This window comes from Polypterus senegalus, chromosome 4 (genome assembly GCF_016835505.1).
Source record: "Polypterus senegalus isolate Bchr_013 chromosome 4, ASM1683550v1, whole genome shotgun sequence".
Lineage (NCBI taxonomy): Eukaryota > Metazoa > Chordata > Cladistia > Polypteriformes > Polypteridae > Polypterus > Polypterus senegalus.
In genome coordinates this window covers 71108704-71180792 of record NC_053157.1, presented here as the reverse complement: position 1 = coordinate 71180792, position 72089 = coordinate 71108704, and the positions used below count along the sequence as shown (strand labels likewise).

Sequence of the window (72089 nt, the reverse complement as noted above, 5' to 3'; positions counted from 1 at the left end):
AGCCACTGTGGCTCTCCAGGATCGACTTTGCCTCCCTCTGGTCTAGAATGATGTTAATTTGGTGCAGGCCCAAAACATGTGACACAGTGAGGCTGGAACTTGACTGCAGTGTTTGCAGGTTGGATCTTGCCCTGGAGACAGATGTGCTTGATATATACTTTTGAGTTGAATAATTGTATGCTTTGCGCATACGAAGCTCGACTGAATTCTCTGCATTGCTACCTTCCACTCCTTTTCTGATATGTTGAGTGAAAGATCTTTTTCCCACTGTCCTCTTGGATCTTTGAAAGGGAGGGACTGTAAAATATTTTTATATGTTGCAGAAATGATGTCTGAATCCTTGAAACTGAGCAATATTTTTTTCCAGCACAGTGGGAGAGGTGGGAGGTGAGGAAAGTCATGCAGGTTCTGTTTAACAAAGTTTCTAATTTGAAGATAGTGAAAGAAACATGTTACAGAAAAGTAAAATTTGGAATGTCCAAGACACAGATTCCACTGTCTATCACATGATGGTCTCATTTATAAAAAGTAGCCACCTGGTTGTTGTTGTTTTACCTCATAATCCTCTGAAGGTGTTTAGTGGTGGAATAATCAACAGAAGTCTGCTATCACAGACTCACTCCACTTTCTACAGTAATGTGTCTCCCATGTTCATGGAGAAAAATTCCAAATGAGAGTTTAAGATTTTTAAAGACATGTTGTACTAAGTGGGATGGCACGGTGGCGCAGTGGTAGTGCTGCTGCCTCGCAGTAAGGAGACCTGGGTTCGCTTCCCGGGTCCTCCCTGTGTGAAGTTTGCATGTTTTCCCTGTGTCTGCGTGGGTTTCCTCTGGGTGCTCTGGTTTCCTCCCACAGTCCAAAGACATGCAGGTTAGGTGCATTGGCGATTCTAAATTGTCCTTGGTGTGTGTGTGTCCTGTGGTAGGCTGGCGCACTGCCTGGGATTTGTTCCTGTGTTGGCTGGGATTGGCTCCAGCAGACCCCCGTGACCTTGTGTTAGGATATAGCGGGTTGGACACTGAATGACTGACTATTGTACTAAATGCTAAGTAGGAAGACAGAAGCTCCTTATCTAGTTTCTTGTAGTTTTCCACCACTGCATTCCCAAGAAAATTGTCATGGTTTTTTTATTTTTAATAAAATAAGGGTATGTATTCTTTTACTGTTTGCTTAACTGTTTAACACAATGGATGGATCAACCTGACCTTGCATATTTGTGTAAAAACTATTTAAACATCCTCTTTCTCTCTTCTGGAAAATTTAAAATCTAATCTTCAAAATATAAATTCCTGGATATTTTGAAAGAATAACAAGAGAGAAAAACAACTGATTGAGAGCAAAAACGTGTAATAAATACTCGATTTTGGTCAGTTTTCACATCAACTAACATTAACAATGAGGAAGATTGTGCTTTCTCAGCTCAAAATGTAATTCAAATAAAATTTTGAGCATAAAAAATATTTTTGCTATAAAAAAACATAACTTATTGTTTAAAAAAACATTTTTTGTTTTTTTCAAAACAGTGTTTTTCACTAAATTCGATATCTCACAGAAACAGCCTGTGGTAGAAAAATTCCAGATTCAGAAATGAATTTGGCACACCTAAAACTCTAAAATTCATTCATTGTTTTGCACAGGACGATATTTTGGTTTCTTAGCCAAAAATGAATATGTTTGTGTTAAGGAAATACATTCAATGAGTGTATGGAAAGCTTAAAAGTTTCCTAGGGAGGCTAACTGCTGCACTAGACTGATTGTTGCACAACGTAAACGCAAGAATGAGGAAGAAACATTACAAATGTAGCCTAGAATTAGTCTTTGCTTTCCAACTATTCCTAAGAAGACAAGGAGTGGAGTTTGGACAAGGATAGGTGAATGGAGGCTCTGAGGATAGGGTCTGTGGCGGAAGGTTGCTGATTTGAATCCCATAATTTCCATTCTGTTGGTCCCTTGAGCAAGGACCTTAACCTGGAATTGCTCTGTCCTGGGTATGATTTTAACCTTCATCCAGACCTATAAACAGGTCCTACAACTTGCAGGGAAAACTTAGGGGTTGCTAGCAGGATTGGCACTCCAGCCACTGTACAAAAAACTTCACACTGCTCCACTCCTTTTGAACTAGTGTGGTGGTGTTACACAGCTGAGCTCTGATCCTAATTTGACATCCTGAAGTGGGTCATTGTGTCATGGGTGAGGCAACGCACTGTATCAGTGCATTCTCCTAGCCTCTAAGAAGACAGTTTTCAGGCCTTCCCTGTAAGAGTCAACATTTCAGACATTAAAATGAATGATAATTCTTAGCCTGCTGCTTAAAAAAAGGGTGAGTATTTGGTCTGAAGAAAAAAGGCATTGGCAAAGTTCATGAACTAGAGCTGTATCATTTACCAAGTAAATTGGAGGAAACCCATCATGAGTAAAGCAGTTCAGCATTCATCACAAAAATATTGTATTGGAAATTAAATTACAACTACAGAAGTTCCGTAAGGGAAATTTAATTTTACACTGTAATTATTTTCTACATAAATTAGTACATAATTCATTGATCATATAATGAAACATATTTCTTCACTTTAATGTGAATGTACAAAAATCTGAAGCTATGAAATATATTAAGGATTGCAATATACAGTATCTGTTAGATGTTATTTTTTACTGGTAAAATTTAAATTTTCAGACAGAGAATCTATAAACTCTTTTTTCATCTCTTAGAAAAATTGTATTAGGCTACTAGTATGAAACAGGAAAGCATGTTAAAAAGACAAGGTGGTTTTGCAATAAGGCCAGGACCATGCTAGTCCATGATCCATAAGCAACACACACTGGCAAAAAATGGTGCTTGTGGGAGGACACATCTGGGGCTGTTTGATCTACAGTATATATTCTGCAGGTGCCCCGGAAAGGAATGCTGTATGCACCAAGTTCCCTAGTGAGACTAGAAAGAAGATTAAGGCCATTGAAGACTTACTGAAGAGTTAAGAATGTGCAGGCATCAGACATTGTTAGAGGTTGGGGTTAATAGCTTCCTCAAAATCAAAGACTAATTGAGTACAGAGCTGTGAGAAAATAATGAGCAAACACTGTAGTGTTCAATGTAAATGGTGGTCAGGGTTTCAAAACTATGGGAATAAAAGTAAAAGCAAAAAAAAGAAATGGCATTTCAGAGTTTCAATATTGTGTAACATAGTGACTGGTACTAAAGGTTCAAGACAGGTATAGAAAGGCCCAGGCAAACAATAAGGTTTTTGCTTTACTTAGGATTTTTTTGTACTTTATGAGGGATGGCTGGCATCTGTACACAGCTGGGATGCCTCCTTAAAGGAAGGACAGGGGGAGATCGGTTTCAAAGGGCGCTGTCCCCCAGAATCCCCCACCCAAGGGTTTCAACGGCACCTTGGTTTCCCACAGGGAATATCATCAGGGCTTGCTGCAGGAATTGCTGAGTCCTCTTATGTAGGGTTTCCTTCTTACCCAGAAGTGCTCCCGGGTCACAAGCACCAGAAGTACTCCTGGGATTCTGAATAAAAGGAGCTTCCTCACTTCATCCAGAGAACCAGATTTGGGTGGAGGAAGACAAAGCTTACCAGAGAAGGAGTGGAGGTGGAAGAGAGTGAGAGAGAGAAAAGGCAAGAAGACAGAAGGGCTTATTGTACTGTACTGCTGTGGGGAGGAAAAGGAAAATGCATCCCCACAAAATAAATGTGTGGTGTGCTGAAACTTGTGTCCTTGTGTCTGTCTGTGTCACGTTTGGGTGGCTTGTTCGCATCCTTCAGACCACAACATAGTTTTGTGACAAGCTCAGATTTTCATGTTGTACAAGGAAAAAGAATAACTTGCTATATACAGTATTTCCTTTGGACAATATAGCTTAGTCACTGAGATCTTCAAAGAAATAAAGTAAGATGTATGCAAATAACATGTAAGAATTTTTTTTTGAAAAGAATTAGGGTTTGTTGACTGTTACCATCTTGGTGATGTCCATAAAAGTTATGATATTAAGTTATAGAATGGTAGCAAGACTTATCAAAAATGGGAAGAGTACTTATTGTGCACTGAACAGAACATTGCTTAGTCATTGTTTAGTTCTTCAAAGTCATAAAATAAAAAGTATGTTAAAACATGCGAAAAGAAAATGAACTGTATTGTATATTGATCTTGTACATCTTACTGTAGAAGCTGAGCGAGATAAAAGTAATATACACTATTTATGATTTGTTACTCTGACATAAGACCAGTTTTACATTTACATTGTCACACTGAGGTCACAGAGCCGCAAAGATACACACAGGAGATTCTAGAGAAAGAAGCTTTATTCAAACACTTCAAACAAACATAAGTCTCTTTCAGGAGTGATTCGAGCTCCGTATGTAACTGGAGGGCACAGTTCCGTCTCTCAATTAAAAGAACAGAAAATCTTCCTCTTTGTAGGGGTGCGCCTCAGGAGTGGACCCCCAACAGGAGTAGAGAATGTCTGGGGGAGAAGAGAGATAAGGCAGCTGCTGTACAGGCTTTTAAATGTTTGAAGCGCCGTGCAAGATAAAGATCACGCAGCAGCAGCAGCAGGATCAGCAGCGGTGGCGGCAGCAAGCCAGAAGCAAAGAGGAGGTAAAAAACTGTATTTGTTTCCCATTGAATCACCGTTTAAAACTGGGTTTCAGAGGAGCAACCGCGTCTCCTTGGGGTGTGTTCAGCCCCTCACCTTTACAATATTTTATTTAATAGAGTATTATTAGACAGTGAAGTAAAATACAGATCACTCCGGGAAAAACTATACATGAATCACTTCAAAATTCAGAAAACATTAGCAAACATTAAAGATTAAAGCACTGCAACCTTTTCAGTTTAAGCAAAAGAAGATTAAAAAGAGACATGACTGAAATGATTAAAATTATGAAGGGAATTAGTACAGTGAATTGAGACTGTTATTTTAAAAATAGGCTGACCTGCCTTGCAAGGCGACCGACTTTTAAGTTGACCACTTCTTAAGGCAATTCAATATGTAGATCAATTTGATATTTTATACAAACTCATTAATTTGGTTATATTGCATTTGAGCGGTACTACTTTAATACTCGTAGTTTCTTTTATTTTTGTGATGAAATTTAAACTTTTTTTCTATATTGAGAGCACCCTTTTGAACCCCCCTGATATTTACTACGCTGTGAGGCATTTGTACTCCATCAACATGAATTATTTCCAGAGACATAATTTTGCCTATTTTTCCAGCGCATCGCACACAAAAGCAAGGGAACGATGGGAGCACCAGAACTCTGCTCACATCATGTCGCTTCGTACCGCAAGCTACAAGTAGTAAGTCTGTGATAAGCGGAAAACCGCTACGCTTTCCACTCACGGGACGGAAGGACAATCCCGACCGCTTTTATATAGTAAGAAAGAAGAAGAAGATATCGCACAGTCTGGAGTAGAAAACCATCTTTTACCTGGAAAAACGAAACTACAAATCCCATCGTGCATTGCAAAATGGACGGGGCGTGTGTGAAACTCCGCTCCTGCGTAGCACTCACGGGACGGAAGGACAATTCCGACCGCTTTTATATAAAAGGATGAGTTAATCAAAAACATGGGGAACAGTTGGAAATTAATTAAGGGTAAATTTTGCACAAACATTAGGAACAATGTTTGCACAAACATTTTCTGTACACAGAGAACCATAGACCCACGGGATGAGTAGTGTGGTAGAGAGTAGAACGTTAGGGACTTTAAAAACTGGACTTGATGTTATTTTGGAAGAATTAAGTGGATAGGACTGGCAAGCTTTTTTTGGCTGAATGGCTTGATCTTGTCTAGATTGTTTTAAGGTTCTAATTTTTGAAATAAGAAAGTAAGTTATATTTACATCTTTCAAATACACAATCATGCTTTATGAATCATGTAAAACAGTGTATCATGCATTTTATTTTTATCAAAAAGTAATTTTTTATTGTTCTCATGACCCTCAAACCATTTAAGCAAATTAGAAAACAGATTCATTGGTTTCATGAGGTGTCCTTTACAATACAAAATTTTGTTTGTCTATCAGTGAGATAATGAAGTATACAGTAAATATCAAAGGAATAAAAACAGAATAGCAAATATTGCAAACCTGAAGAAAACTAATTACTCGTGGCTGTGGCCCCATATTAGATTTAAAGTCAAAAGCTGTATCTTAGCCTCTCTCAGTCTTCAGTAACAAATCAGTGCATTCCAAACAACTGTCCCACACCCAATACAGTCCTTCTGAAAGGGCACAATTCTCCAGTCTGCTTTGACTTATGGAAAAATGGTCACTTGTCTGAAATGTGTAGTAGATATAAAGGGCATTTGGGGTGAAAGAACAAGCAACATAGCTTAGTATTAGCCAATGGATATTACTTTAAAGAAATTGGGAAATATGATCAGCAAAAACAGACCAGCATACAGCCATTACAAGAAGGGTAGATAAGAAAGAAACTACTCTTATGTTGAAATAAAAAGAAATGGAAATAATAAATGGAGAATACTGAGGACTGTTTGTTAATTGTGTTTATATGTAATGTGTACAGTTTTGTACATTGTGCTCTGAAACCTGCATTGAAATATGCAGTTCAAGAAATCAATGAATTAAAAGTGAATTGACTGAATGATTGTTCCGCTCATATTTCATACAGAAGGAACAATGTCTTAGGATGAGATGTACTATGTGTGGGGATTTACAGAGTGAGTTTGGAATGTTTTGATCCCAGAACTAGATTATTGTTGTAAACATAGTGTAATGGATAAATATTATAAATATATAGTGCCCAGAGGGGACTGGGCAGTCTAATGGTCTGGAATCCCTACAGATTTTATTTTTTTCTCCAGCTGTCTGGAGTTTTTGTTTTGTTTTTTCTGTCCACCTTGGCCATTGGACCTTACTTTTATTCTGTTGACTTATTTTGTTTTTTTACTGTGTCTTTTATTTTTCTATTCTTCATTATGTAAAGCACTTTGAGCTACTTTTTGTATGAAAATGTGCTATATATATAAATGTTGTTGTTGTTATTTGACATTGCCACTTTATTCCACAGTCATTGACTAAGTGGGAATTCAGAAAAAGGAGAATGAGAACAAGACTCATTACACCAGCAAAAATGCTCTGATTAGGTGATTGGTGGATATGAAAAAAATAATAATTATGGTGTCTCTCAAGAAGATAATGGGGCATTATAATCTGGAGTATAAAATGGTTTGGTAACACCAGTTTAGGTACTTCAAAAATTAAGCTGTTCCTCATACTTCTATGTAACAAGCCTAACACACACTTCTTTGGGTCTTCGTTACATTTACAGAGCATCAGTTAAATGTTTATTCATTTCTGTATTGTGACCTACTAACAGAACTTCATTTTGGAGTGGTCTGAGGTGGCTTAAATAAGATGTGTTTCTCTTGATATTATGTACATATTTAGTATAAGACCTCTGAATCCATTATATTAACAAGTAATTTTACTATAATTTAAATATGGCACACGACACAGAGATGAATAACATATCTACTGAAGTTTTATAAGTGTTATGAAGACCAAAAGTAGCCTTTGTTAATGTCTTGTTCCATAAAGTAAGATACTTTTTTGTTGTACCTAACCTGGATTGTAACCAAAGGTTAAGTTAATGTATGGATGCCAGGTCATAGCCATGTCAAAAATGCAGTGGAGACTATTCAACAGATTTAGAAACAAATGATGACTAGAAACACATAGTGCAGAACATTCAAAGAAGACCTAAAGACGATCAAAGTGATCTGTGAGGAGATGGACGCTGCCATCTCATATCGGGGATATTGAAGGACACTTGCAGCCCAATGTGCATTCTTGCATGGGTGGACCTAAACTAAGCTAAATATATGAATTATTTTTCCTGTGTGTACTATTATGTTTAATTTCTGTAACTAAAGTTATGGTAAGGATGATGATTGTTACTTTTAAAGCATTCCAAATATCTGCAGATCTCACCTATGTTTTCTTCATTTGTATTTATTTATGTTTACATCATAAACATATTCTTGGCAATGGTTGGATATAAAGTCTTCCAGGAAGTTTCTGATTCAGATATTCTGCTTGTTTATAAAATAATAAAACAAAGCTTGTGTTTATAGTTGTGCTTATAGTATAAACACTTTTATTATTTTTAACATGAACATGAGCTGTTTACAGAACAAACATATGAAGCAATTAGGCAGATCATGAATCAAAATAGTAAATGGAGTATAGGAGCAGAGCATCTTGGTTTATTGCTGAATACGCAGTGAATCAGAGCAAAGTATGTGACCTTTATGAAATTATTAATAAAATACAATGCTCTGGCTACTCAAGCTATTGAAATGGCTACCCAGTTTGGTCCATGGAAAGCCACAGTGGTGGCAGATTGTCTTCATTTTGTTTCAAAAGCTGCATGTAGTCTGTATGAGTGGCATTGCTGTTTTTTCATTCTTTGTAAAAACTGAACTCCCCCATTTTAAAACTAGCATATAACAGGCATTTGAAAAAATATAAAGGAAGAAACCATGAGATTTACAAATATCTGGAATACTATGAAAATTAATAGTAAATTAATAGTAAATATCAGTGCACCCAGGAAATGTAATTCATCTGTGTATCCAATTACAGAAAGTGCTTATAAGTGATTATAATCCAAACACAGAGACAAAATGCATTTCTTTAGATAGCACTTACAGGACAGAACTCAAATTTAGAAATTGGAGCAAGAAAAAGTTAAAATGTAAGTGTATTGAGGCCTGCTTAGAGTGCATAGAAATACTACCTTAAATGTCTGAAGAATGCTCAGTCTGAACTTAAAAATATAAAGTCATGCGTAAAGGCCAGCCCTGACACAGACAGACGTAGGACACAAGTTCAAAGCACACAGGGTTTTTATTTTCTTTTTCTTCCCTCATGGAGAACGTCTTCCCCATTCCCACGAGTACACAACAGAGTCCCAAGCACAATACAACACTTTTCTTTCTCCTTTTCTCTTTCTTGCTCTTCCACTTTCTCTCCGGCAAGCTTTGTCCTCCTCTTTCTGTCTCTGGCTCCCCGAGTAGTGGCTCCTTTTGTAACGTACCTGGAAGTGCTCCAGGTGCTTGACTACCTATTTCCAGCAGCACTTCCGGGTGTGGTGGAAGAGCTGCTCTGTTGGGCTGAGCAGCAACTACAGCACCCCATGGTGTCGCCCACGGATCCCAACAGGGCTGTACCAAACTGCAACTCCCATGGAGTCCTAGGCACCACTGCAACCCAGGGGGGCTGCCATCTAGCGTTCCGGGGAAGGTACTGTCCTGACCAGGCTTGCTACTCTGGTCCATACAAGGGAGAGGTCCTCCCGCAAGACATGTTAACAAAGAGTTCAGTAAGATGCAGACATTAGTCTTCCATTTCCTGCACTGACTATGGTTCTTCACTGAAAGAATTTGAGTAACCAGAGTAGTCAGATTGTAGATCATAAAGAAATATTAACAGAAGGTCCATGTGTGCCTTTGGCATGAAGGACACTCATACGAAAGATTAATGATGAATTGACACAAGGTTGGGATATCCACAATACATTCAGTTCTCATCTCCTTTTTCTTACGATAAAGCTCATCTCTTTTAAAATATATTCTTGAGGAATGAAACTTAAGTATTATTTAAAAAATGGTCAGAAACATTTTCTGTGTTGCATGCCGATTTCAAGTACTCTAAACAACTCTGTGTGCGTAAGAAATATAGTTTCAGATTTTAATGTGAAATTTATAGAAACATAAATCAGCATAAATAAACAATAGTTGCCTTATTTAAATTTTATCTCAGACTGCTTTTCTTGGTGACGGTTACAGAGCCATGTTTGAATTTAATTATTTTAGTGAGATTCCTGTCATTTCTTCACTTTAAGGTGCACAGAGGCTTCTGAGTGGTCTGTAGTCAGTCTGCTTCTTAAGGAGCTGAAAATGGACTGTACATATTATAAAGCTGCTAAGATAGATAAGTATATTCAAAGGTTAATAATACTGCAAATACACAGTACCTTTCTTGAGACATTTTTCTAGAAAAAAAAGACCCACACAAAAAACACAAAATGTTTCATTTTCAATGTCCTTGGCATAATCAACAAATTTGGTGGCAGATGATTTCTAAATTTCCTGAAGCCTCATAGCTGGTTTGCTGACCCCTTGCATGGACAGAATCTGCCTATTCAGGTGGGTTGTGATATCTGTCAGAATTTGTAGCTTTTCAATACATTTGGCATCCTCAACTTCTGCATATTGTTGATCCTTTTCAGATTTTGTGGATTACACACAGTGCACAAAACCCTCAAGTTGTTCCTGCTTTTGTCAATACAATCACAGAATATTGAGAACTGAGAATGGAAGTGAGAATGGGGCAACACCTAAATTATATCTCTACATCAAAGTTTATGGATATTGTGAAGATCAATATGTCATTTGGCACATTCTATGATAATACTGTACTCTGATAGTGAAGTGAAAATAGGTGAGAGAATAATAACTGCATGGAAGAAAAGGTAAGAGGTGTCCAAGATGACAAGCAAAGTAAAGGTTAAGATCTTTTTAAAAGTGTAAAAGTCAGTGTTGGTGTAGCATACAGATGTCATGATTTGAACCATGTTTTTAATTTTTGTATAGTATTTCTTGGCTTAAAAAAATTAGTGATTATAGTGTTTTTGGGGATTCAGAAGGCAAACAAAATGATCTTTTTTTAACTCTATTTTCTTCCTCACATCCTTGGTTTTGTTTAAAAAAGACCTATAATGTTCTGGTAATGACCATGGCTAGTTTCTTGTGTGCTTTGTGTCTTCTGATTCTCAAATAAAATCTTTAGACTATTGTTAACTTATGCAGTCATTAGAGCAGAAACAGACAATGATGATAAAAGCGAAAGAGAATCTTGAAAGAATTGCAATGAAAATGTTGAGGTTTGCTTTGTGTGTATCACTAAGGATGAGACTGAGTAATGAGAATGACAAGAGTGGTAAAGATCACTGGAAAAATAGCACATTAATACAAGTTAAATTAATATTAATAAAATAAAGCATTAACTGAAGATTCAAAGAATAACATAAGTGCAGTCTAATTTGCAAAAGAGAAAACAATATTTTACAGCACAATTTGAATACTAGACCTGACTTGCTATAAACTAGTTATTAAGTAAAGCAGCTAACTAAAGGTAGACTAACAGCTCCCTTTGATCCAATTCTGATTTATTCATATATCCGATCTCTTCCTAGCTGTTTAAATCTGAAAAAGTCTTGAGACCCAATCTTTTGATTGCAGTTCTTGAAAGGTAACTTATTTGTGGACATCCTAATGAGATTTTTCAAGAAAAAATACAATTTACCAAGTCATGACCCATGATGATGACTAGCATCATCAACTGGTGCCTAAATAGAACAAAATAATGACTGATTGTTTCAAGGAGCAGACCAATATCATGGTTACATACAGTATGAAATTTCTGTTTGGGGAATTGTTTGATTTTGGCAACATAAAATAATCTGTTATATAAATAGCGGAATGCTTAACAGTATGACAGACAGTATGTGGTGCCTGAAAGACTTACCCATTTTTAAGTTACTATAGTGTAATTTCCGCCTGTATCTCAGTCAACCTGGATAAAAATCATAAGTGGGAATTTCAGCAATAAGTGCACTATACCTGTGTGGAAAGTTCTGTAAAAATCTGTGAAGATCCACTATTCACATATGCTAGAGTAGGAGGGAGATTGGACAGCTCACAGGTGTATGTCATGGTGACACTCTGGAGGTGACAGGGCTGGAGGAACCCCAAAGTGTCTGGAACCTTCAAGTGCAAGAAGAAAACTTCTGAGACACCTTATTGTTATAAATTGCAAGGCCATGACTATCTGGCATGTAAGGCAGGGGCTCAGATACTTGAAGTATTAATTTAAAGTGGCAAAGGAGGAAGAAGGAGTTGGACTGTCTGAGGTTCGATATACTGAGAAAAATGTTCATCTTCCAGAACAGAATGGCACTAGAGAATGAGTTAGGAAGTAGGCTATCTTCATTCAAAATCAATTTTGATCTACCAGTCAGCTCCATGGACAGAAGTATACTATCCATTAGTAGAAGAAGAGATTAAGAATTATCTCCAGAAGATGTATGCTGTAGTAATGGAATTAGGGAACAGAACCTGGGGCATTTCATGCTTTTTATAAATCCACCTGGAATTTACACCACGTTCAGCAGCAGGGAGCCCAGCTATGATGAGGTTATGGATGTGGAGAAGATTTCAAGACTAGATGAAACCTCTAAACTAAATAGAATACTTTATGTAGCACAAAGGACATGCCATAGAATTTTATATAGGCCATGGGAAATCCTGAGGTTGATGTGCAAAGTAGATGAACTACGAAGGTTTTCAGAAGGTGTTTGGATTCATAAGGAGGTGTATCCAGGTGCATTGAGCATTTTAGGATTAATTTGCTGTTCAGTATCGAAGGGAAAAGTAAGATGGATTTGAATGAATACTTTCTGAAAGAATTCATACAATGGTATCTCAGTGTAGAATAAAGGCATACCTAAAGTATATGGGTGCATGGCCCACATCAGGTGGTGGTGCAGCTGTTCAGAGAGTCAGTGGAGATTAAAAGAGACCTGACTTTACTATAGTTGGATCTCTACCAACATCTATAATTGTATAGCTCATATATTTAGATTTCCAAAGAAAGATCAAGGACCTCATGTTGGATTACTATGACATCTTCAGCCAAGAGACATTTATGAGACTATAATTTAAGAATGACATTTCTTAAAGAAAGAGATAATTACTGTGTGTACAGCTTCAATAATTCTCTTTATATTAGCAATGTATATATGGGATAAATTAGTAAAACCAGAGTGTAAATGCCCCCTTAACAAGCCTGGCACTCATCAACCCCTGGTTGTATCTTAATAGAAAAACTGAATGTAACAATAATTTTGCTTCCTGGTTATAGATGGATTATTTGGGTGTTGGAGACCATTGTGATGTAAGCATTGATGTGTTTTAAGACAGAAAAATCAAGCCTTTGCCACTGAGGAGAAGGAAGGTAAATTGGAGGATTCTCCAAGGAAGAACAAAAAGGTTTAAATTTTTAGAAAAGTCTTTGAGTGTACCCTGAAAGACACAGCGTCTATCCCAGCATGTAGATGGGAAGAAAAAGTATGATTAGTAGCAGTGGCCAGGTCAGGGTAAACCAACTGAATACGTTTTAGGCCTGGATCTACAGTTTATTATTCTCAAAAAGATACCATATCATTTAGTCTTTGAAGTAAGCTCAACTTGCTATTCCATACATGGTTCTCCCTAAACAAATCCTGAATAACATAATAGCTCCCTCCATGGACAGAAAATGAAATTCCCTTTTGCAGCATGAATCTTCTTCTTCTTTTTCTTTCGGCTGCTTCCGTTAGGGGTTGCCACATTAGATCATCTTTTTCCATATCTTTCTGTCCACTGCATCTTGTTCTGTTTCACCCATCACCTGCATGTCCTCTCTCACCGCATCCATAAATCTCCTCTTAGGCCTTCCTCTTTTCCTCTTCCCTGGCAGTTCTATCCTTAACATCCTTCTCGCAATATACTCAGCATCTCTCCTCTGTACTAATAATTCTTGCAAAATAAGTATGAGTATTGTAATTACATGACGTAAAGATTTCTCAAACAGGAACTGAGGTTAGGATTGACAGGACATGGAGCATAATTAAAGCAGTAAAGCAGGCAGAGCCATGACTTTGGTACTGTGAGTTGGCAGGATAAATTCATGTAGTAATGCAAGTTATGGTAGAAATTCATCAGCTTTTTATGGTGACCAAAATAAGTACAAGAACAATGGAGAATGGTCCAGGAAGTAGTAGCTGCAAGATGGGGGAGAAGTGTATGACGAGAATGTAGCAGCAAGGTGCATAGACCAAATGAAAGGAAGCAGTGGAGAATAAGATCACTTGGTCAGAACTCTGGAAAACCAAGCCTCATCACTTAAAGTTTATGATTACAGTCCTTCCTAATCTGACAAGCCTTTTCTTTTTGGCTAGGACTACAACACCTTCATGACACAGTGTCCCAGAAGATGAATCCTGGAGCACATTTTCAGCTGTTACTTGAATATTCTTGGAGTGGAGTGCCATGACCTGGTGAAGAAAGTTATTAAATACATCATCTGTAAAGGCATAGCACACAGCAAATAATCCTTATCTTTAATATAGTCAAATACATTTATCAAAGTAGAGAAAAATTCACATCCCTTGAAGAAGGAATCAACAAATCTCCTCGCAAGAATGAGAGGTTGACAGCTGAAGTCTGTCCTGGGAAAGCAGCCCAGATTTCCAACAACAACAACAACTACAAAGTTAATTTATAGAGCATATATTAACACAAATGTGCAGCTCAAAGTGCTTTATAAATAGTAAGAGGATTATTACAAATCCAAAACAAATAGTAACACTTTATAATAACATTCATTGTTTTCATTAATAGCCCTTTATGCAACTATGGATGCACAGTTACTGTATCAGGTTAAGTACTGGAAAATGGTCTACAATTCATAAACACAAATTTGAAATACATGTAATGTAAAACAGCATCACATACTGCAATTTTTCTTAATGACTTATTAATAGATGTTTTCATAAAGTGTTACCTATACATGATTAATGATGTATATATCTGTTTGATTGTATGTGAACTGATAATATATTAATGTTTGTTAATTACTAATTAATACAAGTTATTATGAAGTGGCACCAAACAAATTAGAGGTACAAAAGCAAATACTGTAAAAGAAATGTTAAAATCCTGGTACAGGACATTTTGACTTTAATCTCGACACGTGGACCTTTTTTTCTTCACTGTGTCCTTTTTTTCCTTCTTTTCTGTGGCCCTAATACACTTCCATATGATACTCAGACACTAGACTTTTCACTTAAATTGTGGCATCTGTCTACTTCTTTTTTTTTTTGGGCACTGTGTGACTTTCTGAACTTGAACATTTGAGTCCCACTCCATCAGTTTTCCTCTGTTGCTCAGTCATACCACTGCCAAAGCCACCAAATTGTACATTTTTCCTTGCCAACACTTCACTTGAGTAGGACCTTCACTTCACATGCAGTGAACTTCTTCTTTTTTGTACATGCTTTTACCATTGTCCTTTAGCAAAACACTGAACGGATGGGGCTAGTTATATTGATTTGCATATTCAAATATGTAAAATTCTGGGGGGAGTCGGGGTGGGGCTGTAGGTGCATGCATGTGTGTTAAAATTCACATTGCATGGGCTTTATAAAGGGGAAGTGTGTGGAAATTTACTTAAACATAGTTTTATGCATCTGATTATTTTTGTGGGCATGCAGATTTCTGTTTTTGTCTGTACACCATGTTTCAGTGTGAATTCTACGCACAGTATTATACATGAGGTCTCTGAGCATTCTATGAAACCTAAATGCGTTAACCGTTATTTGTTGATTAGATAGAACATTATTTGTCCCCAGGGGAACATTTGGCTTTTTACAGAGGTTCTCTAAATAAATAAAAGCATAAATAGGTAGATAAATACTAATCACATCATATGGTTTAAACTCACACCAGAATGAATAAGAAGCAAAAAATTAAAAAGAAAGAAAACGTCTGACTTGGCGGAGGCAATTATGGACAAGTATTGCTCTTGCTTTATAGGAGCCCCAGCTTCTGCTGAATAATTTGTTGGCTGAAAGGCATCGGCGTTAGCGTGTAAAATAGAGGAGGTACATCATTGTTCATAATGAAACTCTGTTTTGTTTCAATTCTCTCCTTTGCTGCTACCTCCAGGGGTTCAAAAATGCATCCTATAACTAAGCTTGCCCTTTTAATTATCTTGTTGATTCAGTGGGTCTCGCTTGAAGTGATGTTACCAGCCCCGCACAGCACAGAAAAATCTCACTACCGATCAGAGTTATTGAAGATGTATGTATGTACTGTATGTGAGAACATATGATAGATAGATAGATATTTTATTAATCCCAAGGAGAAATTCACAATGATTTGAGACTGAAAATATGAGACTGAAAGAAACAATCAAAAGTAATGAGCAAACCTGGAGGAGTTCTCTTTGCAGTGAGTTTGACGAAATCACGTAAATGTTTGTGATTTTCACTGAACTCCCTGAAATGCATCAGAATAAATGGGGAAGGAGGAACTGAACTAGTTTTGAGTGGGTGGTACAATGGTGTTTTATGTACCTGTGAGGGCTAGGAATATGGCTATCAACTATACTGGACTGATTATTGTATCCAAGTATGTGATCTGAGCTGTGAGTCAGCAGTGCTAACCACTGTGCCACCATACCTCAGACAACAAAAGAGGAGAAACAACAAAATACAATGAACTGCCACAAAGTAGCAATAAGTTATTGAAATATAGATCATTGTGCTCACAGAGATCCACTCTTGGGGCACACATTGGTCATGTCACAAGCGGCAGTGTGGGATCGGCATGATCAACTGTTTGATGTGGCTGTTGGGGTGCAGCTAGAACATCTGTTTTGTCTCTGATTTATCTATGCATATACTTTCATTGACAACAAAGAAATGCCTTGCAAATAGTAATAAATCTCTTGTTTTTATTATTTCACAGCGTGTCATGTGCTTTCTGATTGGGGTGGGGAGGACACCTTTAAGGCTTTTTTTGGAATTGTAGTTGGACACATAGCTAATTTGTTGCGATGGACTGCCACCCCGTCAAGGGTTTGTTCCTGACTTGTGCCATGTGCTGGCTGGGACAGGGTCCAGCAGACCCCGGCAACCCTGTTCAGGACTAAGCAGGTTATAAAGTGCCTGAATGACATAGCTAATTTGCATGCATAATTAGCCATGTGGCACTGTGCTGTCAGGGCACAGGGATCAGTGTTACATATCCGATGGCAGTACTCCTAAAATTTTCATTATGGTCAGCTCATGTACCCCTCAAATGAAAATACTGCAAGTTTAAAACTTTATTTAAACACATTTGGCATGGAAAGCCAGTGTTCTTCAACTTTTGTGGCTTCATGATACATTGCTATCTTTTTAACATTTTTAAGTTCACTAATGACCCACATATAACAATCAGGGCTGGGATATTGGAGTTTAAAAAACCACAATTGCAAGTGCGGGGTTCCCCCCTTGGTGAATTGAGTGTGGTTAGTGATGGGGAATAATATCGCACAACTTTTTTTAGTATCTGCGATGTCAGCAATGGTCTTACAGTAAGCGTGCGTGAAAGCTCTGTGCATGGCTGCTACAGCTCAGTGATGTCATATTGGCCCCACAAAGCATAATGGGTGCATGGAAAAAAACTATTTGTTAAGCTGGCTCCACAGTGAATTTCCAGGAAAATATTTGGAAACAAGATCAGCAGCGGAATACAGACTATTCACACTTTGACAAATTTTGCAAATCAACACTAGGAACCAAGATATGTACGCCCTAAACTGAAACATCACAGAAATGAAGTTTTCATTGTTTTGTATGTATTATTCATTTGATTCACTAATAATTTTAAAACAAGGGACCGTGGAACGTTTGTATACGCGTCACACTCACTATCAGAAACTTTTTCTATCAAGCTGAAGCTGCAGCATTTTGGAAACGCTGGACAAATGCAGTTACTAGTCCCCACACTGATGTTTACTCAATTACACTAACCTCTTTTGTATGTTTCTTTGGATAAAAGTGTCTTCTAAGTGAACAAATATAAATGTAAATGGAGAGGAATTGAAGCTTATTATTCTAGATGCATATTCAATTCTGTGCTGCAACAAGAACAATTCATGCTACTTTACCTCATGGTTGCACAACTGCGTGTTTATAGGGCAATATAGATAATAACTATTATTCTCTTAATAGAGCCAGTTTTTCTTCTTCATTTCCCACCTCCTGAGTTTCCCATGAGTCTTGTTAAGAGGCTTTGACTACTTCCTTTGAGGCTAGTATAACAATAGGAACCCTGTACAGATAAGGTAATGATATACACCTACTCATCATTTGTCATAATAAGGAAGTATGTATTTCTGGAGATCCCCCTTTGTCTAACCTGATTTCATATACTGTCTTTGGAAATGTCGTTTCCCTAACTTCGTAAATCTATTCAGTGCAATCTCTCTCTTTTCTTCACACAGAAGCACTCACAAACTTTGCACCATCACCCTGTAAATATAGTTGTACATTTATGGCTGTCAATAAAGGCTACCTGTGCTTTGGTGCTTTTCTGCATGTTTGTAATGGGTCACAGGTGATGTATTCCATAGTACAATTTTACAGCTTCATTGTATCATCTTTCTTCCTTGAGTTTGTTGAAAAACATCAAAGTCTCTCTTCTGAGGTATGGATCAATGAAGTATGTTTACAGTAAGCCAGCATCACATATGTTAATATGACTGGGAGAACTTTGCTTTTATCATGATTATAATGAGCAGAGAGGCAAGCGGTAATACCTCCCATGCAAAATATTTACAGATAAGCTTTGCAATTTATGACAGCTCTTTGAACCTGATCTTGATTTCTTACTGCCTTTTTTATTTCATTGCCCTTACAATAGGAACTGTGACACTCCTTTTGGGACTGTAAATAACTCTGATACCGTTACATTTTATTCTGTTTGTGAATAATAAAAGTGTGTCAAAAGTGGAATTTTTTAATGTCATTTAGGTTATAAATTTAGCCATTTATCAAATGGCAATCAAGTAACTCTGAGCTTGTTAAACCTGCATGGTAGGGGGGGCCTCTGTGGCAGCCCACCATATACAGAGAAATAGCAAGGAAACAAATATACGTAAATATGGTGCCTTTATTAGCAAAATTAACTACATGGAGGAATACACAAAATATAAAACTCAAAGTACAAATTAACAGGTTCAGAACAATAAATCTGCCGTTCATGAGCTATGTTTACAGGTTTGAACTTCTTTATGTTAGGTGGGAAAGCTCACCCCCTAGATCATTGTACAACTACAAAGCACCCCTTTCGCAACTCCTGTCTCACTATTTCTTCAGACCTTGATTTCTGTTACTCCTTTCAGTTGTGTGTTTGAACACTGTCCTGACAACACGGCATTTGAATTGCCTCTGGCTATGAGGCTGCTTTAAACTCCATACCAAGACTTCTTTTGACCCAGGAGGGCCTCCTATTTGCTGTAGGAATGCCAAACTATTAGTCCCCTTGTTGGGCTTCAGGTGTTCCTACACTTCTGAGCCCTAAAAGTGCCAAGTCTCATTGGAAACTGCATGGTACTGTGCACTTTCAGAGGAGCAGCACAGTTCCCTATGAACTCTTCTGGAACAATGTGCCCTCTAGTGGTGGGGAGGTGCTGCCACTTATTTACTGGTCTCTTTAGAAGGAGAGGGTCAGGCATAATGCTGCCTAGTTGGCCTGAATTCACACAATGATATGTAAAGAACATTACAAATTGCCAGCTTAAGAACATTACAAATTGCCAGCCTGGTTCACTTTGGGAACAACCTAGTTGTGCCCTTGCCCTTGGCACCATCGTGCCAGCCGGGGATGCCTTTAAAATCATGACTGTTATCTTATACAAAACATGGTCTATGCTATTTACTTAGGAATGGTGCTTCTTTACATTAGCTGTGCAAAAATCTTATAATTTCTATTTTACATCACTGGTTTTAAACTAAAAAATAACATTTCATTTTCAGCTTGTGGTAGTTCAGTGTCCTATCAAGACAATTTACACAGCTGTTTACCTAGTTTTGTCTACTGAATATATTGCACGTGTGCTTATATTTATGTATAGTGGACTTTAAGGGGCTTTCATGAAGCATCCTCAAACCTAGTTTATTTTTAAATGTTGGCACATGAAAGGTGATAAAGCAAAAGATATATAAAAGTAATACATAACCCCAGTTAATAAAGCACTCCAGACCTTCTTTTACTGTCTTCTGTTTTCTTTCCCCCTGTTTCTCTGCTCTCTCTTCCTTTCATTCAGAGGACCTCTTTCTTTTATTCCAGGTTCAAATGGCCAATGGCATGAAGGGACTTTTTATTACCAGCTAGGTGTACATCACAAATAGCTTCTCAGAAACTTCTGAGGTAGTCTTTCTATATAACTCCCTATAATGGCCCCAGGTATTCTTGCAGTCCTAGACCCTGTGCTTTCAGTAATAGGCAAGACAACTCCCAGCTTACATCACTGCCTGACACAGCTCCAATGATGCCAAAGAGCCAGATGCAGGATCGCCAGCTGGGCACCAACCTTCACTCCATTATTCTAAAGACATGTCAAGGTGGTGGAACAGCGGCAAAAATGCCTCCCTACCATCCCCTGCTGCTGACGTTAGGACCCTATTTTTCCACAAACCATGCATTACTGTCTTACCCAGTGCCAGAAGCTCCCTTTTTCCACCTCTTATGGAAACCCCCATTGTGATGGGTTATGGGGAATCCCCTGCTTACATTATTATGGTGTTTAAGACCCCTAGTGTTGGTGGCCCAGTTCAAGTAGCACGATTGCATGTGTTGCCATTGCCAGAACATCTTTAAACTCAGTTTTTGTTCTGAACAATGTTTGCTGCCATAGACTCAACTTGAATTCTTATAAGTATATATAGCATGTTTTTTTGTGTTCATTGTATATCGTTGCATGCTATTTTGTCCTTTTTTATTCTACTTTCATAAATTTATAAAGCATTTTAAAGAAATTTGCTTTATTGCTAGATACCAGGAATCTATCTTCCAAAACACATAGCTCACACTCAGCCCTCCTGAGCCATTAAATTAGACTTATTTAATACCGAGTCATTGAGAAAGATAGCATTAGTTTTAAATGACAAAACCTGGCATTGTAATGGTCACTGTTTTTTATGGACCTGGTTGCTCCAGTGGGCTATAAATATTTTAAACTTTGTGTGGAATTCTCGATGAGAACTTGCCATTTTTATTAAAAATATAGAATGTGATTTTCCCACCTCTTCTAGATTCTTTTTCATTTAGATACAAGTCTTTACAATGGCTAGGTTCTAAGCTATATGAATTAATCATTCACCTAGTGAGACTATATTTTAACTGAGTTCTTACTAGTTTTCTTTTTCCCATGTTTGCAAATTCTGTTTAAGGTAATTTTAATATTCATGTCGATACCCCTTGTGACAGATAGGGGGTGCTATTGCTTCCTTGAACCCTTGTCCAAGACGTCAGACACCAGGTAAAAGTCCAATAATCTTCTTTATTTGGACAAATACAGTGCACAAGCACCCTTCTCTCCACAATACTCATATAATAAATACCAATAATCAATAACAATACAATCCTCTATTCACAGACGCGTTGCCACCCTTCCACCCAGCTCAGCTTGCCGTCTGGGAGTTCCCTTACTCCTTTTATAGTCCCTGACCCGGAATTGTTCGATCACCCACAGTCCATGTGACTTCCGGGTCAGATCAAAACTCTTCTTTTTTTTGTCAGCCCGGAAGCACTTTATTTCTTCCGTCCTCGTGACCTGTAAGTACTTCCGGGCTTTCTGAAAAGCAAATGTCTCTGTGTCTCCCTGCAGCGTCCCCTGGCGGCCCCGATGTTATCCAGCAGGGTTGTGTATTAAAACTTTATAGTCCACGATGCCCTGCTGGAATTCGGGGCCTCTCCACGTTGCAGGGATGGCTCCATCTGGCGGCCTGGGGGTATTGGCCGGGATGATTGGCCGACCATATATTACACCCTAAATGTCCACTTACCTTTGGGTTTATGAGGCACTTTCATTGCCTTCACCATTTCAACAAGGAAATAGCCCCACACATTAACAAGTTCACCCCAATGACTGATAGAATTGTAACTAGTACTTGAATTATGGACCTTAGTGTCTCAGACTACAATATGGTTCCATTGTATGTTCTATTTACTCCACCTGCTTCTACCAGTTAATGTGCTACCACATTTCATAATGCAAAAGCTGTTGATGCTGGTCATTTTTTAAACATCTCTCTCTCTGTCCACTATATTGACATATTATAAGATAATTATGTGGGCTTTTGTAACTGTATTTTAATGAACAAACTTAATAATCTTGCCCTTGAGAAGACACATAGAGTGTCTTACCATTGTAGTTTTTCACAATTCAATGAACCGAATAACATTCTTCGAAGATTGGACCACAAGTTTGAAAGTAGGTGGTAAAAGTCAGATTTAATTTTCATTAACAGGCTTTTAGGGAGAATTGGCAGTCATTGTGTGCTGTACTTAAGCAGACTTGGTCTAAGTATTATTCTATTCTCCTATAATAACAATTATAAGCTTCTGTTTTCAATAATTAATTCTAATAATCAAGCACATTCTTTTGTAATTCTTTATAAATAATATTTCATTACTTCCATTAATAAACTTTGTGGATGCTGGCCCGGACACACACAGACGGACATCATATTTCACCCAACGTTTATTATATACAATATGTACAAGTTTTTGTGCACTCACAAACCCCAGTGCCTCCAGCACCGATTCCCCCAATATCCAGGCCACACACTTCCCGTGCCTTTCTCCTGGCTGCCACCAGCCCTTCCTCCAGCTCCGTCCTCTTCCACCCGACTTCTGCCGATGACTGGAGGGAGGCAGCCCCTTAAATGGGAACCCGGATGGGCTCCAGCTGCTTCCCGGCATTCGTTCATAGCCATGCCCCAGTGTGGCAGAAGTGCCGGCTGCGCACCCGGAAGCCGTCCGGGTGTCCCCTGTCGTCTTCCCTTCAGCACTTCCTGAGGCCCCCAACATAACCAGGGCGGACGCCCCCTCGCAGTCTGGAGGAGGCACAAGCCCTCCTCCGGTCCTCCTGGGCATCCCGGCCGGGCTCCAGCCCCAGCTGGGGACCACAGTGCCCCACCGCTAGCGAAGACACGTGGGTCCGAGCTACACTCCCCGAAAGGGCAGCATGTCCCCAGAGAGGGTCCTACTATGTCCCCAGGTTCCAACACGGCACCCTGGGACATCTCATTTTGGCACCCCCTCCAACGCCGACGCGCCCCTCTGGCTTGCGCTGCTCTCGCCCCCGTCGTCCCCTCCAGCTGGGGCACCTTCGGCCTCCCGGCGGGGAGCCCTCCCGCGGAGCGGCCCGTTCCAGGAGGGCAGGTTCCCAACGACGTCGGCTCCAACGCTTGTCGGCGCTTCAGACCTGTAAAAAGAGAAAAGGGAGGGCCAGGAGCACTGCCTAGACACTCACCCCGAGCGTCCTGTCGGTCTCTGTACCGGCAGTGCTCACCCCCCCTTCCGATAGCCCCCGACTTGCCTGGTTGGCTCCTCCGCCGCAGGTTCCATGCCCGTCCTCTTGTTGTTCGTGGAACCGCTCTCGCAGGTGGCTCGTTCAGCCGCCCAGGGGTTTCCCTCTGCCTTCGCAGAGGACGGCCCTTCTCCGGACGCTCGCACCCAGAGAGACGCCCCAGCCTATCGGAGGAACCGGCATTCACCCCTCGGTTCCTCCTTCTTCTCTTGGATGCCTTGACGGTCTGGGTCTGAGCATGGCAACAGCTCAAATCCAGCCCCGTCTGTGTCCCTGCAGAGCGACGGGAGACTGCCGCGAGCTTGGAGCGCAGGGCGCTAGAACCCAGGGCACTCATCAGCCCCTGTCCTGCCAGCGCCTGCGTACTCATTCTCTTCGCTCTGTCGGCCGTCTGCACTGCCGCGTCCGCTGTTGGGGAATTGCCTACTTGAAGCCGGTCTTCCGTTACACAGTCACGGCCGTTTTCGGCGAAACCCCCCTCATGCTTTACGGGGACGGCAAGACTTACCTTCCCCACGGTACTTTGTCGGCCAAAGGCTCCAGCGTCGCGCCGATCCTCCAAACTACTCGGCGTCTCTCGCGACGCGACCGCCTTCCTCCTCAGCTGCTCCAACCGGACGACGATAGTACCCAGCAGCTGTAACAAAGGCGACTCGGTGGGCCGAAGGAATCCCTCCGGCTCGCGCCGAGCCGCCTGCGAAAACAGAGAGACGCCAGTGGGCTTACCTGTCGATCAGCGCCACTTTTCGCCTGCTTCCTGTGGGCCACTCCCTCTGGCCCAATCGGGTCTCTCCTCGGCATGGGAGCCCTTTACCTGAGGCCCCCAACATAACCAGGGCGGATGCCCCCTCTTGGTCTAGAGGAGGCACAAGCCCTGCTCCGGTCTTTCCGAGCCAAATCTTTAGGTGTATGGTTTCAAATTTAGATTAGATTTAGATAAAAAGATCTAAAACTATTGCATACATGTTTTGAAAACAGGCATTATATAAAGATTATTAATGACATAATAATGAAAGCTATTATAACATGTTACCTTTTGTACAGAGCTGGATTAAGGCCAACTGATATCCAAAGCACAAGCCAACAAGGGTGTCCCCTTAGCCCTTCCATTGCTTAACTGACAAGACATTAAAAATCAATAAGTACTAAAGGTAAAATAAGAGATTAAAATTTACCTTATTTATGTGAAAAATCAATAAAAGAAACCGTGAAATAAAGAGCTTAAGGGTTGGTTACACAAATCAGCTGATGTGTTAAATGCTAGCCAGACCCTGTGCTTACACTCAATGGAAGCGAGACTCTTCCACTGTGAAATGAAAACAAATGTGGTACCTGATGACATCTTCAAACCTAACTTTTAAAATTTGGCCATTCACCATGCCAGAAAAATGTTGCTTTTATAAATAATTCAGATTAAAGTGGAACAGGGCAGATAAGAACAATTGCAAGACATGTGAAGAAAGTCAAGTGTAGCAGTGAAAGTTTTAGGGGCCTTATAGTTTGGTGAAAAAAATCTGTGGAGCACTAACCTATTTTGCTGAACGGTTAATCCAGGACTATTTTAGTAATAATTTTCTTCAGCTTTTTCAAGGAAAGATTATAAACAATAGGAAACATCTAAAGTTTCTAGCAACTACTCACTTTAGCTTTTTTTCTTCTCCACTCCTCACTTATTTTTCAAGGCATTTCCATAGTTGCTTTTATGGAGGTCTATAAGGCCAAGCTCATTTGCATGCTTCCAAAATGAGGTGTTCTTATTCTCTGGATTCCATTTTGATCTCTGTTGAAAATGTAATTTGCGGCAGTTTGCCTGGGTATTACCAATATTATCATGTCCTTAAGTTCTGGCAAAATACCCAAGCTGACTGCCCTAAAAGCACTTATTCATCCTGTGGTAATTTTAGTCTATTTATCATTACTTTCTTGTATCTCTAAAGCACTTGAGATTGCTGTTTTAAAACTGCAACCAGGTTAGGGTTAGGGTTGTTAATGACCTCCATACAGCAGCACTTCAGAGGCCTTCAAGTCATCTCATGTTATTAGATCTGAACGCTGATTTTGATACTTTTCACTGTGGCATTTTGCTCATGCTTGAAAACTGGAGTTTTTGGTACTCCTTTGGAATGCTTTTCTTGTGTCCTCTGGAGTTCCAGAGGGATTGTATAGCTCTTGGGCCAATCTTTATTTTTGATCTGTTTGTTACAAATGTGCAAAATACTGCATTAACTCAATACTGAATGTTGTCTGATATGCTGATGACAAACAGATTTATTTTTAGACTTCTTCTGATGCTCATATTCCACTCTCTAAAGCTATTGAGTTTTTGGATGACATCCAGATTTCGATTAGGGAAACTTATCTGAGGTTAAACAGCAGAAAATATTAAGTATTTCTTGTAGGTGCTCCTTGCCTGGTTACTATCAAAGGTGACCCAATCCCTTTGTCCTCTCTGGAAACAAATGTTAGGGTTTAAATTGACTCTACACTTTATTTACTAAGTCAAAATCTCTTTTTATTACCTCAAGACATTATCAAAACTTAGACCATCTCTGTCTGTGCATGATATGGAGTAATTGGTTCATATCACCTCGTAACTAGGCTACATACATTTAAACATTAGTTTTCCTCTTTCTGGCAGTAATCTTAATGTTGTACAATAATTTATGATGCTTGTTGCAATTTATATGGGCACTGGAGGCAACGCCTTAATTTTGAAATTGTGTTTTTCCAGATGCCTGTTTGCAAGTTTGCCTGTTCAAGTTGTTGAACTGAAGGAATAAGTGATGTGTACAGAATTCTACTGGGATTTCTTTTAAAATTTTTATTTATTTTATTTGAAGATAATTAAGCTGTATGCATTAAGCTCAAACTTATATAACAAATTACTTCATAGTCAGACTAGAAAAAAAGAAGACAAGAAAAAAATTAGAAAGTTAAAGAAAGCAGGAACAAAAAGAGACAAAACCTAACAAAACAGCCAATAATCATATAAGCAATGGAATTCTTCTCCTTCCTCCTCCAGTTGAGTGTCAACTGCTGCCTCCAGACTCTGACTCTTCGAGGTAAAGCAGTGGGCTCCTTTAATGAAAGACTCGGAAAGGTTGACTTGTGGGAAGCACCACTGGGATTTTTGAGAACCTGGGCAGTCCTCCTTCGACAGCACCCCTTTGCCACACCCAGACACACTGACAGGGCTGCACTTCCATACTCCAGGTCCCATGAACCCCTGCAGATATCCAAGCTGGGATGTGTCTAGCAGGCCATTGCCACCTGATGTATGGGGGATAGAACTGCTCCTGGCCTCTAGCTTCTGCTTGTCCATCCACTGGCACCTTCCATCTTGGTAGGAGGTTATGCCATTGTCCAGCCGGGATGCCTATCTGCATGGCACACTCATTATATAAATTCCCAGAATTATACAAAAAGGCCTTTTTCAGGGAACAGGCAATGAGTTAAAACAGTTTTTCTGCAACAACAGAAGTCAATTAAGCTTTGAAGGTTGATGCCCACAATTCCTACATTTTTCCCAATTTTGGTTTTGTTACTTGCGAACCTTCTGCTTGCATAAAAGTAGTGTAAAAATAACCTGTATTTATGGTCCTTCTGAAGCATTATTTGGAGAGTATTGTGTTGCAGAAAGTAGTACATCACTTTTATAATGGTGAGTAAATGGCAATTAACAAAGTAAGATGGACACACCATTTATATCTTCAGGTTAAGGGTCTCCCTCAAGGGCCCAATAAAGTAGAATCCCTCAGTTTTGGGCCCTTGAGCAAGACCCTTAACCTAAAATTTGCTCCGGGGTGCTATACAATGGCTGACCCTGTGCTCTGACCCCCAAAGGTCATGTGATAAAACATTTGTTTCCTTGAGGATTATTAAAGCATATCAAATCAGAATCAAAAATAACCATTAAAAGTGCAGGTCTTTCATTTAGAAAAAATGCAAAGAAAGCCAATGTATCAGTGAATAAAGTTTCCAACACCATGAAAAGTAACTTAGAAATGGTAAACAGGATTTAATAAGAATAAATTGAATTACTTATCTAAATTAAAAAAAAAATAAGATATCAAATAATCAGAACACATGAATCGTTCACAGTAAATAAAAATTGTAACAGCAAATATTATACATACAAAAAAGGAAAACAAGCTTTAATTGTTTTACATACTGTAGAAATATGGTGGTAGTGTGTTCCATAATAATAAAGCACTCTCTGAACATGTCATCTATGGAATGTATCTAAAAGAAAATAATATGGATTAGTCAAAAGACCATTTGTGGAAGCTTATGTCAGTGATATGCAAAAGTGTAGGGTTCTGTAATGGTTTAAAATTTAGAATAATTTTATAAACATAACAAGATTTATTTGCAAGCTAATTTGAATACAGTGCATCTGGAAAGTACTCACAGAGCATCACTTTTTCCATATTTCGTTATGTTACAGCCTTATTCCAAAATGGATTAAATTTATTTTTTTTCCTCAGAATTCTACACACAACACCAAATAATGACAACGTGAAAAAAGTTTACTTGAGGTTTTTGCAAATTTATTAAAAATAAAAAAACTGAGAAATCACGTGTACATAAGTATTCACAGCCTTTGCCATGAAGCTCCAAATTGAGCTCAGGTGCATCCTGTTTCCCCTGATCATCCTTGAGATGTTTCTGCAGCTTCATTGGAGTCCACCTGTGGTAAATTCAGTTGATTGGACATGATTTGGAAAGACACACACCTGTCTATATAAGGTCCCACAGTTGACAGTTCATGTCAGAGCACAAACCAAGCATGAAGTCAAAGGAATTGTCTGTAGACCTCCGAGACAGGATTGTCTTGAGGCACAAATCTGGGGAAGATTACAGAAAAAGTTCTGCTGCTTTGAAGGTCCCAATGAGCACAGTGGCTTCCATCATACGTAAGTGGAAGAAGTTCGAAACCACCAGGACTCTTCCTAGAGCTGGCCGGCCATCTAAACTGAGTGATCGGGAGAGAAGGGCCTTAGTCAGGGAGGTGACCAAGAACCTGATGGTCACTCCAGAGCTCCAGAGATTCTCTGTGAAGAGAGGAGAAACTTACAGTAGGTCATCCATTTCTGCAGCAATCCACCAATCAGGCCTGTATGGTAGAGTGGCCAGACAGAAGCCACTCCTTAGTAAAAGGCACATGGCAGCCCGCCTGGAGTTTACCAAAAGGCACCTGAAGGACTCTCAGACCATGAGAAACAAAATTCTCTGGTCTGATGAGACAAAGATTGAACTCTTTGGTGTGAATGCCAGGCGTCACGTTTGGAAGAAACCAGGCACCGCTCATCACCAGGTCAATACCATCCCTACAGTGAAGCATGGTGGTGGCAGCATCATGCTGTGGGGATGTTTTTCAGCGGCAGGAACTGGGAGACTAGTCAGGATAAAGGGAAAGATGACTGCAGCAATGTACAGAGACATCCTGGATGAAAACCTGCTCCAGAGCGCTCTTGACCTCAGACTGGGGCGACGGTTCATCTTTCAGCAGGACAACGACCCTAAGCACACAGCCAAGATATCAAAGGAGTGGCTTCAGGACAACTCTGTGAATGTCCTTGAGTGTCCCAGCCAGAGCCCAGACTTGAATCCGATTGAACATCTCTGGAGAGATCTTAACATGGCTGTGCACTGACGTTTCCCATCCAGCCTGATGGAGCTTGAGAGGTGCTGCAAAGAGGAATGGGAGAAACTGGCCAAGGATAGGTGTGCCAAGCTTGTGGCATCATATTCAAAAAGACTTGAGGCTGTAATTGCTGCCAAAGGTGCATCGCCAAAGTATTGAGCAAAGGCTGTGAATACTTATGTACATGTGATTTCTCAGTTTTTTTATTTTTAATAAATTTGCAAAAACCTCAAGTAAACATTGGTCACGTTGTCATTATGGGGTGTTGTGTGTAGAATTCTGAGGAAAAAAATGAATTTAATCCATTTTGGAATAAGGCTGTAACATAACAAAATGCGGAAAAAGTGATGCGCTGTGAATACTTTCCGGATGCACTGTATTTCAAGGGCAGCAATAATTAGTTGATGCTACTCAATGACTGCCTAAATTCTTACAACCCTCCTGTGAATATACCTAAATTTACTTAAATCTGCTTAGTTGTAGCTATTACAGTGTTCTGTTATAGATGTTATAAAGACAAATACTAGACATTCTGCCTCAGTAATGTTATGTATAAATGAATAAGTGAGGTTTCAACAATGTTTCCAATTTCTGATGACAGTATATAGTATGTTTAAATATGATCCACACATTTCTTTTAGGACAGCATGGTGTCTCAAGGGTTAATTAACATATTGCCTCATGGATTCTACTGATTTTGAGACCTGTGCCCATTTGCTAGCTGTATGGAGTTTGCATGTTCTCCCTTTTTCTGTATGGGATTTTCTCCAGGCACTCCAAAACAATTTTAAAATTGGTCTCCAATGAGTGTTTATGTGTGTGAGTGACTCCTGTCATGGAGTGGCACTGAATCTAGGGCTGGTTCCTGCTGTCTTCCTAGTGCCGGACGGGCTGTGGCCTTCACAACCTAATTGTAATAGGATTTTAATTATTTTATGTAGCTTGCTATAGGCTGACATTTTCTCTGTCTGCTAGTGTGATACCAATCTATGCAATGTGAGTCTATTCTGTTGTTAGGTTATGTGACCACAAACCGACACCACTGAGCCCCAACTTCACACACTCCCATGTTTAAAAAATAAAGGATTTTAATTTACCAAATGTGCAAAAGCCACTCAACCATAATACAGAGTATCTTCTTTCTCTCCTACTGCTCCTCATGTTGCATGTCTCTCGCTGCCTTCAAACTATGACTCCCCAAGGTGAGATGGCAGACTCCTGTTAAGCTGCACTCAGGAATGCTTCCAGTGACTTATTGTTATCTCTTGGAAGCACTTCTGGACAATGGGGATATCAATGAGTTCCTCACCTGACAGTACCATTTGACAGCACCAAGGGAACCCAACAGGACTACACCTCCGGAGTCCAGCTCCCATATACCACTCTAGGTATCTAAACCTTGGGAGAACCACTGCCACCTGTTATGTGGGGGACCACTCCTGGCCTTGAAATTCCAATGGTCCATCCTTTATATGCCTCTGGCCAGACAAGAAGTTGTTTTTCCAGTCCAGCCAATATGCCCGTCTGTCCTTCAAGGCAATTACAGTTTGTTAGTGGAAGGCTGTAGTTATTGTAGTTATCTTTTATTTTAAGTTTTCTAATTTGATTGCAAATATTTATTGTTTGTTTCCATAGTAAAAGACATCAGCTGATTAATTTTCCTGATCTCGGAGTTATTTCTTGTCCACTGGTTAGTTGTTATGGCCCACCCACTTTGCAACTCTGGCCTTTGTTCCGAGTCACAGAAAGCTTTCTTTTGCCAAGCCAGTGTTTGAACTGTTCTCATGTGAATTGCTCAAATCTGCTGTGGGAAATACTTGTGTTTGATGAAGACTTCTGTGTTTGTTTTATTTTATTGCTGCATTCTATAGTATCTCGCACCATTTCTTCTCAAGTAGGTAAAAATCTCATTGAACAAGTAAGATCACACAGATCATTTACATATTAAGCATTAAACAATATCACTCTCTTCCTCTCTGCCTGCAGCCATACCACATGTACTTCAGAACAGGTCATCCACCTGAAGCTAAACATGTTCAGGCCCAGCTAGTACTTGGATGAGAGACCATCTAGGAAAACCTTTGGTTGATGCTGGAAAAGGTGTTGGTTAGGCCAGTAATGAATGCTTACACTATGGTCTGTGTGTGGATCCCAGTGGGATGGCACTGTCCTTCAAATGAGATGTAAAACTAAGGTTGGTCTCTCTGTGTTCATAAAAGATCCCTGGGCATCCTTTTTAAAGAGTGGGGAATTTTCCTGATGTCTTGGCCTAATTGTCCATCACGGCCTGGTCATTCTGGCCCCCTAATCATCCCCTGTCCCTAACAGGTTCTCTCATCCCTTCGCTGCTAATGTGTGATGAGTGTAATGGTGGTGGTGGTGGTGGAAGTGGCTTACCACTCTCTATTTAAAGCACTTTCAGTAGTGAGAAAAGCTCTATATAAATGTGATGTCATCTTCTTCCACATCTTCTTCTCCTCTCTCTCTATATGAAAACATATGTGTATCTATAACATTAACCCCAGCACACAACCAGACGTATACTCTAGTGTTAAAAAGCTTGGAATCACCCTGAAACTTTCATGTTTTAGATAGAAGTTAATACTTTTCTAATCAAGGTACCATTACATTGATTTAAAAATATAGCCAAGGTATTACTGAGATTGCAAAAGGTTATTATTGCTTGATATGAGTGATTTAAAATTTATTATTCACATCTGCTCGCAAAGCCTCATTTTCAGAAGCCATTACTCCAGTGTATTACTGGTAAACTTGCTTTGCTCATCCTGTTTAAAAGATTAATTTATTATTAGTGAAGCCTTTGTAATTGTGTTAGCACAGCTGAAGCTTGTTGTTCAGTTCAATAAAAGGAAACTGAATTGTCTTTCCATTGGTTCTGAGATGCTTGCACTCCTAAGGTTCTGGATTTAAAAATGACCAAAGCGAAAAAGGCTTCTCAGGAAACATGTACGTCTATTTTCATTTTGGGAAAATAAGGCTTATTCTATGCAACAGATTGCCCAGAAACTGAAGATTTCATACAAGGGTGTTTATTACTGTCTTGAGAGAAGAGGGCAAACTGAAACTAACCAGAAAAAGAGGAGCAGTACATCAGAGTCACAGTTGGTTGCTTTCCTACATAGTATATACCAAAAAGCATGTGAAACATCATCATCTGAAACAGTGAAAAGACAACTCTGGGATACTGAACTTAAGCAGAGTTTCAAGGAAAATTGCATATATCAAATTGGCAAATAACAAGAAAATGTTAATAAGGACAAACATTTTAAACTACCCAGAATGCTAGTGCTCTTTTGCCCATTTTTAACTTTTTCTTTTCATTAATTTCTGATATGTTGAAGACAACAATAGTATTTTCCATTGTGGCCTATAGGGTGCATTCCAGTACCCCATAGCACAGACACGTCCTGAGTTCAAGTTAAAGGTTTATTTACACAAATACCTTAAAAAAGCCCTTGATAGTAACATAAACACAAGTATTCTTCTCCTTTTTCCCTCTCTTTCCACTCCTCCAGGCGAGCTTTGTCCACCTTCCAACTGACTCCAACTTGCCTGGATGAGGTTGAGTGGCTTCTTTTATCTATGACTCTGAAGCACTTCTGGTACTAGGGCATGGCCTGTTGGAAGTGCTTCAGGATAAAACTGAAGTCTCACAAGGTAAGGATCGTGTATCCCTGCATCACACTCTGATGGCACTCACGAGTCATGATAAGGATGCCCCATGGGACTACAGCTCCCAGCATGCCTTGTGGGTGTCCATACAGGTAGTGTTGCCCAGGGATGCTGCCACTTAGTATGTTGGGAGAGTATAAAACCCTGACATGTTGTCTTCCCCCTTTCCTTCCATCATGCTGACCTCCTGGCCAGGTAAGGAACTTCAGATCATCCCTGCTGGGAATCCAACAGTCACACCTGCATATTGGCATCCTTTATCGATCTAACAAGGGCAGAGAACATCCTGTCCATTTTTATGCCCACTCACTGACATGTCTTACTATCCAGGTAGTGGCTTGGAATCCATTCTGACAGGGACACCAGCCCATGAATACTGTCCATCACTGCATGTACTATTTAAGGAAGCAGCCAAATGAGAACCTATAAAGGGTTGTCTGTTCAGGTAAGGTAAATTCAGGTTTTGAACAACTCTTAATTAATGTCATGTAGCTTAATTGTGTTATTATTTTACCTTGCCTTGTCCATCTCATTGGTGTCTTCAGTACAAATGCATGGCTTGAGGCAATTTGCATATTGTTAACTAACTTGTGTCATTATTTTTCTGCAGCTAATAAGGTATAATCATCTATTTAAAATATATTGTATAGCAGCGGGAGACTACTAATAAATAAGGACAATGTGTGTCGTGGGTCTAACAATGGCACACTGGTAACAATATTGCCTACATTTCCATCCCATCTGACCCAACTACTAAAATAATGTATCTGAATTACTTTATATACTTTGCTCTAAAATGCCAGTTCATCTTTTGAGAACAGCTAGTGATCTGAGTAATGTGCTTGCATAAAATTAAAACAAAGTGGCATATTTTTATATTAGTGGGATATAGCACAAGACACTAGTTTATATTCCATATTATCCCAAATGTATCTTGTATATGTATGTAATTCCTTCTGGTTTGTAAATGTTCCTACATAACAAAATTATTGGTGTTAAATTAACTCTTATATTAATAACCACTGTTTTCATATGTGGAATTTTACTGTAACTCTTATACTAAAACTACAAGAACTACTGCTCCTACACTTTTAATTCTAACCCTGATAATGTTGTTGTACCTTCAACTTTTCTTTTTTTTTTTGGTCAAACATTTTTGTGAGCGAGAGATGAAAGTTTTTTTTTATTGAGTCAAACAGATGGTCGGAAATAAAGCGGTAATCAGAATAAATGGGAGGCAGAGACTGAGAAATTTAAAGAGAGGCAGAAATCAAAAGTATGAGTTCAAGTGTTTGTCAGACAACAGACATTTCCTTAACTTATTTTCACTGTGTTAATTAAACACATTTCCGTTATACACATGCAGTTGTATTACATTTTCAGAATAAAATAGGAAAACAAATCACCTAACCATGTATTAAATACAAAACCTGGACACTCGGTCAGTGCATAGTGAATAATCTGACTCCAGCTACATTTAACTGTAAAAGTAACACCCTTATGTTTATAATTAAGGAAGAAGAAACGTGTTAATAGACACATATCTCAACAAGGGCAATTTTAACAGAGTTCAGTTTAAGCTAGTTATAGTCTCACATGTCATAGTTTTTTGAGTCCATGCTTCTCCAACTTTTGTTGCAATGCAATGCTATTGGAGGCTGAAATAATTTTATACAGTATGTAAAAGTGTAAAATATAATTTAGTCACAAATATTATTTCATATACTTTACTCACTATAGTGCAGTGACTGAGCAAATAAGGCAGGACTGTACAAACTCTCATGAGCCTATACGGAAAGGATTAGTGGACAAAAAACATATAGATATTTCCTGTTTATTTTGCACAATAAGAATTTTTGGATGTACAGAACTGATTTTCATATGTCATATTGATTATTTTTGCAGTGTTTATTTAAAAGCTGAGGCTGCAATAAAATTCAAAATCACAAAAAACACTGTAAACTAGAAATCAGATGACCAAATCTAAAAATGCAGTTTAAAAATAAGAAGCAGACATAATTTGTGGGTTTTACATATGTCTACCAAACATTTATTTTGAACATTTTTGATTTATTCTCCATTTTTTTATCATTACATATTCAGTACTCTTTACACATAAAAGTGCATGTTCAGTGCCTAAAAGATCAATTCAATGCACTTTTCAAAGAGTAAGATACAGGACTAACCAGTATTGTTTATTAATATACTGTATATTACAGAAAGCCTTTAATATAAAGTGCATTTAGGTTTAAAACTAAAATCTCTATATTTGGCATTATAAAATATACAAAATAAAAAAACTTTGTATTCCAACATTTTAGTACAATGTTCACAATATACTTTTTTTGTTAAATAAAACAAAAGCTTTAATCAATTTCCACACCTAATTTTAATTAAACTACTTAGCCTGTTTACATACCAATCAAATCAACAAGGCATTTACAGCTAATTTACAAAGGAAATGTTGTTGAGTGCCACATCTTCATCATGAATTATCAAAGACGGGGTTGTTGAAATTCCCAACAGATCCATAGTCACCATCATCCAAAAGCCGTCCATATGATGGCCTCCTACAAAACAGAATGTATTTTAATGTTATCTTTAATGGTGCTTCTTAAGATCATCATTTTCTGTTTTCGTAGAATAGCTAAAAGCTGATACTCGGTACGTAAAAGTATAACATATACCTTTCACTCTACAACAACAACATTTATTTATATAGCACATTTTACAAATACAAATAATGTAGCTCAAAGTGCTTTATATGACGAAAAAAAAGAGAAAAGACAAAGTAAGAATTAGAATAAGACAACACTAATTAACATTAGCCGATGGCCAGGGGGGACAGAAAAAACTCCAAACGGCTGGAGAGAAAAAATAAAAAATGCAGGGGTTACAGACCATGAGACAGCCCAGTCCCATCTGGGCACCTTCTAAAGCCTCTTTCAATGGTCTTGTCTAAGCATTATGCTGTTAAACTTTAGATCAAAGCCCTTAGTTTTGTGCTTTTGCTGGTTTGCTGGAATTCAACAAAAGAATAGTTTTATGTTCCACATGAAGTGTTTTGTGGTTTATAGCCTTTATTTTAATACTAAATTAATTTATTAAACTGAAATATGAAAATTGAAAATCTAAATTTTAACACATCCATCCATCCATTATCCAACCCGCTATAACCTAACTACAGGGTCATGAAGGTCTGCTGGAGCCAATCCCAGCCAATACAGGGCACAAGGCAGGAAACAAACCCCAGGCACACACACTAGGAGACAATTTAGAGTTTCCAATGCACCTAGCCTGCATGTTTTTGGACTGTGGGAGGAAACCGGAGTATCCGGAGGAAACCCACGCAGACACGGGAAGAACATGTAAACTCCATGCAGGGAGGACCCGGGAAGCGAACCCAGGTCTCCTAACTGTGAGGCAGCAGTGCTACCACTGCCCGCTAAAATTTTATGTATTATATCTTTTATTCTATGTATTTGTTTGCAAGGTTGCTGCCTTTTTGTTTCTCTAATTTCATGGGTGCTGCCATTTTATAAGCATGGTTCCTTTGACATTGTGTAGTTCCTAGGCGCATGACATCATGGTGGCCATTATGTGTAAGACGGCTTTCCCTTTCATTTAATTAAATAAAAGAATCTTGCAAAGGACTAAGCTATCAACCAAATAAACAAATATTTAGTGTTACTCTTTGTTTTGTAGAAAAACAGGTTTGATCTTGGGTAATGACCTCTGCATTTTATTTCATTTTGTCTTACTGATTAGTTGGCAGAAAGATCAGAGGCCATTTTTTTAAGACAAATACATGCATGTCCCAACCGTATTTCAACTGGTTGCATGCACCGAATAACATTTTGAATAAATAGCATCATTGTTTTTCAAACATTTATTAACAGTTGACTAAATTATAAGGTCAGTATATTTCCCAGAAAAGATGAAATCAAATATTTATAATTTAATCAAGTAATCAGACAAGGTAGAATATTCTTGGTGCATTATAATAAATTATTAAGCAAAAAGATTATAATTTGAAATAGAAACAAATTACTGTTTTAATTAGAAAACAAATCCACTAAAAAAGGTTCACCACTACACACACTCTATCATAGCAAACATTAATATTTCAAAAACTAATCAAGGATTTTAGATGTACATTATCCAATATGCTTTAGGATGAAAATATTTTTATAGAGTTAATCAGTAAAGGTTTGTGCTTTAAAAAGGGTACTGGAAGTACAGTAACTGCACTAGAAAAGACACTGGAAAGATCAAAAAAGCTTTATAAGAAAAATAAGTTGCCTTTTTTATTTCAGTCTAACATAAAATTTACCAGAAAGTTCATTTAAGTAGAATCTTTAGTCGTCTAAGACATGTTAGAATGATTTAATTCACAGACACTCGTGTGTATATACAATATAAGCATTTTGGGTCACCATTTTACCATGCATGCATGTATTTGGGATGCGGGAGGAAATCAAGAATATGGCGACATATTGGAACCAGCTGGTACTTACTTCAAATATGTGATTTACAAAATGGCATTTACTTTATGTGATTTGGGGGTCCAAAATAAAAAAGGTAAGACACACACACATGCACTACACTTATAGGTCTCTGCCTCTGCCAGTATAACAAATTAAGCAATGTCTGCAGTGTGTGAATACTTAAAAGCTGTTCAAAAGTCTAGTGTGGGTGAGACTGCAGAAGAAATGAGAAAGTGTCACTTTTAATTATGATAAGGCAGGACCTTCCATAAATATAGCATTAATGAATCCAAAGTTCACTACATTAATGAGACATGAAAAGAAAATCATGAAAGTTTATCTGCTGGTGCATCAAAAGCTGTTAAGAATCTTGAGTATGTGACCAGAAAGCAATTGGCCACATCAAAATGCACATTTTAAGCAATCAAAACCAACACTTTACCTCAGTACTGATACCAAAATAATACCAAAGCAAATAACAGGTAACTGTGTATTTTTCACACAATAAAATACAAATTTTATGTTTTCTTCTATTGACAAAACTAAATATTGACTGCAGTAACAGAACTGTGGTGTATTTAATTTGTTTTAAATATTGTAAAAATCACAGACAGACAGGGAAGAACAACATGGCTACACATGCTGGGGACTGAAATCACTGATGAGCCTTTATTCACATGCTGGGCTTGCACTGCACTCTTCTGGCCATTGGAGATGCTTTATGTGGTGCTGAGCACTCCAGACCCACCAATCCTGGTACTTTAACCCAACGCCCAATTAAGACTGTGAGGGACATCTTTTTCATTTTAGTTGCTTCCCAACCTGACTCTTTCTTGAGCAGTCTGTCTACCACTTTAGCGTCATAGCATGTTGCTCCTGCCGCTCTTCCTTTGTACTCACACATACTGCTCACACACAACACGCTATTCTACCCCTGCTATGCCAGTGTTGCAGTCCAGAAAATTCTTAACGTCTCCGTCAATAGCTTTTTGACTCCTCCTAGATAGGTTGTCTCCATTCATGAATCTTCCACCAACCGTCTCCGGACTCTTGTGCCCCTTCCACTTTTCTCCACCAGTTCCATCTCCTCTCTGCCCTCCAGAGTTCACTGTGATGCTTCATTTGCATAACCCACCACTCCTTCTGAAAGCAGTGCAGCTACATGACCCTTTGAAATGCCAAGCTAGTCATTACAATATGTTCAGTGTCTAAAATATTTTAAGATAAGAATGTTTCAAAGAAATAAGCAAACTACAGTTGGAAAATCTTTCCTGGCACCTTAAACTTAAATATCGAACAAAACATAAAGTACATAATAAAAATTATTAGTGAAATGCGCATTAGCTAAAACAACATCTGCAATGCATAAGACTGCATAATTTAGTCTGGCGTTTTGCATCGCACTTTACAGAATCACAATGATTAGGCTTTCTGTTCATTGGGAAACATTCTTTGTGAACTCACATTGTGTGAAAATGCTGCACTTGTTAACCCATAAAAATAATGTTAATGTTTTCTTATTTTTACTATAAATACCACTTCACACCTGCTTGAGTTTTGAGTCCCTGGAAGACATCAAATGAACAAGAGATAAATTCATGGATATGCTGAGTCCTTTGGCTAGACAAGCCTTGTAACAACCATTTCTAAATAGGCACTGTAATATCTTCAGGTTCAAGTTTTTAATTTGCTTTGTCACTCTTGTACTCATTGGGGCAGCTGAAGGGCTCTAATGACTGTAATTCCACCACCACACCTGGGGTTGGTGCGGTGTCTTAACATCTTTCTCTCTTTCTCCCTCTGCAGAGTGGATGACTGATGGCTAGAACACCTCTGATGTCCGTCCACCTGGACCCACCTCTTCCTGCCAGGAGGACTGAAATGTCGGAAACTTCACTATCTTTGGTAGTTCTGTTTGAACTCATGTCTGCAGTGACAGCTCTGCAATAATTGTGTGTTTTCTCTTTTTTGTTCTGCTGCATCCAATTATATGGGGTGGTTGTCTTGGCACCCCAACTCTTTGTTGTTGTCCTGTCTTTCTTTTACAGCTTTAATAGCAAATTATTCCAATATGTCACTTTGACTGCCCTGTTTACCAACAAGTTGGGGATGACTAATTAGTATTATTAACCATTTCAGTGTTTTTTTTTTTTTTTTTTGGTAACTGAATTGATTACTTACTGTATGTAAAAAAATCCCAGCTAAGATGATTTGGTTTTCAGCAGTCACAGAGACACAACACTGCTTGCAGGGAATCAGTACGGTCTCTATGCCTTTTTTGAAACACACAGAACTTTTCAATAAAGGCAGTTTTAAGCAATTTTAGTCTTATTTTCATGTAGTTAAGATTACCAAATTATACATAGTACCATTTCAAAAATTTAGTAGTTCAGTGCTTTTTAATTACCGGTATACTGCACAACAGTCTAAGCAACAGGTAAGATATTTGATTTTGTACAGTTATGTAAATGTGAGAGGTTTTTTTAAGTAAAACTTTTAATAAGTTATGTTTTTAATGTTTCATTAATTATGACTTTTTAAAAATGGCTTATATGGGTGAAGGGCAATTGTAGCCACTGCACCACAATTGAAAGTGCATATATATGTTGGTTTGATTAATTGCAGTGGCTTTTGTGCATGTGAGTGGTGGTGGGATTGTCGAGTATTTATAAATTTCACTTTTTCACAGGAGGGCTTGAAAAGACATCATGATGTTACTGTGTGGAAAAGAAAAACTTTCATTATATTTGTAAGTGTTTTTTCTTTTTTAATGTTGAAGTATTTAATGCTGAATTTCCTCTTGGGATTAATAATCTCTCTCTTTCTCTCTCTCTCTCTCTCTCTCTCTCTCTCTCTCTCTCTCTCTCTCTCTCTCTATCTATCTATCTATCTATCTATCTATCTATCTATCTATCTATTTAACAAAACATGGTCACAATCTTTGGGTAGAAGATGAGATGACAGGTTCAGGTTAACAAAATATGGCTCCTGCCAGTGTTGTTAGGTTCATTCAGCATGACAGGATAAGGAGATCTATAGTCTGGGAGTACCTTGGAGTATAACTGCTTGTCTGAAAAAGGAGGAGTTAGTTTGTGTGGTCTGGACATCTAACTAAAATACCCTGTGGACAATTCTCAAAAAAGTAAAATGTTTTTTCTGGTTGTGTCCAAAAGAATGTTATGTCATTAATATCTTTGACGTTATCAGAGTGGCAGACACTGAACATATCAACTACAAATCTAAACCAAAAGACTAGCCATGGTCAAATGATTCTGCAAACATTTGTAAAAAAAGGGCCAGATAAGAACTGTGGTTAAGAAACCTACTGTTCATCATGGAACTAATTACTGCATCGACTTATTACAACATTGCTACAAAAAGCACCCACAGCAAAAGGCATGATGCAATCTCTGAAATATATAAATATGAAATAAAAAAAAAGAAAACAGACAGCTACAAAAATTTGCATACACACTAAATTATGACACTTATAAGATCTTCAGCTCATTTCAAAAGCTTATTTCATTCTCACTGGTTCTTGGTTCAACAAGCTGTTACATTGGCCCTTTATTAACAGTTTCAGAATTACCTTTGTCAGTACTCTGAATTTTGAATATCACATCTGTACAAACGTCATGATACCTTTTAACGAATGAGTAAAACCCTATTTTCCCTCCATCAATACTCTATCAAGCATTCATCACTCTTGTTCTGTTTTCTGTCTCACATTTCAATTGTTTTCATTGGTTAAAGTACCAATCTGCAGCAAGGTCAAAAGCTGGTATGAGTGACCAAGCACATTTAGCTTATCTCCCCTTATTAAATACTTGGTTATTCAAAACTCTTGCTGACTTAAAGAGACTTTGATATCAGTAAGCCACATTAATTGTCACTGTTAGTTGCATCTTATTAAATTGATTCCACTTACAGTTCCACAAGCCCGTTTTGCATCTCTTAGTAATCACTCACGTGACTCCTCTTCTCTGAAACTCTCTCCCCAAATGTCTTCCTAAAATGTCCATTGGTGGACTCATTAAATCCTCACCTATTCTCTGTTGCATTTAAATCTGTTTGATCTGTAACTATACTCTTATTATATTTTTCTATAAAAACTGTACTAATCTTTATACTACCATTCCGTCATCTCAGGTTGTTCATCTGTTCCACTCTACTACTCTATTGTTCTTCAAATATGTTCATATTGTGAGACTTCTGAACTCTTTGAGACCCTCCCAACGGGATGACACCCAGAAACATGCAGAAACACAATGGGACAACATGTAGAAGCTGAGTCTGTTGAGGATTGCTTGTCCGTCACTGAGGTAACCGCAGATTTACAGCACAAAAGGAACAACTATAAACTGACCGCTGCCAAGCGTAAAGCGCTGATCACCCAATGGGTGATGCAGGGTACATTATAACTTGGCCACTGACCTGGCCTTCACACTGCTTGTTTGCTGTGTCTGTGTAGAGTAGAATGGTAGTTCCTGTTACAATAAATAACCTTGCTGTTCATGTTTTGAGTTAAATAAAGCTGGTTTTGCTAAGGTACTGAGACTCAGCCTCGCCTTTGGGGTGCAAGACACCAACTCATGTGTCACAATATTAAGAATATAACGTTAATGTGCATTGGAAGGCTCCTGTAAAAACTGTATTTTTCCTAAATAAGTGTCATCATGTACTGTATGAATAAAAATATTCAAGTTAAACTAAATAAAGCACAAATCCATTACATTCCGTTTGAATAGTACACATGGGGCCCCATGCATAACGCCGTGCGTAGAATTCACACTAAAACGTGGCATACAGACAAAAGTGGAAATGTGCATATGCACAAAAAATCCAGATGCATAAATATGTGCGTACGTCATGTTCCACACACTTCTCCTTTACAAATCCCAACGAACATAAAATTTAATGTATGTGCACGCGCCTACAGCCCCACCCCGACTACAAGAATTTTGCATATTTTAATATTCAAATCAATATAAATATCACCTTCTGTTCAGTGTCTAGTTAAAAAACTAATGGAAAAGGCATGTGAAAAAAATTTTGAATGCGAAGTGGAGCAAGGTAAAGCATACTATTTGTTGGCTTACGCAGTGGTATAAGCAACAAAAGTGTGGCAGAGACACTTAAAAGTTCAAGTTCTGAAAGTTGCACAGTGCCTGAAAGAAAAAGGAAGTGGTCAGATATTATAGTCGATGTGAAAATGAGAGTTGCAGCCCACTGTCTGTTTATTTTGTTTCAGCCAATATTATAAAAGCTGACCCTCATGCGATGCTCAGGTGGTGATGGTGCTGCTGTGCCAAGCACGTCTTTGGGCGCTGGATGCAAACACACCTGTGCCTCGGAAACCACTGGGAGGCCATCTGGCTGTATGTTGACGGACGCTGTTCTGAAGTCACAGTATCCATTATTGCATTTTGTGAGAGATGTGGCCAATGAACTAAGGAATATAAGGGCTGTACTATGTGATATTGACCACAAATTAAATGAATTGGTTACAAAATAAATGCTGTATCTAATTACATTCTACTAATTGCAATAAAACAAAGTTGTAACACTGTCCAGCTTGGTTGATAATTTGGTCAGGGTCATGTTCACTATACTGTAGTGCAACTCAGTAACAGAACTGTTACAAGTACATCCTTGCACATTGTGAGGCACTTTCTGTGCACTATAGAGCAGCACATTAATAAAGTGGAGATGTTTTATATTTACACAATCTAATTCATTCTCTGAAGGTGCCTTTATAGTGTAGGGATGGCATATTGCCCTTTTATGTTTTCCAGTTCAACCACAGTGTAAGGAAATCTTATCTATCTGGATGATAACCAGATAATACCATCCTATACAGCTGGCATGGCGCAACTCAGTGATGTTTGTGAAATAAGCGATCGTCAGCAAGTTTACGTTGAAAAGCTCCTGTAGCCAAAACCCTTAAAGTGGGTAGAACTTGCAAAGAAGCAGGTAGAGCACAATTCCTCAAAGTCTGCCTTTGTAAAGCTGGCCCCAGTTCAGCACACAGCTCCAAAAGGATAGTTTTTGGTAATCAAAGTCTACTTCGAAGCCAGTCATCATCATCTATAAATGCATGCTCTCTTATAATTCTTCCATTTGCAATGTCTTCTAACAATGTTAAAGCAGCAATGGTAGTAGGAATAGTTTGACCATTCCGTGCACCATTATATTGTTATAGAATGATTACAATCAAGTACATTAAATTTATAAACGATATGCAATTAATTTCGGTACTTTAGATAAAACCTGTATCATAGACGTGAATCTAAAAAAGAAAAGCAGACCACAGAAACAGTAGAACTACTTTGATGCTGGGTACTGCTAGTTTGCAAAACTGAGCAAAATAATGCGTACACAAGGTGGGACCCTGTCGTGAAAATGTGCGTGGCTTTATGCCAAGTTTAGTTTTTATACATCTCAAAAGTGAGCATAGAAACGGGCGTATGTAATATTTTTGTGCGTATGCACTGTTTATACATGAGGCTCCAGGAGATTCCTTAGCAAAATCTAAAAAGCTAACTACATTAAGGACTGAGACATAAAATATCCACCAAAGGATAACACACTGTAAACTTTTATATTGCCACATCTACAAATAAAGTCATGTGAGGCCTCCTGAGAGTGTTGTGTAAACAAGACGGTAAAATAAAAACAGACCTTGTCAAACTGGCTCAAAATAAAAAATAAACCACAAAAAACTGAATCTTTGGCTCAAAAAACCTTAAAATACACAAATATACTAGCATAAGTATTTAATATTACATAGGAATTAGATTAAATAGTCTTGGGAATTTTATGTTCTGCTGTTTCTGGGTTTTCAGTAATTACATACAGATTACTTTTAAGCATAATGTGTATTTATTATGATAGATGTTTGTCTGTTTATATTTTTTAAATTATAATTGTGATTTTTGGGCAGCATGGTGGGTGCAGTGGTAGTGCTGCTGTCTTGCAATAAAGAGACCAGAGTTAATGTCCCAGATCCTCCTAGCATGGAGTTTGTATGTTCTCCCAGTGTCTGAGTGACTTTCCTTCTGCTGTGCAAAGACATGCAGGTTAGGTGAATTGGCGATACTAAACTGGTTGTTGTGTGTGTGTGGGTTTGCCCTGGACTGTCACCCTGTTCCAGGTTTGTTCTTGCCTTGCACCCTATGTTACTGTAGGTGGGATAGGTTCCAGAAACTACCACAGCCCTGGTCTGGATTAAGCAGATTAGTACATTTGCCAATTTTGCATATTTTGAAAACTGCCAACAAGACATCTATTGTTGACGAATACATGCAAGAAATGAAAGATATTAACATCAGTGAATTGTAATGACCTTGAATCAGTGCCCTCCACTGCCTAATAATTCTGGTCCCCTAATAATCTCCTGTCTCTAATTGGCTATCTCTCTTACCATTTCACCACCTAAAACATACATCACTCTTTTATTTCTTTTGTGATTTATGTGATTCATAATTATTTAATATACTGTAAACTATCAAATCAAGTCAAATTACCTTAGAAAATGAAATTTTGTGGAATTCTCACCATAATTGTTTCCTGACATTCCAATTCATTTCCAATTCCATTTCTGTATAGCTGCATGCCATTCTAATTCTAATTCCAATTCCAACAAGTGAACTGAAATTTACCATGCATTCTCAATTCAATACATGAATGGCCTCAACCCTGATGAATTAAATATCCATATTTTATTTTAATGATAATTGTTTCAATTGTAATATTTTCTAATATTAAAATCCATGTTTAAGGAAAAATTGTTATTTTATTGGATGATAATTTTATATGTGGAACCTGAAAGTTCTGTGCATCTTACTGGATCAGCAGTCAAGGCAATACAAAATTCTGATGTTTTCTCTCTGTAAATGGGACAGCCACGACAGGTACCTTACATTAGGTTCAGAAGGAATGACCAGCTAGAAAAAAGGTACAGCTAGTGCAAAAATCATCATTTGACAGAGCTTGGTGGATCCTGATAAAGTGCTGATACTACCACTTCATATTAAGCTTGATTTGGTGAAGCAGTTTGTCAAAACCCTATCAGAAGATGGAGCCTGTTTTATGTACTTGTGACAAACGTTTCCAGTTTTGTGTGAGGCCAAATTGAAAGAAGGCATTTTTGATGGACTTTACATTAGAAAACTGATTTTTCATACAGAACTTGATGGTTTAGGTATCATTTAAACAAGGAACTTCTAAGTTTTTAGGTAACAATAAAATCTAAATTATAACGAAAAATGATTCGGTTAAGTTTAATTTTGTGTGAGGCCAAATTGAAAAAAGGCATTTTTGATGGACTTTACATTAGAAAACTGATTTTTCATACATAACTTGATGGTTTAGGTATCATTTAAACAAGGAACTTCTAAGTTTTTAGGTAACAATAAAATCTAAATTATAACGAAAAATGTTTTGGTTAAGTTTAAGGAATTGGGTTGTCTCATGAGTCTCAAAGTTTACTTTTGGGATTCTCCATTGAAATTTTTCCCTCAAGATCTTGGAGTGGTGAGTGAAAAGCTGGGAGAAATATTCCACTAGGTCAGACTTGATTGGCTGAGTGGTATCATGTGAAATAGCTTAATGCGCATATAATTGGTCTGTGCATTTCCTCGCCGACTAAAACATTACCGTAAAGACTACAAAAGCTGCGTCAGCTAAAATTGAAGCGCCCAGTCAGGTTTTAAATCATAACCTTCTGTTTTGGCTGTAAGTCTGGGTCCGTGGTCTGCCCGTTAGTGTCCTCTGCACTAGGTTATCAAGGACATAGAAAGAAGGTGTCAGGGTCATTGGGATGACAGTATGCAGGCGAACTACTGCAGAATGATTCATAGTGAGGCATCAAAAAAAGTGTACAAATGATGTGCCACCAAACAAAGCTTTGGAGAAAAGTGAATATAAGTCAGTGAATACAAAGTATGTATTGTTGTTTTCTTTACATATATATTTTGTAAAAAATATTGACTAAATGTTTTCAAGCCTGTGTTGGCTGGGATTGGCTCCAGCAGACCCCCGTGACCCTGTAGTTAGGATATAGCGGGTTGGATAATGGATGGATGGATGGATGTTTTCGTGTTAAATTGATTTATAATAATATTGCACATGAATAAATTATGTAACATGCTAAATTTTAATTAAATTGCCTTTCAATTGTGTACTTAAATGTAAAATGATGGAAACATTCTAATTAAATGTTTTATTATGTTCATGAATGCAAATAAAAATAACTATTCACAATTAAAACAATTATTTGTGAATTTAATTTTGCAGACCTGTGTTATAAGAGCTGCTCAGAGTTATTGGATACAGACCCATGACTTTACGGACATAATACAGTAGTTTTAAAAAAGTCTATTGTAATTACACAGTATAAAATTTAGTTTTAGTTTAGTTTTGTTTATAATCTGTGTTTTATCTATTGTTCATTATCCTTCAGTGTTTAGAAAGGTGTCTACAAATAAATAAAATGTATTATTATTAGCAGTAGTAGTAGTTATTATTTAAATACAATACATAAAACATTCTGCTTTGATGAAATAAGGAATCAACAAGCATATAGATTTGAAGTATTCTTACCTTATTTTTAAGTAATATGCTATTCCAAATATCAGAATTATGATTACAATGCATCCAAAGACTACACCAGCAACACTGCCTGTGAAAGCAAAACAAAGATAAACCTGACATTAACACCAGGTCTATTAATAGTACCCACAATTGCACTTTGCACTTTAAATATACATACCTTTCGATGTAAGACTGTAACCGGAGGTCAAATTCTATTACAGTTAAACTTCAAGAAGCCAGTTACAATTTAAACAGATTATATTCCAAGTTACCAACTGCAGTGTTCAGACACTTCAATCAACTGAAAAGCTAGTATGCAACAATTTTGTAATGTGTAAATTAAGTTCATTTCATTTAAAGTATAACAGAAATGCTGGAATTTAAAATAATTCAAAGGTTAGAGAGGAGAAAAAAATCTAATTTATTTTATAAAGATAATTCTACAGTAATTATGTCAATATGCGTCATGTATAAGGGAAGCAGATAAATTGGTAATTCCAATGTGGCACATGTATGACTGAGAGAAGGTAGGTGTGTGTGTGTGAGTGGGTCCTGGGATGGAGTGGTGATCTGTCCAGGGCTATTTCCTGCCTGAGACCCCCCAATTACTGTAGGGTGGATTTAGTAGGATTGAGAATGATACAACATATATGGTTCAAATTTATTCACTTCAAGTACAGGAATGATAAGTGTCTCAAAAAATAGGTCCAGAGCATTGTGGGTCAAATGGTTATTCACTAGACCAAACTGGCTGATAAACCTCATGTTTATTTGAGTGTTAAAGTCTTTTTCTGATTAAATAAATAAAGTTCTCAAACTTAATATTATATTTGTCATATGTTTAAATGCTGTAAAAACAGCATTTTCAGTCCATCCATCAACTTGAATAGTGTGCATATGCAAATATATTAAAATGTAAAAAATCTTGTGCTGTTCAATTACTTAATTTGAGTCTAGTGTACAAATTGTTCCATACAGCAAAACAACATATAAAAATGTAAGCTAGAATGTTCTCTGAAAGTAAAGGCAAATGATCTGAAAGTACCTACTAAAATAAAATGAAAGTGCTTACAGTGAACAGTAAAACAAAAGGTTGTCTTTGCAACAGCTTATTTGGTAATATTTAGCTCAAAGCACTATGGTGTAAGCTACGACAACATAAAGGAGAAGTTATTTGTTTCTCTATTAAGTGTCAACTCTCTGGACTTTCATTTCATCTATTTTCTTACCTACTTCTACCACAGCCAGGGATTCTTAGGGCATGAGACTGGAATCAACCTTGTATGTGATAATGGCCTATTGTTAAGACAGTTATTCATACACAGACCCTCACTTGGTCATATAAGAACAAATTAGAGTCACAAATAAACTTAAAAAGTTTTGAGATGTGTGAGGAAACTGGAATACTTGGAGAAAACTCACACTGACATAGAAGAACAAGCAGACTGGACAGTGTGGCTGCACTCTGTAGAGTTAAGCAATTGGAATGCTAACTGGAATGAAGAGGCCGTAAAAATGGATGAATGATAACTAACACAACTGTAAGCACTTTTGAAGCAATGTCATGTTTATAATAGGTGGAATAATTTACTGAAATACTTATTTAAAAAGAATTTCCTGATCAGACTAGCTTGGAAAAACTACTGCCAGACATATTGGTAGGTTTATATTTAATTAATCTGTGGTTTGGCAGCCACCACCCTAACATGGGTATCATTTTGTTAGAAGAAACATAATTTATCCACTAAAAGTTTTCTTTCATTTCTGCTAAATGTATTTGTTCAAATAGTGGAAGGAACCCAGAAAATTGGGAAATAACACTTAAATCAGAGAAGGGAAAATATGCACATTTGAAACAAAATGCCTACCTACCACAAAAAATTAAGAAAACTACAGTACTGCTTGGATTCTTAAAAAATAAAAGTGCCAGTTTATGCTACGGACAGCTGTTACTTCATCGGATTGATAGTTAATACACAAGTAGCCCAGATTTATGATGACCATTTAATTTATAACAGAGAGTAAACCCCTAAATGAGTTGGTAGCTGAGCTAACCTGGCTCCCCTGTATTTCACACCATTGGGTTTTCAGTTTATAATCAGACCCTTTCTTTCTGCAGAGAGAAATGTACGCTGTTATTATTAATAGGCACATAAGTAAGTATCAGGCCACTGTTAAATGATGTCAAATATCTGATGTGAGTCTTTACTCCTTAGCACCAATTCATTTTTCCAAATAATTGGGCCTCTAGGGTTAAATGAACATGGAGGACTAATGCTAGCATAGGAAAAGAGATATTCTACCTAGCATTATTTTTAGGTTGGCTCAAGAATGTGAAATGTATAGTTGAAGACTCAAAGTCATCACGGAATAAACTAAGGTCACTACCTAATTGCCACAAATAGGACACAAAAGCATAATCTGTGTATTTATAAAATGTAAAAACATGGAATGGACAAAAACCCAGGAAAAAGTAACAGTTAAAGGTTATTAAAAAAAGTTCCAAAACAGAAGACAGCTAGCAAAATGATTAGAAAACAAAAAAAAAATAGTTTACAGAATTACTGAGTAATGAATCAGAGTCATGTAAAGTAAGTAGATGACAAATAAGTGCTTTGTATGGCAAAATTGCTGCTGAGAACAGAAAGCAGAAAGAGAGGACTGTGTGCACCAATTCTGCTATCATTAGTTGAGAACTGCTCGCTCTGGACTCACTCTTCATCTCCAGGTTGATCTTTAAAGCCATTAAGATCTTATTTGCCCATTTCCCAAAATCTATTCACTACATAAAAGTACTTACCGACAAGCTATGACATGCATGATTTTGATAGCTTAATCTTTGCACTTTTGTACCACACTGTTCACACTCCTTCCATGTGATTAAATGACTTTAGTCAATCAAGACCAGGACCCACAGACTTCAGACAAAATACACAAGCTGCGGGATACCCTAAAGCGATAAAGATACTGTATGTATTTTATTTGTGTGACTTCACCAATGAAATTCATTGAATTAATGTAAATTATAATATATAAAGCTCAACCAGTCTAAAATGAAGAAACAATAACTGCCATCATCACTTAACTGCAAGTAGAGGCATATGGTTTCTGGGGATAAAGGCAAAGCACTGCAATACCCTACTTTTAAGTTGTGGCTTCCTGGTACTCTAAAGCCACTGCATTGTGGTGTAGTGCACCAAATAAAAACAGAACACAAATGAGTTCCACAAAGCAAAGTATCTTATATGTAAACGTCTACGTGTGAAAGTGTGTGTGTCTGTCTGGCCTAGAAGTGAGAGGTGGTGCCAGGGTAAAGGCTCCACCTCCATATAAACAGAAAACTCATTCAGCCGCTAATAACACAAGCAAGGTGAGGATATCAGCAAAACAAAAGCTCAGAAGAAAAACAAAGTCTCTTAGTCGCTAATATCGGCAAAACGGTATCCCTTTTACTTTTCATCCCGCCACTAATGCACAAGCAATGCAAGCACATCAGCAAAACGAATCCTCCTAGGACAGAGATGCCCAGAGTATTTCCTTTCAATTACCTAACATCTCTACATTTCAGTTTTTTTCTGATGATTTCAATAGTTTTTAGGACCCCGGGATTTTTACAGCACGGGCTTACACAGCTAATCCTTCTATATAAAAGTGGTCGGGATTGTCCTTCCATCTCGTGAGTGCTATGCAGGCACGGAGTTTCACACACGCCCCATCCATTTTGCAATGCACGATGGGATTTGTAGTTTCGTTTTTCCAGGTAAAAGATAATTTTCTACTCCAGACTGTGCGATATCTTCTTCTTTCTTACTATATAAAAGCGGTCGGGATTGTCCTTCCGTCCGTGAGTGGAAAGCGTGCGGTATTCCGCTTATCACAGACTTACTACTTGCAGCTTCGGTGCGAGCGACATGATGTGAGCAGAGTTCTGGTGCTCCCATTGTTCCCCTGCTTTTGTGCGCGATGCGCTGGAAAAATAGACAAAATGATGTCTCTGGAAATAATTAATGTTGATGGAGTACAAATGCCTCACCGCGTAGTAAATATCAGGGGGGTTCAAAAGGGCAACCTCAATATAGAAAAAAAAGTTTACATTTCATCACAAAAATAACAGAAACTACGAGTATTAAAGTAATACCGCTCAAATGCAATATAACCAAATTAATGAGTTTGTATAAAATATCAAATTGATCAACATATTGAATTGCCTTAAGAAGTGGTCAACTTAAAAGGCGGTCACCTTAAAAGGCGGGTTAGCCTAGTGTGTTATAAACACAGAACATGTTCAAGAGATGATTCAAGAAATGTTCACCAATTAATTCCTGCCTCATTCAAAGGCCCAAGAAAAAGCAAAAGTAACAAGGATATTTTTGGAAAGACAATGATTTGGTTCTATACAAACTGTTAGTTCTGAAAATTCCTCAGTATTCAGGCACAATTAGCACTTTCCACTCTTCTGCATTTTATTTACAGGATGCTTTATTGACAGAAGTGTAAAATAAATATTACTACTTTGTTTTTTACTTAAGTACATTTTTCAGCTATTTCTACTTTACTTGATTAAATTTCATTTAGGACTACTTTTACTTTTACCTCACAAAATTTTAGGTCAAGTAGCATACTTTTTACTTTGTTACATTTTCCAGCAAATCCTTCTTAGAAGTTACACAGACCAAAATATTATAAATTCATAAAAAAACTTATCAGGTGTGTTGTTGATGTAGGTTATACTTCAGCATTGCTCAGACAAAGCCAATAGAATGAATAGTAACGGTGTAGTGTGCCTTCCACTGCTCATTTGGCAGGTTGTTCCCATGCTTCCCACTCACTGTGACACTGAAACTAAATGTGCATTTTCCCCATGGTTGTTTTTGAATACTATGTTTAAACTCAAATTTTCAAAATGCAAAGGTGAATTTATATACAGTTTAAGGCAGTGTCTTCTGGGCCTGACAGCATCTAATGAAGTCTCTGCTTTCAAGAATTTGCTTTCAAATTTAAAGTAGCGTGTTGATGTAAACTTAAGCTATCTGACACGGAGCCCCTGAAACTCCAAAAAACTGGTGTCTTTTCAACCTTGTGTAAACAAGTTTTTTATGGACTCAAGTAATATCTTCAGATCACAAGTTATATATTGTCTTAACAATATTCGTATGCTGCATTCACAAAATATTGCTGGAGATTCTAAAAGGCCTAATTACTGAAACACTAGAATGAACCCAGCCATAAACGTTGATTGGTAACTGGAGAAGACAGACTCTGGGATTAAGTAAAATCTTTTGGCCTGACAGGGGTCAGAGAATTGTCCCTGTGCCAAACAAAGTGATGTCATGGCCTTGCTGTCCCTAATTATTTGAGTTCTGATACATGTGGTGTCAGTTTTTCCACAAGCAGAGATAAGTAAATTTTGTTGGTACCTTATGGAATTTGAGCTCAGGGAAAGCTAACAGAACACTGCCTTGCCAACTAGAATCTACTCTACAACCACTATGAATAATGAAAAGTAATAGTGACTTGTTAAACCCAGCCACAGGGGATGCACAAACTAGTGTGTTTCTTCGTGCCAGTCCCAAGCCCGGATAAATGGGGAGGGTTACGTCAGGAAGGGCATCCGGTGTAAAATTTTGCCAGATCAACATGCGAACAACAATACAAATTTCCATCAGTTGAGTCCCGGGTTAACAACGACCGCCACCAGTACTGTTAGCCAACAGGGTGCTGGCATAAACTGGGCTACTGTTGGCCGAAGAAGGAGAAGAAGAGGGGGGAGACGTGTCTGGAGGAAAGAGGAGAGGAGGAAGGTAAAGAGAATAGAACTGGGGGTAGGAACTTTGAATGTTGGCAGTATGCCTGGTAAGGGGAGAGAGACTAGTGACTTATTAAGTTAATATTCTAGTTTTGTGTGCAAGAGTAAACTATCAGCAGTGATATATTTTGTCTTAGTCAATTACTGGATAATTACTGCTAATTATTTATTCTATCTTCCACTGAATTGAAGTGTGTGACTTATATTATCTCCAGGCTCCCCTTATTTTTAATTCTTTACATAATTCAGAAGAGAGCATCTAAATTTAACAACATTTACTCATGTCCAGAGCATTCTTCAGTACAACATTGACACTCAGATTTGAAATTGCCATTTCCTTTTGTTGTAATGAAACTGAATTATTGTAGTGTAATATTAATGCAAGTTGATTTCATGCTTATATGTATGGGAAAATGTAATTTTGTTGAATGTGTCTAGTGGAGTGCATTAGAATATGAATACAAATTGAGTACAAAACTAAGGTAAGGAACACCAAGATTTCTTAAAGAATTCTTGGTACAGATAAATTGCATTTCTAAAATTGTATTAATATTTAATGTAATAATTGCCATTCTAAAATCTGACTTTACTTCAGTGAATTATAATAAACCCAATCTGTATTGATTTTCACTAATTTTTTTAGTTTCTCATATACAAAGTATAGGGAATAATCCAAAGTATATTGTAATCATCCAAAAATTCCACCTCCAGATTTTGATGAATCTTGACATTTTAGACCTCCCTGAGTCCGAAAATACAATTTTTTGAATTATGTCTGTGTGTCTGTCTGTGTGTGTCTGTATTGTAAGATAAGGCGCTATATAGCACCTGATACAGATTGGACATGAGAGGCACGTGTAATGTACAAAGACTTTTTTTTTTCTTCACCTATGGGGCACATCTTCCCTGTGAACCCCACAGGCAATACACAGTCCCAAGCACTATTACTCCCTATTAAAGCACAAGCACTTTCTTCTCCTTGGCACCACCACTCCTCCCTCACAACATTGTCCTCCTCCACCAGACTCTGGCCGATGAGTGGTAGTTGCTGGCTCCCTTTTATAGGTCACCTGGAAGTGCTCCAGGTGTTTGATCACCGAGATCCGGCAGCACTTCCAGGTGTGACGAATCTGTTGCCCACACGGGCTCAGGAGTCCCAAACACAGCACCCCCTGGCAATACCTGCGGAACCCAACAGGGCTGCACCCAACTCCAATTCCCAGGGAGCCCTCTGGGAAACTGAGGCACTACTCCAGCCCAGGGGGGCGGCCATCTAGCGTCCAGGGGGAGGTATTGCACTGTCCAGGGCTGCTCCCCCTAAATATAGTGTGCAGGGGTGTCCCGTTTGGGCATGGACACCAGCCGGCTGTTACAGTATGTAAACAAGATAACTTGAGTACACTTTCAGTTAGATAAACCAAATTTTGCATACAAGTATTAGGTACAAAATGTAGATTTCTATCATCTTTTGAGCTATTCGGAAGTGGCACTTTTTTATTCATGCAGCTGCACAGTCCAATTTATTCAGCTTTACTTTAATAATAATTGTTGAATATATTATTAATTTGATTTGATTTGTTGTTGATGGTTCCTTGAAGTACATAATATAATAATATAATCTTTGTCATTCGGTTTACTTCTCAAATATCCTTCCTCATTTCTGAAAGTCTAGGAGAGACCATGCCCGATTTTTAAATATTGCAAGCAAACATGTGTCAATACAGACAAAGGAAAGTTGGTAATGGTGAATTTAAAGGCAAGATCAAAGACATGAGATGAATTTTGGAATGGGTGCATACAGTACATCATGAAACAAAGTCAGTTATCAATCAGGTACACAGGAATTAAGATTCTGGCAGGAACACTGTCCTGTGAAGACTAAAAGGTTCAAAATTCTGCATTGGACTAAAAACACACAAATGTATAAAGTATGAAAAAGTTGTGTTGTGACCATGAAGTGTTATTAAGCATGCCCTCAGAGTCAGATTTTAAAAAGAATAGTAGAAAGTGAATAACCAAGGTTCAAGAGGAGACACCAGACTCAAAGTAATTAAATAAAGCTAATTCAGAACTAAACTAACCCTGCACATGCACTAAGACCCCATCCCCTGAAGTTTTACTTCCAGACTGCCTTTCTCCTTTTCCTTTTTCCTGGGTTCCCATACCTTTATTCAATATGGGACAAGCTGCACACTGTTCCTCCAAATGTCATATTGTAGTTCACAATTGCCCCAAAGATGCCATTAACACCATTAAGCATCTCTTATCAGCAATAATTGTCTCAAACATATTCTTCACTTTTCACATTATACACTTTATGTACTCTTCTGCAAACCAGTCTTCTGCTTTGATTATGTGGAACTCCCTGCATATTTATGGCTAATTTTAGTCTGCTTCCAAGATACACATTTCATTATGTGGATCTCTCATTCTTGTCCTTGCTCTTCATTCCTCTGTCATTGCCCTTGACTCTAGGCTTATAAATAGCTCTTTAAGAGGCAACTGGCAACTTTTACTAATAGTTGAAATTGCAATACAACTAATGTGGAAGATTTTCATTCAATTAAGACAAAGGAACACTTTAGCATTAAAGAAGAAATTTGTTAAGTGTTATTAAGCCACCTGGCTGGTCTGTATGTAAATGAATTGACTGCACAAATCCACTTGTACCTGTTTCAAAAAATAATAAAGACCAAAGTATAAATATTTATAGATTGGCTGAAATGTAAAGAAAAGTGTGTCTAATTTTTAAGAAAATAATGCATATTAGGAACAGGTCAATTAAAATATTTTACTTTCCTGAAAGATTACCTAATAAAACCATCACATTCCTGGCTATTCTGCAGTTCCCCTGTACTTGGACTTGGACTTGGACTTGGACTGTCTAGTTGTTATTTGTTCTGTTGTACATTTACAAAGTGGCAGGAAAAGAATTTGATGGGCTCTAGCACAAAAAATATAAATAAGCTACTTCTTCTGATCCATCCATCCATTTTCCAACCCGCTGAATCCGAATACAGGGTCACGGGGGTCTGCTGGAGCCAATCCCAGCCAACACAGGACACAAGGCAGGAACCAATCCTGGGCAGGGTGCCAACCCACCGCAGACTTCTTCTGATTTGAAATTGAATTCAATCCAATTAAAAAATGACCAACATCAATACAAAATGTCAAGCATATAAGCTAAGGTACATAAAAGATCAATAGTCATAGTTATGTTTTATGGCACTGTGGAAATGATAACACTACTAACTTATTCATTCTGATGTCAAGTAAGCAAGCATAAGAATAATAAAGCCTTAGAAAATAGCAACTGTCATCATGGGCCCCGATGCAACTGCCACATCCACACTGCTTATGGTTAAACTACGACATTTACGTTTGTTTTAATCTGATTCTGTTGCATATGTATTGATATTTATGGCACACAGCAAATCCATCAATTTTAAATTGGCGTTTGTACTGTTAAAATAACAGTCAAAAGTGTATACTGGAAACAGTTTCTATATCAGTTTAAGTGTTAACTTAAGTTTGCAATGCAATGAGTCTGCTGCACTATTATTGCACTATGTACTATAATGTGGCTATATGTTGATGTTTTCAAGACTGACAACAAATACTTTTCATTGTGCTACAAAGTATAATGGTAATAATTGAAACTAAACTCAAATTGTTTGACTTGTACAGTATGTGGCAGGCAGCAATTCACAATCATTTCTGAAACATTGCAGTATCCAGTGGGCCTGCATTCTTTTACAACGTACTGCATACAAAAGGCACATTGGTATTGTATTTGAGCCTAAAGTTAAATTGTAACACCTTTTAAAAATTATGACCTCAACTAAGAGATTTAGCCTTGGAAAATGTAAACTATTGTTTATTCATCACATCTTCATAAAATAATTTCAATAATGCAACTTAACACTAGAATTACCAGAGCCTACAAAAAATCACCTTAAATCGCTTCTCACCTCTCCGTCAGTGTCTTTTGTCCTGTAAATGTGTCCATAAGCAGCAAGCAGCCAGCAGCCTGCTATCACATCCCCCACCCCACACAGTTTTCTCAGCTGAAGTCTGTTTACCTGGGTGTCAGTTGCTTAGAGTTGCATAGAGTGAGAAGTCAAGCAAAATGACACCTTTTATAAATACTATATCGTTATTTGGAACACTTGCATTTCATGTGTGTTCCGTGTCTACAACGATCTATGTAAACACATCATTAAAACAGAAACGTTTTTCATGTTTTAGTAATAATTGAGAAAATGTAGATGTGAACTGTATAATGTGTGAAGCCTGAAGTCCAAATATCAAAGAAACACTTTCACAAAAGTTACAAATATAACGGAACAAGTGCGCTTTTATTCAAAAATATAACTGCAGAATAAAAAGTGCACTAAATTATTACTATATTATTACTAAAACATGAAAAACGTTTCTGTTTTAACGATGTGTTTACATAGATCGTTGTAGACACAGAACACACATGAAATGCAAGTGTTCCAAATAACCATATAGTAGTGGAGTGGGAGGATGTGATAGCAGGCTGCTGGGTGCTTGCTGCTTATGGACACATTTACAGGACAAAAGACACTGACGGAGAGGTGAGAAGCGATTTAAGGTGGGACGGATCTACGAGTTTTTTTGTATGCTCTGGTAATTCTAGTGTTAATTTGGACTTCAAAATGATTGCACTGGCCCTTAAAATGAAGTATGTCCAGTAAAAGAAGGAATGCATGAAATGGCAAGACAACAGTTTATTACAGAAAAAGTCTGTATGAGGTAAAATACATAATAAACAAGAATAGTTGTGTCTAAATTTCCATCCATCCATCATCCAACCTGCTATATCCCAAATACAGAGTCACATGGGTCTGCTGGAGCCAATCACAGCCAACACAGGGCACAAGGCAGGGAACAAACCCCGGGCAGGGAGCCAGCCCACCGCAGGGCACGCACACACACACCCACACACTAGGGACAATTTAGAATCGCCAATGCACCTAACCTGCACGTCTTTGGACTGTGGGAGGTAACTGGAGTACCCAGAGGAAACCAGCACAGACACGGGAAGAACATGCAAACTCCATGCAGGGAGGACCCGGGAAGCAAACCCAGGTATCCTAACTGTGAGGAAGCAGCACTACCCACTGTGCCACCTGTGTCTAAATTTTAATAATTAAAATGTGTGTTTCAACTTAAACGTCTAATTATTCCAGATTGTAATAGAAATTTGTCATATCTCACCCTCGGAAAGAGATCCCTAGTAAATGATCAATAATTAAAAATCACATATTTGTAATCACTGAACTTAAAATAGAAATTTGCCTCTTTTCAATCTCAGTTCATAGAGGGCTAGATCCCAAGTAAAGGTCCAAAAGTGAAAAATAACATTATACTCGTAATCTCTGACCTTGAAATAGTCTGAAATAACACATGCTTATGTTTGAAATGTGTAATTTATAACTTTCTGGGAGTGGTTCTTACAAGGACCATTGGTAATGAAGCAAATATCTATTATGATCAGCAACCTCAAAATAGCATAAAACAACATTCCACATGCCTATATTACTGATCTCGATTTTTTAAAGTTTTGTAAAAAGCAGTAATTTGACCCCTTGTATCCCAATGGGGGGACCTCTGGAGCTGGTGATGCAATGTGTACAATTTTAAATCCTTCAGATCACTTTGCTGAAGACATCCATTGGTTTACCCTTTATCATAAGGGTGTAATTTCCTTCACAAATTATAATCCAAAAATGGCCTAAAAAAGAAGGTTTCTCAGGTCTAGAATGCCAAAAATACAGGGGGAAACCACAAAAGGTTTGACGTCTTGCATAACTAGACCTCAAGACAAGTCAAACACTATATCATATGTTGGGGTTTTCTAATACTGGTGAGTCAGGAGGCACCAGATGAAAATAAAATTGAACTGATTTCAAAGTATTTATAAGTAACACTTATGAATACAAAAACAAAACATTTGAAACAATCAGGCCTAAAGGAAATATGAGCACAATATAAACTTATTCTTTTTCACAAAAAAAATATATTCCATATTTCTAACAGTATGTAAACAAAGGCCTAGAATGGAGGTGCCATGGCTGATGAAATGCAGTTAAGTGGGTCTACTGGAAACAGAACACCAAGCTGTTAGTCATCAAATTTTTTCAAGTGCTTTGGCTTTACATCATTTACATGTGACTGACCTCACAGAAAACTTGGGAGGCTGACCGATAAACTGCTGCTCTAAATTCTTCCCTTTCAGCAGCTTTACAATATACTATTTAGCAAGATAATGAGATAAAGGAACATTCTGGGAGTGGAAACAGCAAAACCGCCATAACTGCAAGAAGTGATTGCTCTGATGGTATGCTTTAAATTTGTATGAATTGTGTTTCAACAATGCTACAGTGACATCATCATTTTCAACTCCAGCTTTCAAGCAAGACTTACATGATTGCAGAAACAACGGAAATACCTGCTATGGATCAGACATCAAGGGGAGCATACCATACGATAAAATGTGCTAAAATATGTGACTACACAATTCTACTCGACAGTTAATCTATTTATTTGAATTTTTTTTTAAGTGTGTACTATGGGATTTCTGCTGTATCTACCGAGGATCACATTTTTTTCTTAGATATAAGCTTTCTCCAACCACAAATTGTAGCCTGATTATAAACATAAAATACTTCATATTTTCACTTTATAAGGTCTGTGATGTGCATAAAGGAATACAACTCAAAATTGTATGAGCTGTTGCCCAGGAATCCTTTTTGTTACATGTATACAATGTCACTGATGTTTTCTGCCTTCCAAATAGTGGAATGTCTAAGTGAAAATGACACATATACACAATGTTGTTCACTGTAGTGGATAAAAAGCAGAAGATACTCAAGTTCTTTTTTGGTGTTAATTGTTCTTGGAATGGACTGGTGCCCTGTCCAGAGTTGATTCCTGTCTTGGACCCAGTTCTCCTAGAATTCATTCCACAGCACCTCAGTGACTCTGACTTAGATTAATCCATCCATCCATCCATTATCCAACCCGCTATATCCTAACTGCAGGGTCACGGGGGTCTGCTAGAGCCAATCCCAGCCAACACAGGGCGCAAGGCAGGAAACAAACCCCGGGCAGGGCGCCAGCCCATGGCAGGACTTAGATTAATAGGTTTGCAAATGTTATTTTATCTCTGTTTAATTACCATTTGTCAAATATTTCTTTCCTCTGAGTGTCTTAAATGATAGGCTTTAAGTGTAATACAGGAAGCAATGAAAACACATCAGAACAGTGTAACAGTGTATAGAAAAATGCTACAGAAAATGTACTCACAAACAGTCACACTGTGTGAACTCCACAATGTACTCAATGAAGAATCTGTCTCCAGAACACTGAATTGCCAGCCTCAGTACTTTTAAACCACAATATATTCGAAAGGGCCCTGCCTGTGTTAGGACCGCCCAATCTCCCCATGTCAGAGGTGTGGTGTTCTCTGTGGTTTCCAGTTTTTTGAATATATCCAAAAGGTGTACATGTTAGGCTAACTGGTGATTCTAATTTATCTTGTATGAGCAAGCCATGTGGGAAATTATGAAAACTGACACACTGAAAGTAATTAATGAGAATTGATAAGGGATTAATGGATAGATTACGTATTACATAATTATAGCTATTCTGCTATTTACATCGCTTTGGATATGTTTGCTTAAAGTGTAAAAGCACCTTTTGTCATCATATTGTCTGTCTGCATGAAACAGCTGTGCTTCTAGTTTAACCTTGCACTACTATTAAACTAATAATGCTACATCAATCAATGAAATTCTTACATCACTTAATTGAAATCTGGTGTTTGTAAAAGCAATTCAGACACCGCAAGTCTATCTGGGTCTTAAGCCACATGCATTTCATGAACTTAAATGCTTGGAATTGCATTCTTTTATTTCTGTTCTTTTGAACTGACTCAATGTCACAAAAATATTTAATAAACAATAATGAGATATGGGCGGCACGGTGGTGCTTCCCGGGTCCTCCCTGCGTGGAGTTTGCATGTTCTCCCCGTGTCTGCATGGGTTTCCTCCCTCAATCCAAAGACATGCAGGTTAGGTGGACTGGCGATTCTAAATTGGCCCTAGTGTGTTTGTGTGCGTCCTGCGGTGGGTTGGCACCCTGCCCAGGATTGGTTCCTGTGTTGGCTGGATTTGGCTCCAGCAGACCCCTGTGTTCGGATTCAGCGGGTTAGAAAATGGATGGATAATGAGATATTCCTGTCTTTGATTAGGTCATTGAACACACCTAAGTGTTATGCCAGGTGTACTGTTTCAGCTTGTTTATGTATTTTTTCAAATACACTTACTTACCATTTTTTTTCTCTTTTTATGTATACTTTCCAATAAACAGTCATTCATAGATTTTTTTCTTTTAACTTTGATGACTCCGTATTTAAACTGTTATTATTAAAATCATATAAATTATTACAAATGTTCTTTAAAAATGCCAAGAGCAAGAGAAATACCTGAACTTAATGCGTTGGGTGGAAGCTTTTCGGATGGATAAGATGTAAGGACAGATGATCCATGAAAGACAGTTGAGGTTAAAACTGTTTTTGAGGATACTCCCATTACTGTTGTTGTACTCTGTGACGCTGTCATTGGCATCGTTTTCGCATTGGTGGATGTCCCTTTAGTTGTTATTGTTGTCACTTTGGCTGATGTCTCATTTACAGTTGATGTCATGTTGATTGATGACTCTTTTGTGGTAAAAATTGTTTTACTGGTTGAAGGCCCGTTTACTGTTGATAACGTCGCATCAGCTGATGTCCTAACTGTTGTGGGTGCATTGGCTGATGTCCAAGTTGCTGTTATTGTGGCACTGGCTGAAGTTTCTTTTGTTCCTATTGTTGTCAAACTGGTTAATGACCCATTCGTTATTTTTGTTGTTGCACTGGTTTGTGGTTCCTTTGTTCCTATTATTGGTAAATCGGATGTTGGCTTTGTAGTTGTTATTGTTGTTCCAGTAGTTGATGTCACATTTGTTGTTGCTGTTCTGTCATACGATGGCTTCTCCTCTGTCTCATTAAAGTTGCCAGTTTTAGTCCCACTTGATGTAACCTCATGAGTCAAAGTAGCGGAGATGCTCTTTAAAGAATATCCCTTTGTTGTGGTGACAGTTGATAATATTCTGCTATTTGATGAATTAGCAATTTCTGATGCAAATGCTGTATTAAAGAAAGAAAGACCAACAAGTGATTGTCTGAGCAACTTAACAATTATAGGTAATCCACTTTGAACATTAGTCATTTGATCTTAGCAAACTATTTCCAGTGTTTTCAAAATGCAAAGCAAATCATAACTTCTTTATAGGTTTGATGTAATTTCATTATTTGTATTGGAATAGACAAGGCACACGCATGCCTTTAGATTCACCATACTATACAATACTTTATTAAAATGTGCACTTCACAATATGTACTGCATGAAGAAAAACTTTCTCAAGAGCATTTCAAACCCCATATTTTTATTTTTTGCAACTACATCAAAGTATGAAGAAAGTATTTGCTTAATCAAATTAAGGAGAAAGAAAATGGTGATCCTCATAATAAGTAGGATGGCAGACAAGTATGGAGCAACAAAGGTAAAGTGTCAGTCGGGCTTGCTAACCTCAAGGGAAAGTAACTATCTATTATGTGCCATGGATTAAGATCCCAGGCGATTTAATAACTCTCTTTTATGTTATGTGAGACCAGAAATGTGCCCTGCACTATAAAAAAAATAATATAAAATAAAATAAACACTGACAATTCAGTTAAAAGCTTCATGGATGTTTAGGGAATTTACAGTATCAGTTTAAGTAAAAGAGTTTCAGACTGAGTTGCTTTCCATTTGCTGTTAAGGCAACTGATAAGCCATACAGCATCATGTATTTGTGCTTTAAAAATGAATTAGTCTATACTTTGTACAAGTATACTGTTAGCCAGCAGAAAATAAGTGCACTGCTAAGTGTAAACTGGCCTGGAATATAACAGTGAGGCTATGCATGTGACTGTGCCTTGAGATGGGTTGGTATAGCATCTATGGTTTATTGTAGCCTTATGCCCACTTATGCCCAGTGCTGCTGGGATAGACTCCTTAATTCTCTATTATAATTACTGTAATTTCAAAAGATCTTAATTTATGTGTTAAATTTTGCATGGTTACATCATTTAAGTTAACTGTTTCATATTTTTGAGCCTTTATAGGTAATTTGTGCCTGTCTTCAGGACCAGTGCTACATAGTGTAAGAAAATCAGGCACCAATGCTGTATGGGATGCTAGACCTTATGAACAGATACACACAAAATATATTATTTAGCATATCAAGTCAATCTGAGAATCCACATTGACCTGGGTTGAGCAGATGTATGTGTATTCTTTGGGCTTGGGATTCATTGAAGACCTGTTATCATCCAAAATTCTAGTGCTGCTAGGCTTGGGCTTCATCTACTTTACACACTGGTTATTGAAAATATGTAAATAGCAATGAAAATTACTAACCATGTTTTATTTTTACTATTATTATTAGACCGTGTCTGCGTGGGTTTCCTCCGGGCGCTCCGGTTTCCTCCCACAGTCCAAAGACATGCAGGCTAGGTGGATTGGCGATTCTAAATTGGCCCTAGTGTGTGCTTGGTGTGTGGGTGTGTTTGTGTGTGTCCTGCGGTGGGTTGGCACCCTGCCCAGGATTGGTTCCTGCCTTGTGCCCTGTGTTAGCTGGGTTTGGCTCCAGCAGACCCCCGTGACCCTGTATTCGGATTCAGCGGGTTAGAAAATGGATGGATGGATGGATATTGTTATTAGAAAACAACACTGGTATACAATGTTGGCTTCACTAAGTGATACATTCTTGAGACACAAGTTAGGAGTGCATGGAGGAAAAGACATTTCCTTAACCTTCCTAAAGAATAATTTCTGCTCCAGGGAATAACTGAAATTAACACCATATAGTCATACATAATTAATGGGATTTTTTTGATCACATCTAAAATAGTGATGCCACCTTTTGTGTTCCTATGTTCTTAGTTAATCTGTTGTAATAATTTTCCAGGAATTAATATAGTTTATATATGAAGCTATACATGCATTGAATGAACTACTTTTTACACCAAAGACAGTGCTTATAAACTAAACTGAACTAAACTTAGAAACTAAAGCTATAATGTTTAGACTAAGAACAATCTTTGCAGATATTATATACCATAAAAAAGGAAAGGAAAAAAAAAAAATATATATATATATATATATAAGCAAAGTGTGCCTTTACTTCTTCACATTCCAGTCTTCCCTCCAGCATAACCATTAGCATTAGACATCAAAGTTACTAAACTCTATAAAACATTATTCGTGATGCCAAAATTACGGAATGCAGGCTTGCATACTATAATATTGTAAAGTAACTACATACAATAGTTACGATGCTTCTCTTTATTCTACATATACTATTTGACATTCTAGTCATAGAATATTTACTCTGATATTTATATGACAATTATATATGCCTATGTGTGTGTATATGTGTTAGTTTAAAATGTTCTACAAATACTACTTGATGATAATACAGCAAACTCATACATTTACAAACGTTTGTTTAAATTTGATACTAGTGAGGAGGTAAATTGAAATCTACCAATACTATTTAAAAGCCTAATGATATATAAAATCTGCAGTGGGCTGGCACCCTGCCCGGGGTTTGTTTCATGCCTTGCACCCTGTGTTGACTGGGATTGGCTCCAGCAGACCCCCGTGACTCTGTAGTTAGGATATAGCAGGTTGGATAATGGATGGATGGATGATATATAAAATACATTACATTAAAGACTTTTCTATATTTAAAATGTAATAGTTGCAATATAATGTGACATTTTATTACAGAAGTACTACTTTCATTCTTATCATTCTGTACAGATATAGGTCTTTAGGAGTTAATTTACGAATAATATGTCACAGTAATTGATAATATTTTACGAGTGTCTTCTGATAAGTCACTAATTCTGTATACATATGAAACAGTGGTTCATTTTAGTCTGCTATTGGGTCTGTCACTCATAATATATGGATGAGATCGATCGCTGCATTTTGGATGAGCTGCTTGATGTATTTGATAATTTACAGCTGTGTTTCACTCCATTATGTAATATTCTAATAATAATTGAGAGACAGGTGGCACGGTGGCGTAGTGGTAGCGCTACTGCCTCGCAGTAAGGAGACCTGGGTTTGCTTATCAGGGTCTCCCTGTGTCTATGTGGGTTTCCTCTGTGCATTGGTGATCCTAATTTGTCCCTAGTGAGTGCTTGGCGTGTGGGTGTGTGTCCCGCAGTGGGCTGGTGCCTTACCCGGGATTTATTCCTGCCTTGCGCACTGTGTTGGCAGGGATTGGCTCCAGCAGACCCCTGTGTTAGGATATTGCGGGTTAGAAAATGACTGACTGACTAATTGAGAGAAAATCCATGGTTTTCTAGAAGAACTATTTGATATTCCATTCAAGCTGTACAAAGCTCTTTTTTTAGTCTAGTACTTCCTACTCTAAGATATATAAATGTGAAATTGCACTTTATTATATAAGTCCTATCTATTATTTAACAGTAATAATGCTGCATAAATTTCATTAACGTTAGTCAGCTACCTAAAACACACCATTAATGTGGTTCATTTCATTTTATCCCATTAATACTATTGAATACTGCATTTTTAGATGTGTGATATTTCACATTGCTATTTTTTTTTTTTAATTATTACTTAAATATGGTTTGGTATTTTAGTAATGCTGCATGTCTTTATGTGCATGAGTGAAAGTGCCCTACAGTGAGCAGGCAGCCCATCCAGGGTTGAATTTTTCCTTCCTTCCTTGACTTTGAGACCCTGGAAAAGATTGGTTCAAAAATATTTCTCTTTTTCTTACAAAAACATCAGAGCAATATGGACGAGAACAGGCAGTTCAGCCCAACAAAGCATGAACGCTACTCAACTATTTTTTCCAAAATAACATCAATTCAAGTATTTCTGGCCAGTCCACTTAACAACAGTATGTGTTAACTTGCTCAGTGTGGCTATAGCTCTCTCCATGGAGAAAGAATTTCAAATATATCTATAAAATCACCCATTGCAAGTTTCCCTCTGTGTAATATTTCACTTAGATCACATAAATTCTGTTCATCAGCTCAGTTTGGCTACTTCCTGTTCATGATTCCTAATGTTCTAATATTTTTATTTTATTGCAATTCAGTTTTTTTAACAATGCTGTGTATATTTGGTTGCATAAATGCCTGTGTTCTTGGGTGGACTTAAAGCCCATTGAGGTTGGGTTCCTGCTTTGCATCAACTTCTGTCTGGAGCAGCTTCAACCTCCACAACCCTAAATTGGTTAATGCAGGTACAGATAAGGGACAGATGAATGAATGTTTAGTTAATGTTATTCTATCACCTAGTGCTGTAAATTTAAATTAACAGAGGGTAACTCACTTTATTGTAACAATAATTAATATTAATCAGACATTTTTGGTATGTGGATGTTCACTTTATTAGATAACATTCAAAATATATTTTAAATGTGTTAGATAACTTTATTGTTGAGCTACTGCTTGATATTTTAATAATGTCATTAATTTTTGGTTATATGAATGACTAGGCCTTGTGATGGATTGGTAGCTCATCCACATTTGGCTCCTGCCTGGCGGTAGGCATCAGACTCCATAAGCCTTTATTTGTCAAGAAAGGTGCAGAACATGGACGAATGATTTTTGGTAACTTTACTGTATCACTTTATATATTCACATTTAAAGTGGGTAACTTACTTTATTCTATCGATACTTCATACTATTCAAATTTTTTTAGGTGTGAAGTTTATCACTTTGACATATAATATCCAAATAACATGTAAATGTGTTGTAGAGATACTTCTTGATGCTATAATAATGTATATTTTTGGGTGTGTTAAGTGACCATGTCTTGCAATAGACTGTCAGTCTTTCCAGGCTTCTGCCTTGTACCTGCTGCTGCCAAAATTACTCTGGCCTCTGAAACCTTGAAAATGGATAGATGAATGGATACTTAAACAGTATATTTATATTTTAAAAGGATCTACTGTACAGTAGTTTGCTTTATTCTAGTATTTATTTGATACATACAACTTTTCAGTTTAGTAACTCTTATCAGTCATTGCAGTGTTCACTTTTCACCTAGCAATGCAACTTTAATGTTTTGATGATGGCTTACTTAAGTCTGGCAGTAATGCTGAATCATAGTGCAAGATTACAGAGTCAGTGACTATAACCTTCAGTACCCATTACTTCACGGAGTATGTAATCCAATGTATCTGTTAAATATCATCGCCATGAAACGTTTTTAAATGTCAGCATATATATTTATTGTAAAAACCGGTAAAGTACGTTTTTCAAGCATTTTCAAGTTTGTGCAGCTAAACAAATTAATACCACTACTATTGATATTGATATTTCAATTCACACAACTTCTGTATTTCAGGGGACTTGTCTATATATAATATTTATTATAATAAACGTAATCATCAATTTTAATATGGAACGTTGAATAAACTAAAATTAAACGTTCCAAAACAAGTAAGAACAAAACTCTAAAAGCATGTCATAAAAAGAACTGGAGCCGTTATCTTTAAACTTTCCTGTAGACTCTAGTTTCTATGCGTTATTGGGACTTCCCAGCACAATCGGTCGCCCACTTACCTGCTAGCAGCGCGGAAGATATAAGCAGCAACGCGATCGACATGATTCTTTGGTGCGGCCGCTTCCAGTTACACAGTGTGCAGCAGCCGGCCTAGCGGACTGAGCGAGCACAGGCGGAAACAATGCGCTTGCAGCGATGGGGCTGAAAATACAATATTCTGTGATAAGGGCACGCCTCTTTCCTGACAGGGGCGCACAAACGGACACACAAGAAGGACTGAGGTAAAAAAAAGCGAAAGGGAGCGGATGAGAAGCTAACGTCATCGTGCGGTGCGGTTAACTTTGAGCCCTGCGTTACTGCTTTCAATTGTGGCAAACGGGTCGAGTATATAAAGTGCAACTCCAGCAACATAGTAATCGGTTTTTGATTTAAACCTAATTTAAAATAGTCATAATATAAAATATTGATATCATATACGACAGCACATCCTTATAGATGACAGGTAAGAAATAAGTAACTAGTACATTTTTAGGTAGCCCTTCTTAATTCATAATTTGGAGTATCTGGCACTTTTAAATACGTGTATAGGTAAAGTAAATTAAGAAGGTGGATATACAGATAACGTACATTAACAAATTCGTACACTAAAAATGATAGATAGATAGATAGATAGATAGATAGATAGATAGATAGATAGATAGATAGATAGATAGATAGATAGAAACTTTACTATATTAATGCAAAAGGAACTTGCAGGGTTACAACAGCAGACCAAAAATGTTCATATAACAAAAATTATAAACTTATGTATGCAAATACACATACAACAAGAACTAACTAAATTAACAAAGTGTAGTTATTTACTACACTTTATAAGTGTAATTATGACTAGAGTTGCACATACTTACAAGTTACAGTTTCACAATACAGGATATCCCTCATTGGCAGAGCATATTGCACATGGTGTCTTTGTTAAGTTGTATGGTAGACCAACTCAGTACCATTTACCATACAGGGAACAATAATACCTTGATGGAGAGGTGACTCATTATAAAGCCTGATGGCTGTAGGTAGAAAAAACCTCACATAGCTGTCCTTGGGGCAACACAGCTATCGCAGTCTGTTCTTGAAAGAGAATCTCTGTTTAGCCAAATCCTCTTGCAGGGGGTGACAGTCATTGTACTGGATAGTAAGCAGGTTCCTGAGTGACTTTTGTTCTACCACTTCCTCCAGTGAGTCTGGCCTATCCACCAAGATTAAACTAGCATTTCTATTCAGTTTATTTAGTCTCTTGGCATCACCTGCACTAACGCCGTTTCCACAGCATATGGCTGCATAAAAAAGGCATTAGTCAACTAAAGAGTGGTAGAAATCATGGAAGAATGGCCTGCATACACCAATCAACCTCACCCTCCTCAGGAAATAGAGGCAACTCTGACCCTTCTTGTATATAGCCTCTGGTTTGGTACACCTTTCAAGTCTGTCATTCAGATGCACCATGAGGTATTTGAATGTCCTCACCACCTCCACATCTTCACCATCAATAAGAACCAAAAGCATAGTGGGCTTAACCCTACTAATGGCTACCATTATGTCCTTTATCTTACTGACGTTGAGCGATAGATAGATAGATAGATAGATAGATAGATAGATAGATAGATAGATAGATAGATAGATAGATAGATTTTATCTTCTCTGTTTAAGAATTCACCAATATAAATACACAGCAGATTTCATATAATCTTTCATAAGAAATATCAATGGTTGGAGTTGCTGTCACATCTAAGGACGTAGGTACTCAGTTCCATCACTGTTCGCGTGAGGTTTGTGTGCACAACCCTAATATTTCGTCTGCCTAGTCTGTTTTTCTCTATCCCAAAGACATTGCTGTTTGGTATGTTGATTCTAAATTGGCCTTGACTAGGCCCCGAATGTTGATGGAATTGAGGCCAGCCCAGGGTTGGTTATTGTTATCTGCGTAATGCTGCCAGATCGTTGGGTTTCTTACTGTGGGCAGATCTTTGAAAAAGACAGGATGTGGAGTCAAACACTGCATAGTAGCAAAAAGATGCAATAAGCAGAGCTATGACTTGCATATAGATAAAGGGTGACACATTGGTGTGGTTTTAAGTGCTCTTTGTAAATGGTATGTACCTTTTAGCATCAGGATGAATGTAAAGGATGATTATATAAACATGCATTTTAAGTTATATAGTACCCTTCTATAATGAACACCATCCCTAGGTGCATCACAAAGATAGAACTGCTAAATTAATTATTTGTTTCTTCAACTAAAGAATTGGCAGTGGCTCAGGGTCACAAAGAACTGACACCTTCATCATGGGCTGTATAAATCACTCGTCTTCTTTCTGATCTACTCAATGGAAAGACTTGTTTTGGTTTCATCATTAAAGAGAACACCCTGATATCAGCCATTATACTTAAGAAATGATGACAGACTGTGGCATAGACACAAATCTAGAAGGATGAGTAACTCAAAATGCACAAAACAAAAACCAAAAAAAAAACTCTTTTCAGTGTGCTGTGGAGCCGCTTTCTGTTGTCTCTTCCTCTTTATTTGGTTTCTTTTTCCATCAGCCTAGGAATAGTCATTCATCCTTCCTTCAGTGCAGAACGTGTTTACTGCTGCTATTTATATCGTATTTCAGGGTCACCGAGGGAGGTGTTTTGATGAGCATCTCTGCTCTCCAGATAAATTTATAAAGTCAGACATCCAGAAATTTACCCCAAGCATTCTCATACTCTACAATACAACAGGGTCACAGCACTTCCTCCTCCAAATCCCAGCAGCAACCTTGAAAGAACAATGTGTATGAATGATCCATGGGACATTTTATGGATCTCTCAAAAACAGAATTCCCTGTCTTTCCAGGAGTAAAGAACACAAAACAAGCTCTCAGTACCCATTCTTAGTAAAGTGGCAATTATATGGTCATTCCCTATTTTAGGATATACCTTTCAAAATTAGCATTATTCATACTACTTCACAGCTGAATTAATATTATTGTGTAAAAATAAGGCAGTTCTGTAGGAAAGAAATTGCTTCACTGGCATTATCATACTGCCATTTCAACTGCCTTAACAATCAGCCTGCATTTATTGGTGGCCAAAACAGTAACATGGCAAAAGAATCAAGCACCAGAGACATCCAGTTGATATGTAAGTGTGAATAGTTATTGTGGTGATGCGTATTTCACTTTGTAGATTTTAATGGGCATTGGTAAGAATGACCAAAATAATAAAAGAAAAGGGTTTTATTAAACAAACAAGTGAACAATACGATAAGGGAAAAAATATTTATATAAACGGGGCCAACATAGCAAAGACTACATCATCTGGCTTTCCAACTCACATAGAGTGTCCAACTACCCGTGGGCTGGCTGGTCTACTTGCACACTACCCCTTGCTCTCTTTACCTTAGTTTTGTCCTTCTTTTTCCACATCTGTAGTCTGCCTTCCTTCCCCCAACCAAAAGAGCGTTCATCACTGGCTACCTCCCATCTTTCCAGCTCTTAGTCTAATGATCAAAGGGGCCTTTTAGCCAAAGTCCAGGAACACTTCAGGAAAAACCTTTGTAAGTAAATCTGGGTTACCCGGCCACCATTCAAAAATCTGGTGGTGCTCTGATGAGCTCCCCTGCTGCACCTTGTTTCCCTGAAGGCCCAGGAAAAGCTGTTCTCCCTGGTACTTTTCTGGGTTCTATCCACATCATCCTCTAGTGGCCTGGGGAATGTTTATGATGCTAACAAATCTATTGTTAGGAGTCTGATTTGTACATCATACCATTTTAATATTGATTGTTCATGCATATGGCTTAGCAGAATTGTGGCTAAAAGTAAGTGGAAGGAAATGAGGGGTCTTTGATTAAAATCCAATAACATATAGGTTGTCACTTGAAAAATGAACCCTAGGCAGGGTGAGAAGATCCACCCTGGTTTTAGCAACAGCAAACTTAGTGAGGTGACATAAGTTACTGTAAACCAATAGGTATTATAATTTTATTAGAAAGTTTGCATTAGTAATTAAAGAAATTGGTGTTGTGCTCAAGAATCACATATATTTTTGGGATTATGACATTATGGCCTGAGCATCCATCCCACATAATGAGTCATCCCAGCCTCTTAAGTTTATTATTAATTACTATTAAATCAGTCCTGGGTATGACATTAAACTGCATTCAGTCCTGCAAGTGGTACTCCAACTTGCAGGGAAAAAAAAAACCTGGAGTAAGGATTGGTATTCCAACCACCGTAAAAACTTACCACAGCTCTGAAACAGCAGACAGGATGCCTTTCTGCTCTCTGTTGGAGTAGTTCTGCTGCAGCTGCCCTCAGGAAGATTGCTTACACTATGAAGGGAATGTCAAGTTGAAACCACCAGGGAGCCAGTGGGTTCAGGCCTGTTGGGAAACGGAACTGGTGTGGTGCTGATGTGTTGTCTGTTGCAAGGCAGCAACTGGGTACTAATCTAAGGTAGCCCATCCAGGGGTGCACGTTGAACGTCTAATTTTTCTGGCACAAGGACCTTTTGTCTCCTATCTGAAGAGCAGTGTAAAAACACTGCATTTCAGTGGCGCCACTCTCTGAGGACAGGCCAGATCTCTGTAGGTGGGTACACCTTTTATTGGTCTGGTTGCTCTGATGGCTGTCATACTCAATTAATAGATGTTGTAGTATCAGATCAGCTCCTCCTGACGATATCTGATGCCACTCCTTTGAACAAGTGTATTATGAGACTCAAATTAAGGCAATCTCTGGGTGCCTTGTCTGTTGTCTCAGTGTATACTCTGACTGTGGTGAATGATGTCTCAATGAGTGAAACATTTTATTCGTAACTTCGCTTGGTGGTTGATGGGTGCCCACGAAATAGCACTACTCTTATCATAGGTGACTTCAGTGTGAGCACTGACACTGACAAGGCTGGCTATGAGAATTGTATTGGT

General features: G+C 37.9%; 1 protein-coding gene across 1 annotated transcript; it reads right to left on the bottom strand.

The window, feature by feature from the left end:
- Nucleotides 1–34385: 34385 nt before the first annotated feature.
- LOC120527436 (prostate androgen-regulated mucin-like protein 1 homolog) lies at nucleotides 34386–67320 on the bottom strand. The gene is made up of 4 exons (XM_039750847.1): nucleotides 67186–67320; nucleotides 60970–61671; nucleotides 46658–46736; nucleotides 34386–35137 (listed from the first exon to the last, which is right to left on the bottom strand). Exons 1-4 carry the CDS (start codon nucleotides 67226–67228, stop codon nucleotides 35053–35055), a joined length of 909 nt encoding a protein of 302 aa, XP_039606781.1. The 5' UTR covers nucleotides 67229–67320; the 3' UTR covers nucleotides 34386–35052.
- Nucleotides 67321–72089: the final 4769 nt, after the last annotated feature.

Bases quoted from the DNA above. Each gene is read 5' to 3' on its own strand.
- LOC120527436 (XM_039750847.1), bottom strand. From the start codon at position 67,228: ATGTCGATCGCGTTGCTGCTTATATCTTCCGCGCTGCTAGCAG. The intron at 46,737-60,969 runs GTATTTCTCTTG...TTGCTTTCACAG, and splicing joins ACCCAACGCATTAAGTTCAG to GCAGTGTTGCTGGTGTAGTC. The intron at 35,138-46,657 runs GTAAGAATACTT...TCTGTTTTGTAG, and splicing joins GCATATTACTTAAAAATAAG to GAGGCCATCATATGGACGGC.